General features: G+C 39.1%; 2 protein-coding genes across 2 annotated transcripts; one reads left to right on the top strand and one right to left on the bottom strand.

Moving 5' to 3' along the window:
- The first annotated feature begins 19,748 nt into the window (after positions 1 to 19,748).
- On the top strand, positions 19,749 to 71,387 carry LOC108975088. Its single transcript, XM_018943357.1, has 10 exons — positions 19,749 to 19,857; positions 29,358 to 29,778; positions 63,918 to 64,003; positions 64,319 to 64,550; positions 64,675 to 64,871; positions 64,973 to 65,217; positions 68,031 to 68,270; positions 68,332 to 68,465; positions 68,837 to 68,974; positions 70,164 to 71,387. The coding sequence occupies exons 2-10, from the start codon at positions 29,471 to 29,473 to the stop codon at positions 70,339 to 70,341; spliced, it is 1,758 nt and encodes a 585-aa protein (XP_018798902.1). The 5' UTR covers positions 19,749 to 19,857; positions 29,358 to 29,470; the 3' UTR covers positions 70,342 to 71,387.
- On the bottom strand, positions 44,930 to 59,725 carry LOC108975076 (the record flags this gene model as incomplete). Its single annotated transcript, XM_018943346.1, has 5 exons — positions 44,930 to 45,163; positions 48,756 to 48,820; positions 48,886 to 49,822; positions 50,659 to 51,594; positions 59,684 to 59,725. Coding segments are annotated over 5 exons (2,214 nt in total), but the record flags the coding sequence as incomplete, so codon positions are not given.
- Positions 71,388 to 72,089: the final 702 nt, after the last annotated feature.

Below are 72,089 nucleotides of genomic sequence, written 5' to 3'. Positions count from 1 at the left end.
GAATTGCGCAACAAAATTACGAAGGAGTAAGCGAGTGGAGGTTGGAACTATGTATAGAAGTTCACGCAAGCGAGGAAAGTTCACTGAGTAACATTAACTTGAGACTGGTGAGAAACGATTAAAGATTACGATTTAAGGGTATGCACCCGGAACTACCGGTGCCTTAATTGAGAAGGTGCCGCTTTTCAGATGATTGAGACGTGCGATGGACGCGACAAGGATTGAGACGAGTAGGTCCTTCTGGCATTTTATACAGTGACCATATAAAGGCGGGCAAATTCAGTGTGGGATTCGTTTCATTTATCCCCTTTGATTGGCAATTGAGAAGTAAACTCTTCTCTCGAGGAACAAAGGCCAAATTCTACAAGTCAGTCCTCACCTCCATCTTGCTATATGACGCGGAGGCATGGATAAAATCTGATGAGGCGGCCTTTTGGGGGGTTTGAGAGAAAGGTTCTGCGGAAGTTTTATGGTACTTTGTACAATGGCAACGGCGAATACCGCAGTCGATCGGAGACATTGACATAGTTGAGTGAATGAAGAGACAGCGTCATGTAGTCCGCATGGATAAAAACACTCCAGCTCTGAGTTGAGTTTTTTTTTGTTGCCAGTCTTAGTTATGGTATATGATCCCCGGTTTTCTTGACTTGACAACCGTTTGCACCGGCTCACCTGTAATGTTCAGCTCCTAGGCAATCGAAATAGTGTTTACCTTCCGGCAGATTCGACAATTTCCATTCTTTGTCGATATTTTCGTTAATTCATCGTCCATAGCGTGATGCCTGATCTTTGATGTTACCGATACTGAAGCGACGAAATCAAAATAGGGTATAATTAATTGTTACAGTATCAGAACCATAAGAACCGATTCAAAATTTTTTATGTAGAAAAAATTTCTCATTCCTGCTAGCCGTCTTTGACGCGTGTTGAAACAATACAGAGTCAAGCAATCCCAAAGCTCTCTTAAAAGCTTTTTGAGCACGAAGTCTTAGCTTTATAGTGGTGTATAAGGTTGATCGTTTTACTTACACACTACGAGGCAGCGACTATTAAAATTTCTATAGATAAATATATATTATTTAATAATTCTCTTTTCCAGGACCTACAAAAGGTTTTCTTCGTGGATATTTCTGACTTTTCTAACTATTTGTTTAATTTTTAAAATTTCGATATATGTGACCTGGTCTACGAAAAGGGAGCTAACGTGCGAAAACTAGTTCTTCTATCACGTGAAAAAGCATCTCAGCTTCCATCCGAATCAACTAAAAAGTGAAAATTTATTTTTTGACTCCTAAGCCCCCTCCCCTTTTCGTAGACCAGGTCACATATGATAATCTTTTTTGGTGAGAGATCAAAAGTAAAGCATCAGTTTATTTCGGTTTCCAATACGGATAATATCATGGGAAACATACCTTTAGGCCGATTCTCAAAAGACCTTCTAGGAACCGTCTAAAAACATTACTATCTGAGCCACTTTTTCGAGCAGTCGGGAGGAACAACCTTTCGACCCAATAACAGCCCTTAACTTTCTATGGAGAAAGTTAACACCGCATTTAAGTCCTTGAGATTTCTGCAGAAAAATGCCACAACCTCACTATATGTGGAATGAGGTTGAATTGATTATAGAACGACTTATAATCTGTGAACTACAAAAAGGAATCGTCAGACTCACAACAGAGGCTCTTAATTTAAGAATAAAAAGCAAAATTAAGCAATCTTATGGCTGATCTTATATCGACTATAGAGAAAATCTCAAACATTTCAAAACAATTTTGTTTTCAGTTACATACCTCGACTATAAATAAAATACTTAAGGCACCATTTAAAATATGACATATATACAAATCCTTCTGGGTAAATATATTCCACTGTGCATTCTTTGTAATTAATGAGTTCAGAAAAATAAAATCATGTAAGTTTTAAGCGCACATACATACAAACCTAAGCGCACTTACATATGTACATATATAGTATTTTTGTCTTGTGACATGGTGACTTGTAAATATCACTCATCACAGACTTCCCCAGGGAGGCAAAAAAAAAAAAAAAACCAAAAACAAAAAAAAAAAAACCGTGTGCATGGAAGTACCTCGCGCATCACCAAACACCGGATCAGTGAGAGTGATCATTACAAAACACACAACGTTGACGTTGAGCAAATCAAGTTTACTATTTTTTGCGAGCGTCTTCGTTATTTATTCCTGTTAATATCGGTCTGTTGTGTGGCTGGCTGCCGGTGGTCGGTGGTCACACAAACGAGTGCCATGCGATTATTTGTTTACTTGCATGTTAAGCACTCATCATTGGCGCTTAAATGGTTGCGAATCTATCATCCCAGAACCTAGGGCACTTTACAACACCTTAATGCTGCCCAAGTCACATGTGCCACCACCTACTGATGAGTTGCGGTTTGCGCAGGGAATCTGGAGCAAAAACTGCCTAAGGATATGGGCTCTTAAAAGATCTCGAAGATAAGTTAACGATCAATGCGAGGAAGTGTGACAGGCTGGCAGGGCATTGGAGTTACAGAACAATATATTTATGTATGTAGGTGTATGCGTTTATAGGTAGGAATACCGTAGGTATAATATGTGTTACAATGGAGTCTTGGAGGTAAGCAATTTTAGTGCTATGATTTAGTTAGTAGTTTCTCAAAATCGTGACTGACTCTCGACCAGCGACTAAGTCACCACATAATTTGTTCGTTCAGTCATATAAAAATATTAGGAACGCAACACAGATTGGATCCTTTGCATCTGGACTTTTCGATACCTGGTTGGTATTGCACCATTAATGTGACTATAAGGTGAGCTGAGCTTTATCAAAACCACGGGATCATTGCTCAATTAATCAAAAATATCCGAATCGCAGCATAGAATGATTTCTGGATACTTGGTTGGCATTATATATGACCGGAATCCGTCTTCTGCCTTATTCTGGTGAATGTGATATGACCCACATTGAACCAAATCACCGAACAATTTTTTCGACCAATCGAATAACAAGATCGCGGTCGCAACACAGATTGATTCCTTTGCCTCGTTCCTGTGAAATTAGTATGAGCTACATTGGACCAAACCATGAGATCATTGCCCGAACAATCAAAAATTTCGGATTTTCGGATTCCTGGTTGGCATTGTATATGATCAGAAATCGGTCCTCTGACTCATTTCGATGACCCAAAAACTTGTTAAATCAACTAAAAATACTTAGAACGAAACACAGATAGATTTCCCTAGTCCTACGGAGTATTGTATATGGCTGAAATTCATTTATTGCCTCATTATTGTGAATATAATATCAGCTAGATTAAACCAAACCACGCGATCATTGCTCAATCATTAAAAAAGATCCGAATTTTGATACACCTGGTTGGCATTGTATATGACCAGGAATCGGTCCTCTGACTCATTTCGGTGAATATGATGTGACCTACGTTGGACTAAATCATCGAACCATTTGGTAAATTAACTAAAAATCTCATGATCGCGATCCAGCTTCCGAATGTTTGCCAATAAATATGGCCAGAATCGGTCCGTTTTGTGGCAAACTCACCTACAACAACTGTAATAATCATGGTCGTGGCTAAGTGGCATTCTATGGGGTTATTACAGATTTTCTTCTAAGAAGCCACTTCCAGTAACTTGGTAAAGTAGAATTTGCAAAATGTCAGAGCAGACGTGGAGGACGAGGAGCGTTAGAATACTATCTTTGGAAATACCCAACCGATGGAGACAAGGTATCATCCATGTTCCAACTGAGGAGACAGTTGAGTTGTAAGAAATAGCTCTTTTATCAAACCCACCGCTTTCTGGACAAGGCTTATTTGGTTGCCAGTGAGGAATACAATAAGTCTAATTAAAAGTGAGGCCGCCTGCGCTCCAGCGCTCCTGCTTATCCCTTTTAAACCCATCAACTTACCAACTAAGTTTATATCCTAATATTTTTTGAACTATTCAATTTTTGTTCGCGTGAGCTAAGCAAAAATTCGTTAAATGTCTTCAAATGAAAGTTCACGGTTTATCGATATCCCACACCAAGTGCAGTGAAGTAGCGTCTGACACAGCGACATCAAGCATGCATACTTTGCTGTGTTTACCGCTGCGGGGTTTTAATATAATGCGCATCTAATTATATACTTAAAATTCGGCTTCGTTCAAAAAGTGCAAATCTTCAAAAATATTATAAGTTTTGATTTTTCGTATACAACAATCTGCCACGTAAAGCAAAACACATAATTACAGTTGCTGGTGTTAAATTGCGGCAGCTTAACGGTAACTAACTACGCAGCCGAATTTTATATTGAGCGCTCTTTAATTTTAACGCCGACGAGATTTGTGGGTCGCATGCGAAGAATGAGAGCATGGCATTCGAGGTGAGTTTGTGGCGCTGTAGGCAGCAGATCAAAACCCAAATGGGTGCATAATTAAATTGTAACTGCAAAAGGTAGTTTGCGGTGCTCGCGGCGGTGATGAATTTGGAGGGTATGACATTGGAGTTTTAAGCAGCAAAAATGCAAAAAAAAAAATGTATAACCAAAAAATATGCTTTATGTAATTCTATGAACATAGTCATGATTGTTATGTGGATACAATTAAAAAGGCAAGAAGTGAATTTCAAACACCAATCTACAATTACCTATTTGCTTCATTCTTCTTGGGACGAAAATGTCAATATCAGTCCTGGGGATCTTGCGACCTTGGAAGACATTTCTAGTAGTGGCAAAGATGCTGCTGTAGCCGATGAGAAGTCAAGTTTTGAGTTTGTAGAAGACAGCAATCCGTAATTGTTTTCCCACGTTAAGTTTAATGATTTGTGGAGAGGCTCAGAGCGAATTTTCCCAAAAACGTAGCTGAGTTGCTTCGATCCAGGAAAGAAAGCAGGAATTCACTGCGCTGCGAATGTCTTCCTCCTGGTGAAGATATCATAAGAAGCAGTTTACTTACTTAATTTTGCTGGGAAAGTTTTTCTTCTGCGGTAGATATCTTAAGAGGCAGTCCTTCTACTTTGCCCAAAGGAATGAATTGGTTTATTGTAACAATATTGAGGGTTTAAAAGATGCAGTTAAGATCTTATTCCACCTACCAGGGAGCGGGTTTTCATACATTCTGCAAAAAGATGCCTTAAAGCATTCCTATCGGATGTTGTTGTTGTAGTGGCAGAAAACATTCCAGAAGTAATTTCGATTAATGATGCCTGACAACTCAGTCCTTTTCCATAAAAATATCTGGGTTTATTCTGGTTACTTAGACCCGTCTGTCGTGGGAAGGGATTCTCCTCCTGTAGGTCATTCTGGAAACCTCAAGGTTGAAAAAAAGTTACAGTTGTTCAAAAACGAGTAAAAATAATGCAGAAATTCGTCATATTTTGAAATTTTTGTATAAAAAAGGGACCAATGAAATTTGTGGAGCTTACGGAGACGACGCTGTATCAGTTCGTGTAGCATAACAATGGCTCGCTCGCTTCCGTTCTGGAAATTTCGCTGAAAGATGCACCTCGCTTTGGTCGACCTATCGTTGAAATAGTCGATGAAATTATGAAAAAGATTTACAGAACAAAACATTCATCATCAAACAGTTTTGAACCTTTAAAACAGGCTGGCAAAAAAAAAATCCCCCGTTGTTTGGGTACCACATGAATTGTTTGTGAAAATTTTAATGGAATTAACATTAGCGATTCTTTGCTGAAACAAAATAAATCTAACCAATTCTGAAACCAGTGATGCCATTGGATCAAATACAAAAATAATGTGCGAAAAAGATCTTGGACCAAGTGTGGTGTAGTACAGGAAATGGTCGCGAAGTCAGGATTGACGCCTCCAAAGGTTATGCCGAGTGTTTGGTGGGATTGGAAAGGAATCATCCACTATGAGCTGCTCAAGCCTGGTCGCACGATTGACACTACATTTTACTGTCAATAACTGATAACTGAGGCAAGCAAGAGAAAAAAAAAAACGGAGCTGATTAACAGAACAGGCTTCGTTTTCCATCAGAACAACGCTAGAACACACACATCTTTGATAACTCGGCAAAAGTTGGGAGAGCTTGGCTGTGAAGTTTTTGATGTATCCACCATATAGCCCTGACCTGACACCATCGCACCACTATTTGTTTTGGTAAATTCAGAGCTCATGGAGTAAAATTTGCTTCAAGAGAAGCCTGTGACAATTACTTGTCGCAGTTTTTCGCCGAGAAACCAAAAAAGGAATAACGTCTCGCAAAAAGTGGTCAATCAAAATGGTACATATTTTGTTCATTAAAGTTCATTATAAACATAAAAAAATTAATTGAAGTTTGATTTGAAGTACGAAAAGACTTTTTCGACTACCCAATATAAAGAATATTAGGCATGTTGTTCGAGCAACATTTAGGATTTATCAAATCCCTCTGCTTTTTATGAGTATAGGATAGTAGAAACCGAGCAAATCACTGAACCAAATGGTGTTGGACTCAAAAAGATCTTAAAGTTTGCGAAAAATACAATGTACATAAAACTTTCGCGCCTGATCGTAAAGTTCTTCTACCACCGCTTCACATAAGGCTGGGTTTAACGAAGTAATCTGTAAAGTCAGTTCAAAGAGTTGGAAATTGCTGCAAATACTTAGTTTAAAAATTTCCAGGTCTCTCGCAGGTAAATTTGAAAAAATGTGTTTTCGTTGGACCAGACTATTCGACGGCTTATGGCTGATCCACAGTTCATGATGGATCTTTAAAGAGAAGTGTAGATTGGATTGAAAAATTTAATGGTATGATATGACATGATCTTGGTGCTCAATCGACCGGCCCAAAACGTGATTATCTGCTTATCGAAGTGTTCTCTCAATAAATTTATAGATTGATGCCATGTATGGGATGTGGCGCCGTGTTTTTAAAACCAAATGTCGCCAAGATCACGAGCTTCAATATCAGGCATCAAATATGAAAGGCATTACAAGTTTTCTGTGGCGGAATGTGACAAAAACTACCTTTTCATTATTTCTACCGCATATACTTTCCAGAAAGTATAGGAGATATGAGTGAAGAGTAAGTAAGTAAGTTTTTTTACCAATTTATCAGGTTAGATTAAGTTAAAGTGGTCGCCATGTTATTAAAGAGATGGTAAAAGTAATAATTGAAATATGGGGTGTGTATATATGTATGTACTCTACTCGTAWGTATGTATGCGTGCACTTATTTAAATGAGCCGCTAGTGCGCCACTGCCCGTGTGTTCGTTCCTAATTACGTATTTAAAAAGTGCCTACAATAATGTTGATGTTGCATGAATTTGGCTTTGCAACACTCGCACACATAAATATAACTATCTGCAAATACACAATATGTGACCAGCAAAGTGTGCCGGCCAGCAAATATATGAGCGAGCGAGCGTATTTGCTTTTGCTGACATGTGCAATGGACATTGTTCGGAATGTCATCAGCAAATGCAATCACATTTGACCAAATGGAAACCACTTGGATTGATTGGTTTCACTACGAATTTCGCCATTTCCTCCCCCACGCACACACACACATTGCCACGCGGCAATTGCATAATCAACGCGTGACCGCATCATCAGCACGAACCGCAACACACCCACACAGACACACAGGTATGTATCTCTATCATAACGGTTGGCTGACAGCGCGAGCCGCAAAAGCGAAAATTGCAGTTGACACTAGCCAAAGTCAGAGTCGAGTTTTAATTTGTGTCAGAACTCAACAGAACCCAACAAATTGGGGTAGTCGAAAAACGACAGCGGTCGGCGGTCGTTGACGCGCCGATGATGGACAGGTTAGCAAAGCGTTAATAATAGCTGTAATAGAGCCCGAAAAAAAAAGTGCCGAAAACCCGCAACAAACTTCGCAAAACACACAACGGCGAGAGAGCGGCGAGTTCAGCGGACGGACGGATGGGCTGGCTGACGAGCCGGAAAAGCCTACCAAAATATTTTGTTTAGTCCAACATTGTGCAAACATCAACAACGCAGGCAAATTTATACATATGTAAATGTATAATATTTTTATACATATTTATATATATGTATATATTCAAATATGCAATGCTAAAGCGTCCGCAGCACTGTTATGTATATGTCGACCTGTATGTGTAACTCATATGTTCGATTGTCTGTGCCGGCGACTTTTGGAATTCACCTGCAACGTAATCATTGTGCTGGAAAAAAAGAAACGCCAGAAAAAGAAGAACACCAAATAAAACTGGGGAAAGAAGGCGAAGAACTGCTGAATTGGCACGTAGAAATTCCAGGAAATCCCTTATGCAACGCACGCCCAAGTAAGCGATAGCCAACAAAAACACTGGCTGACTCGGCTGATCGCAAAAAAGGTAAAATTCATTTCAAACACTGTCGCTCCGAAGGTGGCAAATACAGCGGAATCGTGTCTGACCGACAGACACATGCACTCGCTTCAGCTGAACTGTAAAATGAGAAGGTGGCAAGTAAGAAAACTCCGAACATGATTAGAAACATATTTAGATACTCGAACAAGCAAACATACATACATGCTTACATACATATCTACATATCTATACTTGTATGAATATGTACATGGGTAGAGTCCATAAGCAACTATATACATATGTACATATATGTAAATATAATTTTTTGCAGAGAAATATTTTTGCCTGAGAGTTTCTAATATTTTAATTTAATACCTTTTACACATGCGACTGTACTGTTATTACTTCATTTTTGTACACTAAACAGGGTAAATTAAGCTTGCTAAGAAATTTGTCAGCAGAAGCTGCTCGGAATCGCTGTTATAGCACCACTATAGGTTATAGAAGTTGCAAGTTTGCAAGTTTAGAAGTGGCTAAGAGGTCGATCCTAACAGGAACTTGTACAACTTTGCACGCCTGCCCGCAGTGTTACTACATCTATATAACAGCTCATAAGACCCTTAAAAATTTACAAAGCGCTTTGAGTCTCTGACAAATATGTTGAGACAGCTAATGGCTGTTTCGGTTTTGTCACTTAGTTTACCGATTTGTTGCAGCCTAACTTAAAAAGTCTGGACAATGCCGAAAAAGTGCCTGGATGTTTCTATTTAACCGTTTCCACTTCATCTTCAGGATTTCTATAGTTACCGCATGAATGCCTATTACTTAAGATTGCGAAACATGAACTTAGCTAAGGACAAGTAGTTCGGAAGTTCTCCTACGTTCTATCCTAAGCCAAAAGCATTTTGCAGTCGCAAAAAAAAATACATCGTGTTCAACACACGAGAGATCTATTGATTCAGTGCTACTTGTAGAACACAAGATACCAATGGAGATCCAACTCGGTCCCATTCTAATATGAGGGGGCAGTTGTCAGCGATTCCGCTATGACTAGGCACCCAAACAAGTCTGATAATGACTAACTTAATGCTATGTCTAGTGAGAACAGACACTCATTGATTTGCTTTGAGTTCATAGTTAGGGAGCTCAGGCTAAAATTGCTGCTCTGCCGTCTGAGTGAATACTCACTTCCCTGAAAGAGGATACATTTCGTAGTTATACGTTACTTTAATAGCAGTCACTTCTGCGTGAAAAACTCTGCATTAGTCCGCTACCCCTTGCTTACAGCAAACTTGCCTTTCTAGCATAGACTCTTCGCAGAAAAAGCTCACTGGGCCTCTACTCCAATGACTCCTCCCCATTTAAATCTCCCTCGTTGATTTGTGATCTCTGCAACGCATTGATTCAAGTTTTCAGGAAAGCAGTAGAAGTAGGAGAGAATTTCGGCATGCCATGTTCAGACTCACTCATATGCGAAACTTCAGAGCATACTGCGCAGCAATGCACATACCGTCAATGTTCACGGGCATTAAGTACTACTCATGCTGTAGTTCGCAGTTCATCAGAGATGTCGATCAGAGTCGCTTTTTGAACACGTTCAAACTTCTTAACGAGTAACCTTTTCGAGCGCCCGCACCGATAGCTTCTCTACAGCAATACAAGGCAATCGATACTTTCCTTATTCTCTCCTGGATATTTTTCCTTCATTAAAACTTTTTAGCAAGAACAAAGTGTAGATATTTCACCTTTTCCATAGACTTCGATTTAGTTATGAAGCATCTTTGAGATATTCTATCTCATGGTAGAAAAATCCATTTTAGATTCACTTAGGTTGACGACTAAGCCACTTCTATTAGCCTTGTTGGATACCACATTGAGGAACCCTTCGGTTAGTTTCGGATCGTATATGATATTTAGATAATTTCCTTTAACCATAAGAACAACGTGGTCAGCGTAGGTTGTCACTAGACAGCATCGGTTGTCGTGTTCTTTAAGTAGGTACATATATAAAAACTTGGACACCAACCAATTTTTCTCTCATTTCCATGGTGTAAAATATAACATTGTTCCATCAATTTTACATGACAGATGCAATAAGAGGTGAAAGACGAACTTTTCAATAAAAAATAAATACATCTTATACTTCCAATAATACTGACTAAATTTTGAAAACTGAAGAATTTGATTCCAAACTCAATATATCGGTAATCTCCGACCGTGTTAGCTATCATCTTATAATCGCCCTACCGACAGATAATTCATAACTCTCGTTCATTTGTTTTGACATTGATGATTCAGTTTTTCTGCTTCCTAGTGGATTGAATTGCATTTCACGTTTGCTAGATAGTTCGTGACAATTTTGTGATGAGCGGAATATGATTCATGAAGGCGAGAACTGATATGCATGCATATACATATGTATGTATGTAGGTAGTTATTGTGGGCGATCCCGTTGCTAACGACGTATGAACATCCGCGCATTGACGCTTTACTTGCAGCAATGTTGGTATGCTTAGAGATTCTGTAAACGATTATGAAACTTAATTTAATTCGGCTACAAGATTAAGAATCTGTTAATTTATTAATTATTTCTTTTTTCTTAATCGATTAATATTTAAGCTGGAGTTTAGAAATTTGTAAAAGTTGAAATGCTTTCACATTTCTATGGTCCAGATATGGCTCATAAATGGGAGATAAATGTTTCCCCAAAATAATTTATACAAATTCAAATATGTTTTGGAGTTGAAGTGCTGTGACAACGCGGCTGGTTGAGTCTTAACTTAAATCATTAAGCGCCTTTTTCTCGGTAATACCTTTTCTAATGCGGTCGTCCCGATATCTCAAGTTCTGATTAGAAAAAGTCTTTGAATATTTCTCTATATTATATAATGAGTTTTCTGTACTCTGGGAATATGAAGTAGTAAACAGTAAAAAAAAAAAAAATGTTTCCTGAGTCTGGTCTGCGCCAAGAACACGAAACTTCGCCAATTGTCTTCATCCTTTGCGAAGTCACACCCGTTGTACATCTCAAGGCTAGAGAGCCCTTGCTTTCTTTGTTAAACCATGACTTCGATTCAAAAGACCTTTTCGTTGGAGTATCAGCTTCTATACGAACGACATTGCCTAACCAGCGTATTCGTTGGTTTTTTACGCCCTTTCCAGGTCACTCTGGAGCTCATACAGTTGGTGGTTCCATTTTCATCGATACTCATCGCTAACGGGGATGAACTTGCGAAGAACAGTTCTTTCGAATACTCCATGCACTTTCCCATCTCGGTTCTTCATTATCCACGGTAATAGAGAGAGACTTATAGAGCGCAATTTTTGTTCGCTGAGAGAGGGGTTTGCTCCTTAATTGCCCACAGATCCCAAAGTACCACTTATTGGCAAGAGTCTCTATGCGCTTTATCTCCAGGCTTGATATATTTGTTGAATTTATGCTTTCTCCGAAATTTATAAATACTTTCCAAAATTATGGATGCCAACAGTGGCGTAGTTCTCAGACGCGAGGAATATTTGTGTAGCCAGGCACTTTTCTTGCCTTCGTTCGCCACAACACTAATCTCTTTCGCTTCTTTTTCCAGGCTGGATATGGCTGCGCAGATGGCTGTACTTTTGAGGTCTACGTAACCAATATCATCTGTCTTCCCCAATTGCATTGTACTTTTAAAGTAGACAGTGCCTCTGCGTTTCAAATTAGTGGCTCGTACCACTTTTTCCAGCATTGCATTTAAGAAGACGTATGAGAGGGAATCACCCTGTCTAATATCTCTTATGGTATTGAACGGCTCATAGAGATTCTTCTCTATTTTGACGGATCTGATGGTTTTGCTCAACGTCATTCTACATAGTCAAATGAGGTTTGCAGTTATAGCAAATATAGACATGACACCAAATAAGCAGCTGCTGTCAGTGCTGTCGATAGCGGATGTGAAAGCGTCAAAAAGGTCATAGGTATCGAACTATTTGTCAAGGGTACTCGCTAGGATTTAATGTATAGTGAAAATCTGGTCAACAGTGGATTTATCAAGTTTAAAGCCAGACTGCTACGGTCGAAATAATTTATTTAAACTGGGCTTAAGTGACTGTCAGAACCATATATGCAATGTTAAGAAGGCTGATCCTACGATAAATGGCACAGACTGAAGACTGTTCTAAACTCAGCTTTCTGGACTAGAAAACTTAAGTTATTTTACGGTTTAAATTGCTGGGATACAAAAAAGATGGCTTGGATAAACGATTTCCCAGATGCTTAAATTAAAAATATGCATATTCAAAACAATATCGAAATTTGTGGCATCTTTTCGTACATACATACATAAATACATACCTACATATTTAAAAACATATGCCACCTGTACTTTCGCCTTCGGTCACAAAGCCGAAATATCCTCAACATTATTAGCCTCCTTTAGCTTGGCTTTGTTGCTGGTGTTTTTACTTCAATCTCCTTTTTCGGTTTTTACTACTTCGCGCAAGTGTCACTTCGTGACAGCGCTCGAGTTTTTCCGATTATAAAATAGTTTGCAATTTTCTTCATTTAAGCCATAATATTATATACATACATATGTACTAATATATAAATATACATATGTACATGCCGTTTTTATTTGCTTTATATATTTTGCCGAATTCGTTCGATTTGCGCGATTGTTGTTCTTCGCCATTTTTATTGTTATTGTTCTTTTGATTTTAGCTTTTCTCCGGCACTTTTTTTCTTTTACGCGAAGTCAAAAAACATCAGCAAACACTGCAACGTCGACGGCGCGGTTGGCGTTGACGGCGAGAGCCAGCAACGACTTCGGCTGCTAACGCTGCGCAGCCAAAGTTGACGACATTGTGTGCCGTTGTCGATTCGCGTCTTTAGTTTCCTCTTTGTGTGGGACTTCGTCTATTGTTTTGTGTCTGATCTACTTGTGTTTCAATTTCGTACGAGTATTTGCGCTTATGTTGTGCTTGTGTTGTTTGCTGTCACTGTAAGTGGGGACAATGTTATTCCTTGAGTTGTTGCCTTGCACAGTGGTCAAAAATGTTGAAAAATATAGCCAAATTTGACTACTTTTTATTAGATTCTTAAACCGTACAAATATTATTATGGTAGGAAGTTTAGAAATCGAAGAAACTGTTCACTCTATATGGCGACTATCGATTTTTCAGCAATTCTTTTTTAATTTTCAAATTACAGGATTTTCTAAAAATATTGTAAATTAAGCAAGATATACATATATGTATGTGTATATATAAAGAAAATGTATTTAAATGAAAAGAGTTGGTTCCAAAATTCAAAAAAGCTTTTACATTTTTCCAACCGCATATTCATAATTTTTTTTTTTTACTAAACTACCGGAGTTAGTACGACACCGAAATGGGAGTAAATTTTGAGGTAATTCGAATTTTGTTATTTTATTTTGAGAATCTTAAAGTGGTTAAATTTTTTAATATGTTTCTCAGCTGGATCGAAGTTAAATGAAAAGTAGGAAGGACAGTCTTCCGTTTTCTTTCGAGCTGTAGCGCCTTTCAAGCGGAGGTAGTTGTCGTCAAAGAGATATGTAGATATACCGCATCGGAGTGCAGTCTCCCTCAGAGAGTTGCACCGCCAGTGAGCTCGGCAAGCGGTGGTCAATCACCAGAACTTGTGAAACTGCGAGGAACTTCTTTCCAAAGTGCACCGAAAGAGGTCCTCTGAACTACTTACACTTAGCAAAGCCAATCTAAATTATAGGAGCTCGAATTTGACACTGCTTAAAATGTATACATCATAATTTTTCAAATTTTTCATTTACCTATGTCAGTATTTTTAGTTTATATATAAATATTCTATAATATGGAAAAAAGAAAAGAGACTCAAAAGTACTACGAAACCCCATATACATATATAAATACTTCCATTTACTTGATATCAATTNGATGCTTGGTCAGCTAAAAGGGTTTGCGCGTGTTTCGCTCACTTAAGAATTTAGCGGATGCGCGTTTAGCGCAGTTGCACTTTTGGTTGTAATAGGACTCCAAAGTATGCAAACGGTTTGTATGTTTCTAGCATATAATGTGGGAATGGAATTTATGTAGAAGTTCATAAAATGTTGTGTTAACTTATATATAGATAACATAGACAAGAAGAAACGTAAATTTCAGTTGCACCAAATCTGTAAGACCCTTCACAAATACAAAGGGTTCTTTACCAGGACTTCATTCCGATCGTGTTGTTTTTTGTCCTTTATAAATAATTATAAGTTTTGCCTTACTTATTGTCTTACTCTTTGAGCACGCATTTTTCATAAACTTAATCATTCACTAAAACGCTAATAGAAATTTTTGATTGAGAGCATTTCCCCCTGTCAATGTGCCTTTCTTAGTAGCAAATATTTGTGGGGAAGTACTTGGAGTACTACTATACATATAGCGCTGTTAAATTATATCGATGTTTAAACTAATTTTCAATTTAAAATTCTCTTTAAATAAAATATGAAGGATATAATGCAATTGGATAATGTTTTGGTAGGATATAATGCAATTGGATAATGTTTTGGTAGGATGTAAAGTATTTGGTCTCTATTATCTTGTTATTGTGTTAATCGTAAGGTACCTAATCTATAAGAAAATTTTTTCAAAATAACGATAAACCAAACAGCGATTTCTCAAAGGCTGTTTCTCAAATGGGTGCAAAACCAGAGTTTTTTTAAATGTTATTTTTATCTAGGTTAAAAAACGCTTTAATGTGAAATAATGTTTGATTTTAAGATTCCAAATTGCGAATTCTTTAATTAAAAATTTTGTATTAAAAATTAAATTATTAGATTCTAGTTCTTGAATTCCGATGTTTGCAATATAGTTATGAATGAAGGCAAAAAATGCAATATCAATTCTAAAACATATTCTTTTTTTTATTGTTAACTATATGCGCAAGATAAAATAAAATTTTTCTATTTTATTTCTCCATCCAGGAGTTGGGATAAAATGTATTTATAATCCGGTTTTTAAGATTAATTTTTTTAGTTATGTTTTAATACTGCATTATCTGCAATCCTAGTCAGAATCTTTTACGCCAATACCGATGTCAGCGGCAAAACGACTAATAATATAACATACTGTAATATTTTTTTTAATCTTTAAATGTCGCCCTAAATACTATATATTTATAGACCGCTTTCATTTATCCAAATTGCTCGGTTTTCAAGTAAAAATAATAAAATGACAAACTCAACATACCTCTTATATAGTATATGTACATAGATCAAGATATTTTCATGAAAATTATAGAAAACAATTTTTATATACATACGATTGTGCATTATTTTTCACTTTTAATGGACACTATTACACAGTTTATTTATTGTATATGTACCTTGCCATGTTTTTGTAACACTGCTTCGTATGGCGACCGCTATCGTGTTGTTTCTTATTAAAAAAATATCTCCAGTCTTTTGTAATTCACAAAGTCTCTAAAGAGATCACTTATAAGAGCACTTGCAATATCTATGTTCTTGCACTGTTATGCAAATAAGTGAGTACCGGGGTTACGCGTTAGCCAAACCGTCGCATCCACTCGTGCGCCTCACGGATGGAACTGAATTAAAGTGCTTGCGATTAAGGTACCTCAAGCTACCGAACAACAGAATCACTCTTGCTAGCATATCTCTGAAACGGCTGATTATTTACAGTCTCTTTATTATTATTGCTAGTATTTTCGAAATTTATTCCTTTAGCGGTATTTATTTAACGTTGTTTTATTTTATTTCTAATTTTTGCTTTTGCTCTTTTAATTAGCACATTCACTGTTGTGATTAGATAAAGTATTGAAGTTAGTGTGAGCTAATAGAAATTCTGCCCGAAATTGCTGAAAAGCTCACCACTTGTTAATTGAGAACTGATATGCAAACGCGTTGCGCGAGTGAGACACAAAAAAATTGGGAAAAAGTAACTCTATTTTCGATTGATAAAACACACTGACGCGTGCACTGAAATATGATAAGTAATTTTTTTATTTTTGTCACGATCTTTTTTCTATATATTATCTGTTTGCAAGCGTTTACAACATATAATATAAACAAGCGTTAAATATTATTATTGTTGTTGGTAGTTTTGTGCAAGTTCACATCTAAGTTTAGCGACACTTTGTCAATGGTGGCTGGTTCACACGCCTGGCGAGCGGAAAATGTGGCATAATTGGAGTGTTCTGCCATCCGACGCTAGAAGCAGTGGCAACAGTCATCCGCTGTTCGCACAATTGTTGTTATCAGTGTGCTAAATGTATTGTTTACATTGATGATGTACATATGTATGTAATGAATTCAAGTTCAATTCTAGAGATATATAATACAAAATACATACATACATATGTATGTATATTCATACTGTTTTATATGGTACAAATAGGTTGATCAGTTAAATGGGTTCCACATTACTTTATTTGAAATATAATATCAGCAAAGAATTTTGTTTAAAATAATGTTTACTGATATTATATGAACGAGAGTTGACCGATAAATACTTAGCAAATGAAATAATAACGAAAATTTTATAAAATGGTGATAAACATATGTATTTACTCAATACAGCCTCCTTATAGGCGGTGATTCTTCAATTTTTTTTACCTGTTTGAAAGACCTGGAAGGATTTACTAGAATCAAATTTTCTTCTTTGCCAAATGGAGCTATTTTCGGACCTCGAATCATCTCTGGAAGGATCTAGTAGAAAGAAAATTTCTTCCTCGCCAAATGGGGCTATTTTTGCTGTGATTCGGACCTCGAATCCTCTCACAAGATCACACTTTGATATTTCCTAAACAGTTCATCATCTTTAGCCTGTACTAGTGAATCTAAATATCACTCAGTATATGACCGACAAGATATTTTGATACAGATCGTGGACTTTTCTCGCCTTATGGTTGGAGGTAATTATTTTCAGGATACCTAAAAACCAAATTGAGCGAATCAGAGCCACCGTATACAAACGATCTCTGATTTCACTGCCCGATTTCTCTTCCAAAAATACAAATCAAATCATCGGCCGATATTTTTCTTTCCCAAGTTTTCTAAAATCCGCGAACATGCCTACTCCACTCGATTCGGCTAAAGTTTTGACAGTAGCTGTCTACGAGAATATACCAAACGGTAGAAGATTGCCTATATCTTGCAACAGAGATGTCATTGGACGATTAGGCTAGCACTTGTTGGTCCTCCCTCATAAATACAACATCTAAATATGAAAATAATTTGTATATACGGCCGATAGCCCATGATGCTAGTGCTGCGTATTTTCTTAAGTTTGTATAATAATTGTATTATTATGTAAGCTTTTATAAAATAAAAAAAAAAATTTTTTTTTGAGAAAATGTGCTGGATATAAATAATCTGTTGTTCTTTGTTTCGATACCTAAACTTAGTAGAGTCAATACCTTTAAATACACTCCTAAGTATTGAAATCAAAAGAAAGACTGGATTTAGTCAATGGGAGAGTATCCGATAAATGGAAGCATAATGAGTAAGATAACTTCAAAAGTAGAAAACATACATATATTCTCTAACTAAAGATATTTCGATCGATTCGGCGCCATTCGGAGCAGCTCGGGCTGACGTATGGAACGATTTGGTGCATTTTACGCCGAGATCGTAAGTTGAAGGCGTACGAAATACAGCTTTTACGAGAAATGAAGCCGCTCGAATTTCCCAAGCGGCATTGCTTCGATCTATCTGCTCTTAAAAGTTCACAGAGAATTGGCGTTTTCGAGCCAAATTTTGTTCAACAATGACGCCCATTTCTCGCTCAATGGGTTTGCAAACAAGCAAAATATGTGCATTTGGGACGAAGAGCAACGTGAAGAGATTCAAGAGCTGCCATTTTATCCAGCAAAACAAAAAAAAAAAAAAAGCGGTTTGAAGTGGTTTGTGAGGCATTTTGAATCATTGGTGTATACTCCTCTTTCTTCAAAAATGTTGCCAGTGAGAACGAAACCGTCATGTTATGCCTGAAATTCGAGCTCTTGATCTCGACGACTTTTGGTTTCAACAAGACGACGCCACTTCTCACACGTAAATTCAATCAAGGGATATATTGGGAGAACACTTCGGTAAGAAGATAATTTCACGTTTTGAGACGGTTGATTGTCCACCAAGATCGCATGATATCACACCGTTAGGCTTTTTCCTGTGTTTATATTAAAAGTCTAAAGTTCATGCGGTCATTTCCGCTACGATTTAGGTCTTGGGACGAAACAGCACTAGTTTCATTCTTCAGTTACCGGACGAAATGCTGGAACGAGTCAACGGAAATTGGACTCACCCGCTGGATCATTTGAGATGAAGCCGCGACCAACATTTGAACTAATCTCCAGAAAATAAATGAAAAATAATGTTATTTCGAATGATAATAAACATTCGCCCTCAGACTTGAAGTTTTTGTTTTTTTCTTTAAAAAAGTAGGGAACCTCTTAATATTTCCGAAAATATTTTCAAAGTGTCCTCTTGCAGAAAAAATTTCAATATTTAAACTTTGCAAATATGAAAAAAGACATATTTTTAATAAGCTAAAATACCTTGTTAATGCTTTTAAATAAAAAATCCATTGTGTTACGTATATAAGAAAGTAAGTTTAAACCAATTAGCAGTGAATTTTCTTCTCCGCACGAAGTCATCCGCTCACTTTATCACTTCTCCTTCAGCTACACAAAAGAAAATATATTGAACAGTCTTCTTTTAATACTTACAACGAGCTGTAGAAACGCTCATTGTATCACTACTGATTTCTGAATATTAGAAGAACACAGGCCACTGTACTTGCTAGCGCCGTCAGCTGCTGACTGGATGGATGCGTGCTCTAATCGCTTGTTGGTGTTTTTGTTTGTGTGTGTTTTGGCTGTATTCGTTGCCGGCGTCATCGACGTCGTAATGGTTGTCGCCGCTACGCTGCCGCTGTCAATGGGGCGCGCTGTAGCGATGTCGATGTCGGTGTCGGTATCGTCGTAGTCGTCGTCATTGTCGTTGTCGTCGAGGAGCAGAAATCAAAAAGATTTCGAACGCAAACAGATGCAACGTGCCGCTCACAGCAACTGGTCGCACGTTTTCCCTTAGCGCGAATTATACACACTCGACATTCGTCACTCGACAAATACAGTCGAAGAGTCAGACCGAGTGCGACGTATTGTTGCTGCCGCCTCGTCGCATAGACCAAACGGTATTGTGCTCTGCTATCGCTTAGCCGCATAGTCTCGTAGTCTTATAGTTGCGGCAGTCGCAGTCGTATCGGAAGTGTGTTTAAAGTGTTTCGTGGATTTCCGCTCTAACGCGACCACATTGCTTGGCCGCAGCTGTCAATCGAAGTTTTGCGAACTTAAAAGTCAACTAATTTACGGTTTTGTGTATTATTTAAAATTGTGCGTGTGGCAAAAGCCTAGAACGTGGTAAAGTGTGAAATAGTGTTGCGTCGTCTATTGTGTGGTGTTTGTGTGTGTTGTGCGGGTATTAAATTTGGGGCGCGCCGTCATCAGTGTGTCGGGGAATCTGTGTCACCTACCCAGAAGAGTGACGTTTGACGCACAGTCGCCAAAATTGTTGACAACAGAAAGAAGAAAGTACGAAAACATTGAGGTATGAGAAATCACATTAAGCTGTTCGTCAAGTTGTTTTAGGCCCCTGTGAGCCCAGCACTTGCCACCGGTGAACCGTTAAAATGTCAATTCATTAGTGCAACTACTTAAAACGCGCTGTATGTGTGGTGTTTGTGTGTGGCTTCGTCGCAAAGCCTCGCTTATTAAACTTAACGCTAGAAGGACACATGTACTTACATATATACAATTCGTTGTGGGTCGGCAGTTGCTCGGTTTGTAGGTGTTCGCTGCAAAGTGTCCTTGTTCATGTGTGTGTGTGTGTGTGGGTTGAGCGCTTGTCGTTTATCACCAGTCGCTAAAGTGTACAGTAATATAACTGTTAGTGTACCGTTAGTGCATCATCAGTGTTGTTGTTGGCCAGTGTTGTTAATTGTCGTTGTTTCTGCTGTTTTACTATTAGCGTTTGTTGCTTGTTGGGGCACAAATGCAATGTGTCGTTCCGCCAATTGCCACAATTGTCATTTACTTGTGGCAAGTGTTGCATGTGCGACAACGTAATTGAGGTTAATTAGTTGTAAGTTGCTGCAGCCACAGGTGGATGCGTTGCTTGTTTGTATATATGTAGTACATGGGAGGGTGTATATGGCTTAATTGCTCATAAACAGCTTCATATATACAAATATATAGATAAATATATATATACAAAGAGATAAAAAAATATCCGAATATATTAACAAATAATCAAAAACAGGTTTCACATATATATAAATATATCTTATTGACCTCTTAAGAGTGTTGTTTGAATATGTGAGTTCACGGCGTGATTCCTTTAGCACCAGCCTTCTTCATTGGTTCAATGTCTGTTATAGTTTTTATACCTTCAACGGCCACGCTAAGTTGGTGCCGAGGTTTGTAGCATTCAGCAGAAAACATTAGAGAACCTAAATTTAATATTATACATACATATATATGTACATACATATATATATAAATGATCAGCGATATGAGTTGACTCGATTTACCAACAAACTGTCTGCATATCATCCAATTAGACTTTTTTTCGAGATAGCGTCCCAAAATTTTGCACTCGTCCTTTTCTCACCAAGGAGCTTCTCATTTGTCAGAATCGCTGATATCGGATCACTATAGCATATAGCTGACTTATAAAATGTACGAGCAAAATCAGGACCCACTATGGAAAAATTTTTAAGTTGTGAAGATATCTTTATCAATTTTGACATAGAATATTCTCGAAACCGAATATATAATCTCCGAAGAAATTGCTGAGATCGGATCACTATAGCTTAAAGCTGTCATACGAATTGATCAAACCGAATCAAGTGCTTGTATCTAAAACTTTTTAATTTGAGGAGATATCGTGACCCAATTTGGCACGGATTATTTTCTAAGGCAACATTACAATATTCGAAGAAATTGTTTGGATCGAGTTACTATAGCATATAGCTGTCATATAAACTCCCCGATCGAATTCTAGACCCTGTATGGAAAATCTTTTTTATTTGACAAGATATCTTCATGAAATTGGGAACAGATTATTCTCCAAAAGGCAGGTACAATCACCGAAAAAATGATTGAGATCGAAGCACTATAGCATATAGCTGCCATACAAAATGAACACCGAATCAAGTGCTTGTTGTATCTAAAACTTCTTCATTTGAGGAGATATCGTGACTAAATTTGGCACAGATTATTTTCCAAGGCGACTCTATATTCCCCGAATAAATTGTTCAGATCAGACCACTATAGCATATAGCTGCCATACAAACTCACCCATTAAGGGTCTTGTAAGGAACTTATTGTATTTGTGAAGTGTATTATAGCTTCGCTGTCGCCGAAGTTAACGTTTTTTTTTTCTTATTTGGCCTTTTTAGCACATGTAAATCTACATAAGAGTCTATGGTACATACATATTTATATGTACGCAGCAAACGCCAAACGAGTGTGTGTCTCGTTGCAAGTAATTGGGCGCGTAAAATAGTCGCAGTCGCTTGTCTACCGGTGAGTTCGGGTCTATTTTTATGCTTTTTAGTGCTTTTTGTTTTTGGGTTGTTGCTAAAATTTCGCATTTTTGTTGCATGGATTTTACGCAGTTCACAGCACTTGGGCTATCTCACATTGAAAACGCGCATTTCATTAATGCATTTCCAAACGCACTTGACTAAATAGTATTTCAGGTCTAAGATGATGGATTTCAATTTAATTGCACTTGACTGTAAGTGTGGTGCAAAATTATTCACTTTTCCGCAAGCGTTTAAATCATCTTTAGATAGAAAAATATATATAAATATAAATATGTATAAACTGTTACATTCGAACGGTATAAGGGATTAATATAGCTTAATAAAGGATCAAGTATAAAGAAAGAAATTTGAATGTTTTTTTTTTTTTATTTAGCATAGTTAGAATGATTCGATTTAGCTCATGAATGTGCCGTGTTTTCGATAGCTTTTTGCCATCTTGTAGATAATCTCATAATGCTATTTTCAAGAAACCTTCGTCCCTATGGGTAACCAAATTGTGAGAGTCGATTTTCATGAGCTTATTTGGAAGCAAATTTTTCACCAGCCAAAGCAGTCACTATAGACAGGAATAGGTAGCAGACATTTGGTGGTAGGTCTGGGTTAGAAGATAACTACACAAGAACCTCACTGCCCAAAAATCTCCCAATAAAGCTCCCGGAACTTTTAGCTAGTCAATTCCTTAGCTGTTAACCAAAGCTTGCCACGTCTGGGCGATTACTTCTTTCGGATGGTCTAATTGTTGTTAGTCTTTATCCGAATTAAGATTTAGTTAGTTGGTGCTTAGTCTGTCTGAACGGTTACTTCTTATGGAACGTCTAATTGTTGTCAGTTTTAATCCGTTTTAAGTGTTAGGCAGTTGGAGCTCGCCACCTTTAGATAATTGCTTCTTTTGAATGTTCAATATTAATTCGAATTAAAAGTTAGGACTTTGGAGAGCAACATTCAATAAATGGTTCCCTGCCAATCCTACTAAACACATAGAAAACCTTGAAGACCGTCGGTTTATTAAAGTGTGACCCACTTTTCATCGCCAGTAGCCATCCGTTTCAGAAATGTTTAAATTTTATATCGATGCAGCAGCGATTTGAAGCTGGAAAATTGGGTCAAAAGGTTATTCTGCTTTAACTCGCGAGAATTCCATAGAGTGAGCTTCATTTTGTATTTAGCCTTACATGCTTTCAAAGGGATTTAGCTTCGTGACCATCGAAAAGTTCTTATACTGTTGTACTCAACGATTTTCACAGCTTTCTCATAGTTGAGACATTTTTCTGGTGATGGTGTATCATTTTGATTCACGATCGACGTATTATTTTCGAGAGAACTCTCAAAATGAAACCTTAAAAGTGATGAAGTTTTGACCTTTCGTCGAGTCAGTTCATTGGTAATTTTTCTAGACTTCTGCTTAGTTCTACTGGTCAATCAGTTTTTCATTTTGTTTTGCTGCGATTTATCTTTGATTCGTTGTGAGTTTTAACGATCCACTTTAAAATCAGACATTGTGATAGTTAACAACAGACGTTTCTCGTAAACTATATTGAGCATTTCGGGTAAGAAGTTCACTGGCTTACACTAGAATACCCACAATACAAGGAAAACAGCATTCTTCTTCTTGACTTCTTTGTAGCCGCTTTGGTTGTTTATCTTAAGCTTTCGAAAATCCTTCGTATTAAACAAAAAATTCCTGTATGTTAAACACTCTCCATCGTTATTTTTCCATGGCTCGCTTTTATAATAATTAAAGTGCGTACTGAGTGGTGGAGTCGGTCGAAAAAATGTTAAATTCTCTCATTTAAAATATGCGTTTTCCAACCATAAATATTTACCCTTGTATAATTGAAAGTCAGTTGCAATCGTGAAAGCATTACATATCCGTGTAATTGAGACAGCATAAAACCCACACCGCTGCTTACTCCACTATGCTAAATGCCGGGAAAACAGAGCTTTATGCAATAATTCGCATTTAAAACTTTTTCAATAAAAATCTCTCAACTTATCTAATGGAATACAAAAAAATAAAAAAAAGATAGACAAAGTAGGTAGTAAAAAACGTGCTGCTTCAATCGCATCAAAACTACATGGAGCGCATTTCACTGCAACTGTTCTCATAGAAACATACATCTGTATGTATACACCCAGCAGGTTAAGTAGGATTGGATTCGGTTTTTTAAAAATTGGTTAGAATATTGAGTAGTCCAAAAGATAAAGTATAAAATACTTTACTGAAGTACACACAATTTCTCGATTAAATTTGGCTGTTGTCGTCCTTTAGCTGTTTCTCAAATACTCAAACGGCTCACTTCGAATTTGACACTTAGGTTAGGTTAGATTAGGTCGTATGGTTAATACAAAACCGCTTGAAAGACGCTGCAGTGATCTGGTCGCCTGAAACTAGATTTGATGGAGAGCTCTTGACAAAAGATTTCACTCTAAACATCCACTTAACTTCGATTCATCCGCGTAAAAGCTGCCTGTACCTCTTCTCTAACTCTAACGGCTGCGCCCTATCACCAAATCCGTCAAGGCAAGTACCACCAGGTGCAGGTTTAGCGGTGTAGTGGTTTGTGCTGTAATGAATGAAATCGTAATAGTGGATAATTTTAATGTGGCTCTGCCCAGAGCGTCGTATATACACAGATTGGCTAAGTCTAGCAGCAGCTTTCGCTTCAAGCTTGGTTTCAACTCCAGTTTACAAAAGTTGAGCAGCTACTTTCGACGTCCTCTTGAGCAGCTAAGAACCAATAATATACAGTTTAAGCTGTCTATTTGTCGGAACGGCCTATATCGAACTGCTATAGCATTTAGTCGTCATACCAACTGTGCGATCGGAATTAAGGGCAAGTACGGAGAGCTTTTTCATTTGGCTTACGTTTTTGTTTAAGGAAATGCTGCAATCTCCGAAGAAATTGTTCAGATCGGACCAATATATGTAGCCTATAGCTATCACATAAGCTGAACATTCTGAATAAAGCGAAGCTCAACTACGCCGCACCAATGTGGTCGCCATGATGCAATGAAAAACAGGTGAGGAAGTTTCAGACTTATCAGAATACTGCACTCCGAACTACGAAAGAATGCCTCTTGATGTCTCCTACCGAACACCTACATAGTGAGTCCCGTATATTCCCAGTTCAGGAGCCTAAGGAACTGTTTTCCAAGCAGTTCCTATTGGTATACTTTCGCAGAAATTATCCTTACCAATCCCCAGCTTTGAGCGGAACCGCCTCCTAGGAGCATCAAGAGATCATTCTTAAATTACATCGAAGACATCCTGCGTGCAATAAGTTTCCGCATGACACTGGCCACGTCTTTGCATGCCCCACTAACCCCATTCATCTTATTACCCTCTCCCTTTGGTTCGACCCTGTCAAAATAGCACGTTTCTTGGGCCTACCGTTGGATGACGTCAACGACAACTTAGCTAATTTTTATCATCCTAACGGTGATTAGGTACCCGCTAAAACAATAAGCGAAGTTAGCATTGTTTTTCTTGTTTTGAATTCTTTCTGAACCGAGTACCGTTTCAGCTTCCTGCTTTTCAAATATGCACTGCTTATATAGAAAATCTCCGCGTTGTAGAACAGAGCTCATTTCGTATGCACCGAAATGAAACCAGTTGACGACTGTTGCATGCTTAGTAAGACTACTAGGTCTGGCTTATCTTGCCGCTAATGCGCAAGCACACACATACACGAGCGTATATCTGTGTTTAAGCAACCATTTGGCAAATAACTTTTTGCGGCGATTTGAAAAGAAAAACCCCAATTTTAACGCATCAGCAACGGCAATGCACCATTAAAAAATTTCGGTAATTTCCATTATCAATTACAACTGCACACATACGCACACACAAACGTGCAACAGCGCAAAAATTCTCATACAAACGTATGAGTAGAAGTATTCATATGTGTATGTGTTGGTGTGATTGTGTATTTGGCTTGCGGAAACGCTAAAAGCCAAAAGCGGATACAACTTTTTCACGAATTGGACTTTTTGAAAAAGTTTCTCCCAGCGCTGACGCTGAAAACCGAGCAGTAAGTTTGGGGCAGCCGTAGCTAGGTGCCGGAGCAGCGTGAGACGCCGAGGCTAAAAAGTGACTGAGTGTTGCAAGTGCTGCTAGCGCATGCATGTTCGACGTTTCAATTGTTGGTTTGCGCGGTGGAAGCCAGCCATGAACCCCATTTGCCGGTTACATGTGTGACATACACATATGTATATGTATATGCATGTATGTATGTAAGTAGGTGTGCAGCTGGAAGCATGTGTGCGGTTACCAAATTACATCTATTGCAAGCATGCATTGAGCGGTGAACTGGCCGCATATGGCCCAAGGCGCAAAGGATTGCCAATTTTAGGGCGGGCAGGTGGCTTCGGCGTTGGGTTCGCAGGCAGCCATGAACATGCTCGCCTTGGGCGCATAAACGATGACACAGGAATCAGAGCAGATGTTGCAAGTATGCAAGTATGCCGCAATTGTTGGCTCTGTGTCAGCCATAGTGAGCCATAGTGATGAGTTCAGCTCCTAGGGGTTAAAGGGTTGATGGATTGTGCCGAACAAATAACTGTAATGTACTTCAAATGGTTTTGTTTGTTGATGCTTATACGCTACTTAGGCCGTTATGCATTTTTTCGTATGGCAAATTTGCAGAATTTTTCTAGTTTGGTCTGGAATTTGATACCTCTGTTTATGCTGAAATTGATAAAAACTAAAAGGTTTATCCATTAAGGTATTCTTATGCTCCCGCAACACCGATGGTAGGTGAGTAGGTAGTATCCTTCCCAAACGGTAGTTTACGGTTGGGTGCAAGATGGGTTGCGGTGCAGAAAGCCAGTCGACACTTAACGACGCTAAAAATCAATTCAAACAAACAAACAAAACAAAATTAGAAAGGCTTTAAGCTCACTGACAGGTGAACTCCACTTTTCCAAAATTTGGGTTCCTGGTCACGGCAATGAAAAAGCGAACGCTTTGCCTAAGTAATGAATTTTTCTGTGCAAATTTGATGCAAAACTAATTCTGTGTAAGCTACGAGGTCAATACACAATTTGAACCATTAGCTCAGAATAGATGGAAAAGCTGGATAGTGAAAGAGGTAAGACCAAATTTTGACAATGCAGACACTGCGGACTTATTATTTAGTTCCAATATATATATATATATATATACTGTCTCTTATACACATCTAGATGTGTATATATATATATATATACGACGAGGGGAGCAGAAGAAAATGAAGACCTTCGCTCCGTTCGAAAGGTGTAGAAGCAATGGTATTGTTATTATTGGATCTTTGAAGATCATATAATAACAATACCATTGCTTCTACACCTTTCGAACGGAGCGAAGGTCTTCATTTTCTTCTGCTCCCCTCGTCGGGTACTGCGTTGGAGCATTTTCGTTCATTCAGACGACATGACCTAGCTAGCGTAGCCGCTGTCTAATAATTTGCGGAGCTATGTCAATGTCATCCCATAAATCAAACAGCTCATCGTTTCATCGTCTGCGGTATTCGCTGTTGCTAATACGCAAAGAATCATAAGAATCTTTCTCTCGAAAACTCGTAACATCGTCTCATCAGACGTTGTCATCGTCCATGCCTTTGCACCATATAGCAGGACAGAGATGTTGAGTGACATCGGTCCTTGTTTGTCGAGAGAGCAGTTTACTTCTCAATTACCTACTCAGTTCGAAGTAGCACCTGTTGGCAAGAGTTATTCTGCTTTGGATTTCAAGGCTGACGCTATTTTTGTTGTTAATTTCTGGTTTTAATGTCGTATTTTTTTATCGTCTTCTCCTCGTTCATAACTCGGCCCATATGTTTTGCTTCTTAATTGACGTTTACACACCGACCTAAGGTATATTACGGCCTTCTGTATAATATGGAAATTTTATGTGTATAATTTGAGCTATCTTAAGGCATCTCTGCTCATATCATCCCTCTCTTTCATAGGGCATGGGCGCAAATCACTGTTATGTTGAAAGATTTGGCTCTGCTGCGAACTGGACGACTGAGTTTTTCTCTCACCGCAAATCCCATACCGAATTTACGCTCTTTTATATGGCTGTTGTAGTAAATGTCACAAGGGCCTACTTATTTTCGTCCTTGTCCAGTCCATGATGTCAGCTTTTACTTTGAGGACATCAACCAGTTGTGCATGAGCACCTTCCTAATTTAGGGGCCGGAGATTGCGATAGCATGACCTTAAATCATAGCCTTTGTTACGTCTGCTGTGGTCGTCTACATAGGTGGGGTCTTTCATCCGAGATTGTTTTTTATAAACCGACACCTGCTCGCAGCCGCACCGCTGGTAAACATACGCTGCAATTAGACTTTAGCGGACTCTTAAACCGAATATTTCGGAGTGGCTCTATTGAAGCTTCCACTCTTTTAGCATTGAGTCTTTGCATGCATATTGTCAATAGGTGATCCAGAATTTCTTTTTGTGTGCGTTTTTCTTATGGGAGCTTTGTTACCAAATGCCGCATGTCGCCCCATCTATTTCCTTTTGATCCAACATTGATTCTTTTATTTTTTAGTAAATTAATATACAAAGTAAAATATTGTTTAAATAATTTTAAGAAAATTTTCAATCAAAATGTAATGCCCCCAAAAATTACTGACAAACGAACAGTGACACAACTTCACAATACCAGGCCGAGAGCTTCTCTGGCAACCAATACAAATAAAGCTCGTTTTATTTCGCAAACTTTATTTATTATTCGAAAATAAAACAATTCTAATAGTTCGAGCAAGCGATTACCATCGAGCAATCAAGAAGCGCTCGAATTGAACCCAAAAATAGATTGCCCTCCAAAGTTAAGTTAATTAATTCAAATCGAATTTCAAACTAAATTTGCGCGATTTGTGGAAGCCGCAATTGATGTACCACCCCACACCCGGCCGGCTGCTTCAAATTATTGTAGAGCGCGCACTAAACCCACCCGCCCCTTTGCGAGGTTTTTCGATTGGTGCCAATTAAAACGCAAAAGGGCCAATTAAATATTTCGAGCGCAATTCGCATTTCGCATACGGAAGGCCAATTTGCATGCGAAGCCAATTAGTTAATCTAACAATTCGGGGAATTAGCAACAGTCGTACACTTTTGTTTTTTGGAAAAAAGAGCTCGGAAAGTTGCAAAGCTTAATTTTAAAAGGCGCCAAGGCAAAACAAAGGGCATTGTAAAAATGCACTCTGATTTCGCTGACAAGCTGCAATTCATCTCTGACAAAGGGAGATGTTAACAAACTGGACAATGTCACCATTTGACAGCTGTCCAATCAATTGTCGGCAATTAAAAGCGATTGGCCTTTGCCTTTGCCACACACACACAAAGACACATATGTATGTACGCACGCCTACAACCCCACATGCCAAACACGATTGTCTAATTGTTGGCAAATGCTGGGCTTTGCAATTGGCTTGACTAATCCTGCAGAAAGCTTCTCTCTTCTCTGTTTGTTGCTGTTTGAAACAATTCGGGTTTTGCATCGTACGAGCAGCGCCTAAATGCAATTTTACTAATTCACAAAGCGCATAAATTACACTTGCCAACGAAGCGTTGCAACTAATTTGAACTCTCGCACCGAAATTACGAAGGTCGTACACGTCGAAAATGCTATTGCCAGGCCGAGGAACTCTTCACACGCCGCCGCTTGCATTGGCGCGCTTGCCGTTGCTGCTGCTCTTTGTTGGAGCCGCATTGTCAGCCCGTTTTGTTGGCGCGGCAATCGCCTCAGCCATGAACGATGCGACGCAAATTTTCGCTAATAGTTTGACGAGGCGCGTATTTAACGCCGACAGCGGTGGGAATGGCTGCTCTGCACGCAAATTTCAATCGATGGCCAAAGCTATCGATGACATCGAGGATCTGGAATTGGATGTGCCGGTTAACATCGCTTTCGATAACCATCAGAAGAAGAGGTAGGTGGGATTTTTAAATTACTTTCATACACAAAGTAAATATAACAGTAGACATGATATTAGAATATTTATATATTTCATATATGTACATATCGTCACCTGAAATGCAAAATAACGTATCATCAAAAAATTCGATATTGATTGTCTTATTGATTACGCTTCACTACTTCGAATTACGTGCATAATATTACATATGTTCAACATTTTCAGGGTCTGAGTTCAGCTATAAACCAGTTTTAACCAATATTAACATTTTTTTTCACTCATGTTCCATTTTATGTCGTGTTTCATTCATGCCTCTGTAAATTTCCGAGAATGTTGTTACGTTATTTTGCATTTCAGGCGACGATATATATTTATTTTATTGTTATTGGGTTTATTGAATATATAGTGATATTCCTGTTCTTGAAACATATTGCTTTTTATTTTGATGGCAGCGGTAGTAATCATTAAGGGCCAAACCGGACTAGAAGATGGATGGGTGAAGGTTTACCAATCAAGCTACCGTAGCTTCTGTCGAGTCACTCTCGTTATGTGTGGCCTGGCTTTGTCTTGATGGATCACAATACCTCTTCTGTTGGACAAAGCAGGCCGCTGCTGGGCGATTATTTTATTCAGACGGTCCGAATTTTGATAGAAAAATTTCAAAATTGGACTCTATTTGTAGGGATAATAGTCTACAACAGTCGCGTCTAAGTAACCGGCACACAGTCATATTTTTAGCCAGCTAAAGACTGTCAACTCGTTAACATTTTTCGAAATTACTTCAAGAATGTTTTTAGTCACTAAAAAAAAAAAAAAAAAAATAACAGCGGTTAATTTTTCTCTGTCAACCCCACCATTCCTGCTCGTCAATACTGACTGGCTATCGTTTATATCGGCTCTACGGGACCACGACTATTTTCGTTTGACTATGTTAAAAGATACATTTTGGTCATCATTTTATTTCGGGATTTCCCACAGCCAACGCACCAATGATAAGGCGATTTGGAGCCCACTGCTAATGTGGCCCGAAAGATCTCTTTAGTAAGGTCCTCATTAGTTGGCGGTTGTCGTTGAACCCATCTCAGCATACCTTGCCTTCGCTGGGTCATCGACCTTAAAAATAGGTCACTACTATAACGACGTACTACTAGCAGCAATACTATTGGCATCTCTATTCCCTCCCTGCTTTTTACCGATACTTTAGTTGCAGTATTTGGTTCCAGCTTCCGCTGGTGCTGTTGTCTACTCTGACCTAAGCTTAGCTTCAGCTTCAGTATTAGTGCCAGCCTTATTGCTTAGATCAAATTTAGCACTATCTTTGTGTCGGCGGTTTTAAACTCGTTGAAAACCCTGTCCATTTCTCGGAACAACTAGTTCCAACCGGCTTTTGAGCAGGAGAGGCGGGGTCGTTTAATATTTTAGTATGTTTACCTTTATTTAGCAAGGTTCAGCCGTTTCTCTGATAGATGAGATACCTCCCAGCAGCAGCAGGGACGAACTGTTACCAGTCCAAACTTACCTTCAACGCGATACTGTCGTATCTAACGTGAGATACAGCTTAATAGAGCAAAATAATAGATTTTTTTTTAGTAGACCTTACAGTAATTCACTAAAGGCGCCTCCGCTGCTGAAGCACTCAACGTAATCGGATACTTTGAAACTAAAAAAACGCTTTAATATAAGATTTAAAATTGTGTGAACTTTACTTTCATATTTAACTTACCGGATCTATTTGATCGTTACATTCTTCAGATATATTATCGTATCGTGGATAACTTTTACTTTCATGAAATAATTTTCACTTCTCTTGAGTTTTCAACATCATATTTATGCAATAAATTCAACTTTTTCTTTTTTTAAATTTGCAACTTAGCCAGCGTGCCCTCATAAGTATAAACAGCGCAGTGTCCCAATAAGTATGTAGTAATAAAAAGTTTCGGTAGTAAAAACTTTTACCGCAACCTGAAACCGAAACTAATAATTTCTGCAATGTGAAACATAAATCGAGCACTTTGCCGCTTATTTTGGCCATTCTTCGTTTTGACACATACCACAACATGCATGCCACATGTAGAAGTTCTAGACGCACATGTGAGCACGTAATGCGGATGCATTGCATTGGGACTGGAAAGTATGATACTACTTATTTACAGTTACGAATTCTGGCGGGTGCTTCCAGCTGTGCCGCGGCTGACTGTAAAAGCAATTGAATTTGAAAAATGGCCGAGCGACGTGAGTCAACAACCAGCAAAGAAAAAATACTACAACAAGAAAGCAGACCAAAATTTTAGATATATAAATTAGAAAAGTGTAGTTGAGGTATAGTCGGTCTCCAAGTTCTTTTGATTAGGCATCTGAACAGTTTTAAATCTTTGGTCCAAACAGGATTAGATCGCCTAAGGAGGAAGGAAGGAGGAAGCGATATCCGCGATATCATCTTGGTAGCACTTTGCCGGATAAAATCTCAGTCGATTTCAGTGCCTTAGAACATTAAAACCGGCTGTTGTGGAAACTGCTTAACTTTTTCTCGAAAATATCGCTCTCCGACATTTGTTTCTATATTGTTCGAGGTTTTGGTATTAGATCTCAAATTATCTACAATTATTAGAACCTGTACATCTTCTTCATTTTTGGCTCTACAACCGCGAGAGGACTGGGGCGCTCCAAAGATCTTGCGAAGCACAGTTCTCTCAAATGTTCTAAGTACTTTCTCATCTAAGGTTGTCATCGTCCATGTTTCTACGTGGTATAATAGGATGTAATGAGACGAAAATAATTAGAGATTTATGCTTAGAGTTTAATTATTGTTCGTTGAGAAAATGATTTGCTTCTCAATTGCCAACCGATCCCAAAGTAGCGCCTGTTGGCCAGAGTTATTCTTCGCTTGTTCTCCAGTCTTAGATTATTGGTGATATGTATGCTAGTTCCCAAATAAAGCTTTATAGCTGCCAACCGTATTTAGTCATGTTGCCCTCGTTTACCACAAAGTCAAGTTCTTTGGCTCCTTTTTCTAGGCTTGAAAAGGCTATACTGAAGAACTGATGGCTATGCTCAACGTCATTTTGGGTGTCGATCCGTTTGTCAAGCCACTTGCAGGATTGAACATATTGTGAAAATCTGGTCTGCGGTGGATTTACCAAGTTTAAAGTAAAACTAATAGGGTCAGTGTATTTACAATGGTCTTAGGTTTGTCTGACAATACTGACGAAAAAAAATTTTATGCGATATTAAGAAGGTTGATTCGAAACATGCTTAGCAGCTGAAACATGCGCCTTTCCTTTTCCTCACCGCCACCTTAAACAGCTCAGCCAGTAATCCATCGGCCAAGAACTGATTTCACTTCATCTTGGTCGTGGGAGGGTTCTACTTCATCCGTCGCCCACTGCCTTCGCCCATTTAGCCAGTCATGTCGTCCGTATGGATGAAAATACTCCAGCTCTGGAAGGGTTCGAAACAGAAGAAGAAGGACACCTTCATTCCGTTGGGAAGACCAGCTGGAGTAGGGCTTAGCTACGCTTGGAGTCTTCAATTGGCACCAAACGGCGAAAAGGAAAAATGACTGGTGCGCTGTTGTAAACTTATCGGAAGAAGAATATGGTAAATTACAAGTTATATTACATTTGGTGCCCAAATAAACTTGAAGCACCACTTAACATATTTCACTACATGACACTCACCCATTTTGAAATGCAAGATAACGGCGTATGCGCCTTCCTGTTATTAGCTGTCAAATTTCTGTCACCACGACGACAACAGTATTTTGTGTCGTTATTTGACTGTCTAGCGCCTTTCTTGCAATTGTCAATGTAATTATTTCCAACTGTCAAAATGTTTACGACAATGGCACCTCAAAATCCCGCTCCTACCGTTGTAAATTCCAAGCCAACCATGGTTTTTGTTTGCCTCAAATTCGTTTTACTGTCAGCGGCGCACGTAATCTTGGGTCATCAACCGTCTTCTCGACCTTCTTCACCTTCTCCACCTTTACTACATATTTTTGTTTTTTATTGCAATATACTTTGTTTGGGCTTCACTTCTCGTCGACGAAGCTCGTTCGTCTCGTGTGCGGAAATTTCGGCGCAGGTTTTATGCTGTCAGGCACACACACACACACACACAGGCACACAAACAATCGGAAGCGCCATCGACAAATAATCTTTTATGATCTTTCCGGTACGTGTGAACATTTTCCTATTTTCATGCATTCTATCTTTTTACTGCGTGTTTACTTTTCCAATTCGATGATTTTATGAAATGTCGATAAGGTCATAGCGGAGGGCAATAATAGCAAAAGTGTAATAATAAAAAGTGTCAAATGTTAATCATAAAAGAATTTACGAGTGCGATAATAAAAGTGGATCCAGAGTTAAATATGTGTCCGTATACCGAAGGGAGTAGTATGTAAATGCAACAAAATTTATTTTCATATAATAAAGCGATTTTAAAAAGTGTTGTGCGTATTTTTTTTTCAAAGATATGTATATGTTATAAAGTTCCCCAAATTTGTGTACGGAAGGGTTCGGACTATTTTAATACAAACGAAATGATATTGTTGGAGTTATATCACTACTTCTTTATTGGCGTAGACACCGTACTAAAGAATCTACGCTCTCCTAAGACGATAACCTAGTCTCGCAATTCGGGCAACAAGAGAAGACCCTGGGATATCCAAACAAGGAAAGATTGAAGGCTAAACGCGATACAAGGTGGTGGACGGGATATGAAGCCGGCTCGAGTCCGGATCTACGCTCTCCTAAGACGGTAACCTAGTCTCGCAATTCGAGCAATAAGAGAAGACCCTGGGATATCCAAACAAGGAAGGGCTGAAGGCTGAACGCGATACAAGGTGGTGGTCGGGATATGAAGCCGGCTCGAGGGCAAGTCCAACCTAAAGGAAGGAAGGGTTAGTTTGGCTCAGAGATAAGGTGAGAAACAGCCGGGAACATTTCGTCACACGTAACTGTTGCCTTGCACGAATCCAGCGTTTGGAAATCGTATAGAGGAGCACATATTTTAAAAGAGGCAGCGTTGATAGATAGCGAGCCAAGAGAACCCTTGAAAAAGACCAAGTGCAGTGGTGTGGAAGCTGAAAGCAAAGAAATCGGAAGACAAACCAACAACGTACAAAATAGCAAACGACATCTGATCGTGACGCCCATTGAACGCAGTAACATGCTACAACAGATGTCCCAGAAGCGATGGAAAAAAATGGAGACAAAGCTAATGGAAGCCCTTTTCTTTAGGGTGGATACAGAACTAAATGTGCTGTGGTACAGTGGTAAAATAGAAATCCAACTACCGAAAGCCAATGGAAAGGCTTTAGAGGGTCGCTGCGCTATGCACAACGAAAGCTCCAAGAACCACGACGGCTGCTGCACTAATGCTAAATCGGCTACCAATTAAAAATATAACCTTCATGCGAAGCATAGTGGACAAGCTCCGACTACATGTTTCCACTTTTCAATTGAATAAAAAAGGTCTACAGTAAACATAGAAAAAAATAGAGGGGCATAAAGTTATATTAGCTGAACGTAATAAATAAAATATTGATACGGATGACTCGGATAGGTTGTATGGAGTTGTTGACCTCATATGCTGACCAGTGTTAAGCATAACATCGTATTTTAAGCTGCCGGATCACTGAGTATACTTCAAGCAGAAGACATAGCTATAGGAAAAGCCGCGGAGTTGGGCTTTAATGAATCAGTAGACAATTTTACAGTCAACAATTTTATGAAACAGACAGTTTCAAGACTTTAACCTCGTTTCCTTATCTCGGCCAGAAGCGTCTTGAAAAGCAGTGGACCAGTGGAGAGTGTCGCCAGATGCAAGCGTGTTAACTTCTCCTGATAATTGATAGCAAAAAATGCAGGCAAATCTTTGGAGTATTCAGTGGTTATAGTCTCGTGAGGCCACATAATCATTATAGGTATCCTAAAGTAGGATTATTCCTACCAATCTAAGCTAATCTCGTGAGGATTGGAATACAGCTTTGTTTTTTATGAGAAAATTCATATTTCACAGTTTCAAAATTATTATCAAAAATCTATTTCTTCCGATCATTATGTAGTGCGTATATACTTTCTACTCAAAGCATCTCAAGAAGTATGTAGATTCATCATTTTATTTGACCTAAGTATAAACCATAAGTTAAGAAAAACAATTAACCGAGCTGTAAAATTTTCGCAGTGCTAAAAATACCAATATGTAGTTGTGAATATAAATACAAAATTATGCCAAAAATTCAAATTAAATTTAGGCAAGCATAATTTAGCGCAAGGTTAGTCAATTCAACCCATACAAGATGTTATTAATATAGCTTGTGGAGGGAGAACGAGTAAGGCAGTGCGTTCCCTGATGTGTCAGACACTAATTCACTCGCCTATAAGCATTCGTCAAAACACAAAAGCACCAAAAAAAAGAAACTATAACTAAAACTAATAATAAAATAGCATCAATTACAAGAATGATAAATTTCGGCGATTTAATTGAAACAATATTTCATTTTTGCCGCCCACAAATCGCGAGTCATTGTCAAATTGCATAGACGCTGCTCATCAAAATATTAAAATTGTACATATTTAATTGCTGTGCGAACCATTTGGCCAACATGCCATGACGAATCAACATTTTTGTGCCTTTACTGTGCACCAGACCAAAAGAATCGATTCAGGCGCCCAAACTAAAAACGTGTCAAGAAAACCAGGCGCAAATCTATTTTCGTGACAACAACGAATTTACAACCTTACCGAAATAATTAGCGAATAAAATCCTGTGTGCGCCACAACATACAAACCATATTATATAACTGTATGTGTGTGCATTGACATTCTGGCGAATCGAACTAGTCAATTCGACACTACACAGTGGAGCAATTTTTATACTCTCGCAACAAAGTTGCTAAAGAGAGTATTGTAGTTTTGTTCACATAACGGTTGTTTGTAAGTCCTAAAACTAAAAGAGTCAGATATAGGGTTATATATACCAAAGTGATCAGGGTAACGAGTAGAGTTGAAATCCGTCCGTCTGTCCGTCCGTCCGTCTGTCAGTCCGTCGGTGCAAGCTGTAACTTGAGTAAAAATTGAGATATCATAATGAAGCTTGGTAAAAGTACTTCTTGGCTCCATAATAAGGTTAAGTTCGAAGCAAAATCAGCCCTTGCCACGCGCACAAAATGGCGGAAACCGTAACAATATAAAGTGTCATAACTAAGCCATAAATAAAGATATTAAAATGAAATTTGGCTCAAGGGTTCGCATCGGGGAGGGGCATATTTGGACGTTATTTTTTTGGAAAAGTGGGCGTGGTCCCGATCCCTACTAACTTTTTTGTACATATCTCGGAAACTATTATAGCTATGCCAACCAAACTGTATAGAGTCGTTCCCTTTAGGCATTTCCATAAACAGTTCAAAAATGGAAGAAACCGGATAATAACCACGCCCACCTCCCATACAAAGGTTATGTTGAAAATCACTAAAAGTGCGTTAACCGACTAACAAAAAACGTCAGAAGCACTAAATTTTACGGAAGAAATGTCAGAAGGAAGCTGCAGGCTTTTTTTAAAAGTTGAAAATGGGCGTGGCGTCGCCCACTTATGGACCAAAAACCATATCTCAGGAAGTACTYAACCGATTTCAATGAAATTCGRTRTRTAATATTYTCTTAACACCCTGATGACATGTACCAAATATGGGTGAAATCGGTTCACAACCACGCCTGAAATCTCGATTATCACTTTATCATGCGAGAGTATAAAATGTTCGGTGACACCCGAACTTAGCCCTTCCTTGCTTGTTTATTTTGTTTTTTGTTTTTGTGAAAATATTGTAAAATTGAAGATTTGGTTTTTTTTAATGGTTAGAAGCTGTTGAAATTCCCGTCAAGCGCTGGCATTCTGAAAGACGACTACTTCTGATAAACTACTGAACGGCACTTAAGCTGCCATCTCTAAGGACCGTGTCTGGTCTATGCGTGGCTTACGAGCCTATCAGACTAACCCATCCTAACATTTTATGTTTTGAACGAAATAGTAAAGAGGTGTATCGATACAAAGTTATACATATTATTCGAGGTTCCCTACTTTTTTAAAGCAAAAATATAATGGAGAATGTTTATAATCATTCGAAAGAACATTCTTTGGCATTTATTTTCTAAAGATTATTTCTTACAAATGTTGGCGGCGGCTAGGTCTCAGATGGGCCAGCCCTTGAGTACAATTTTTGGTGACTCGTACAAGCACTTCGACTGGTAACTGGCGAAAGACACGCGTGATGTTTTGCTCCAAGGCCTGATTCGAAGCGAGATCATCTATATAGACTTTATGCTTTACATATCCTCACGTGAAAAAGTCTAATGGTGTTATATCACACTATCTGGATGCCAATCGACCGTCCCAAAACGTGAAATGATCTGTTTACTCTCTCTTAATAAACTCATTGGTTGATGCGGTGTGTGGGAATTGGCGCCGTCTTGTTGAAACCAAATGTTGCCTCGATCACGAACTTCAATTTCGGGCATAAATAGTCGGTTATGATGCTTCGAAAACGGTCGCCATTGACCGTTACGTTAACACCGTCATCATTTCTGAAGAAATATGAGCTCACATACCACATCAAACCATTATTTTTTCTCCATGAAATGGTAGCACTTGAAACTTTTCAGGCTGCTCTTCATCCCAATGACGGCAATTTGGCTTGTTTACATACCCATTGAGCCAGAAATGTGCCTTATCGCTGAACAAGATTTGTCTCGCAAATATCGAATCTTCTTAGAACTTTTCAAGAATCCATAGAGCAAAGCACTGTTTAGTTTGGTATCTGAGACCTTAACCTAAACTAGACTCGGCTACAGCATACCGTTAATGGCGTCACTACTCGTATGTATTTGATTGCTTTGTTACCACTGTGCGGCGGCCAATAGCCAGCCGAGGGAGACATGTCGCGACATCGAATGCGTAGTGAATGAAATCACAACAATCAACAAATGCGAATATGCTCGTAATATTTGCACGCTACATTTTAAAAACAACAAACAAAAAAACTAGCAAAAATGCGAAATAAAATTGATGCCAATAATAAAAATGCGCCAAATAAAAATGCCGGTTTAATGAGTGGCCGAAATAGGAGCGCCAACTGCAAGAACAACAATGGAGCCGAGCAAGCATATCAAAAATGAACATATCCACTGACGCTGCGCATATGTGTGTGTGTGTCTTATGTAGCTCATTGGTAAATGCGCTCATACAGCGCATGGGGAGGGGCGTGGTGCGCACCGACGCCCATCTGTCTGTGATGCGTAATTTTAGTATTGCCACGTAATTGCAACAGAAATGGTTGCGATAACACCAAAAACCTAAAATAATAAGTAAGGTAAGGCTGTATTCGGGTGCAACCCAGTAGTTAACAAAGAGCAAGGCCGGAAATCCAACCAAAGGAGATAATGTGATATGTAGATTACTACTATGAGCAAAATATATTTAATAAGATTTTGTACATAATTTTAAAATTCTTAAATTATTCTTTAAAATACATGTCGTCCCTCTCAACGCAATCCTCCTCGACCCTAATACGCTTGTTTTTCTAAAACGGACTCCGCAGCGGTCGTATGAGTTTCCTCAATAAGCAGAAGTCACACGGAGCTAAATATCGTGGTTGCGTCACGTTCTTGTTTGAAAATTTGGCGAAAAACTCACGAAGGCTCAATGTAGTATGCAAAGGTGCCTTATAGTGGTGGAAAAACCAAGAGTTGTCGGCCGATAATTCTGGGCTCTTAGTACGAAAAGCTTCGCGCAAACGACGCATAACTATCAAAAGGTATTCCTTGTTGACAGTTGAAGGAACAAAACTGCAAACGTAACTTTGATTTTTGACCTGCTTTGACGTGTTTTTTCGGCTTCGGCTCCTCTTTGCCTCTATACTCGACCGATTGATCGTCTATTTCCGGGACGTAAGCTTAAATCCAAGATTCATCGCCTGTAATAATATGTTTCAAAATATTCTGGTAGTCTGAAAGCTTTGTTTCACAGACGTTAACGAGACGTTGTTTTTCGAAAAAATTTAATGATTTTGGAACCAATCTTGCCTTCACTTTTTTTAGGCCCAAATGATCTTTCAAAATGGTTTTCACTGATTCTTCGAATGATGTCAGAAAGATCGCTGACTATTCAACGTCGATTTTCAAGCAAGAATTCCTTATTTTAAGTTTCATTGCTCTATCTTAGAGATTGACCTATTCTGTACTTATTTTTAGGCAAAAAGTCTGGTTTGGGCTTTCAAGTCCTCATATTCGATATCAGGGCGCTTGATAAGTTATTGCACAATTTCGATAATTTTGACACGTTAGATTTCGTATCTCCAGGGTACTCTTTGTACAAAGTTTTCTTGCGATAACTTAACTGGCCTTTGATTTTTCGCCTGTACAATAAAGGCATTTGAACGAATCTAAAACTTGGTTATATGGCAAGTAGGCGTGACTGAATTTGGATTTTGCCCATTATCACACTATGTATAAAATAACAATGTCAGTATAATGCTATGACCGAATTTTTATAAATTAGTTGAGTGCCTCACGCGAGTTATCTGAACTGAAGGTGCTCCAACTTTCCAAGCGCGATCGCTTTGCTCTATGAGCTTTTGAAATGTACTAAAAAGGATCCGTAGTTTTCGAGCTTGTTTCGATTTTGTTCAGCGATGAGGCTCATTTCTGGTTCAAAGGATATGCAAATAAGAAAAATTGCCGCATTTGAGGCAAAGTGAAACCTGAAGAGATTCAAGGGCTGCCACTACCGCCAGAAAAAACAACGTTTTGGTGTGGTTTGTAAGCCGGTGCAATCATCGTTCCATATTTCTACAAAAATGATGCCGGTGGGAACGCACCCGTCAATGTTGACCGTTATCGCGCCAATAATAACCGACTCTCTGATGCCTGATGATGGTGCACAGAATTATCATACACTGTGGCAACATGTTGCGTGTGTATAAAAACGAAAGCAATGCCCAATGAAAGAGTTGAAAAAAAGCTCACACTAACTGGCCCATAAGGTGGTGCTGCACACGCACACACACCATGCAGAGTATTAAAATAAATTTCACAACTAATGATACGAAAATAAAATACAATGCGACGCATTTGAACGGAATGCAAGCGCTTTTGATGTTTTGCTATTTGTGCGCGGCAGGCGGCAGGCGGAGGGCGGTGAGGTGGCGAAACATGTGCATCACATGTAAATACTTTGTTTGGCCAACGGCAATTTCCGCGTTTGCTGTGTTCGCACTTTGCTAAACGCAATCGCTAGAGCGTGTACAAATATACATACATAAAATGTATTATACATATATGCACACATTTGTATATGTGTACACACCATATATACATATATACATTAAATACGACTATTTGGACTGTGGAAAGCGCGCTGATTGCCGCTGCTGCTTGGCTGCGTCGCTGTATTCCTGGCTAAACAGTTTTACTCCAACAACCCAGCTCCTTGGGGTGTTCGCAAGTCTTATGTGCCTCGCGGCAGCAGCGTAACGGCAGAACAACAACAACCATTAGCGATGAATCGATTCCTGGAATTATATAAATAAATATTGCACAAAAGAGTTCAGACGTTTAATTAGTCAAAACAAAATAATAAAAAAACAAAATAAAAAAAAATATAAAAAATGAAAAATATGTGCCAACGCACCAGCATACACATTTCTACATACATACATGTACTTATGTATGTTCGCGCTGCTTATGTTTGCTGCTGGAGCGTTAAATATGAAACATAATTCTGGTAGTGATTTTTATGCAAATAGAATTCTGCCGCGTGTACGAATTTGTAGCGGCTCAAATTACACACAACAACATTAACACCAAAGCAACAACATTTTACGCGATGTTGCAACATCCATATGTAAACATATATGTACATATGTATAAACGATTTTTTATGCGAACATACATTTGTATGTGCAAGTAAATATAATACGGCAAACAGTAGTTTAAGAGATTCGTGGTACATTGGCAACCACTTAATTCAGATCGTTCAGTTTGTATGGCAGCAAACAAATAAACGGCTTCTTGGGGAGGAAGGATAAGTTAGGAAAGTTAGATGGCTGATTTAGAAAGATCGCATGTGGACTCCTACTTTATGACGCCATAGAAAAGAAGAACTCCTGTTCGAACTTATAAATAAGGCCAGGTATTTAGGTCTTGATATCCCAAACACGGGACAGTCAAGGCTTGAGGTGTTGAGTTGTTTCCACCGTATCTTCTTCCACACAGCTTTTGTAAATGGCGTCTGGTAAGATTCCCAGCCTTACAACATGAACGTCAATATGGCAATGGTTCCTTAAAAGCGCCACAACTAGGGAGAGGCTTATCTTGTTGAAGGCAAAGTGGTCACAAGATCTTTTGCGTCTGATCTTGGGCCAAAAGGCTTTTGCGACAGCTCAAGTACCGATGGTGACACAACACTCTCCAAGCTTTCGCGAAAGCCAGCTATCTTGTAGATAGAAGAAAAAAGAATACGAGAGCACCGCCCCGCTCCAGTTATACCGAAAACGATTCTGGTGTGCATTTCCTTGTTAGCTCATCACCTTTATAATAAAGCCTGGCACCCATACCCGTCTTATCTTAGAAACACTCGATGCTATTGTTAGCGTGGTTATACACTTCTTCACCAATCCTGAACGCACAGTTAGTGAATTCAAGGCTAGCATCGACGCTTTGCTGAGTGGATGGCCACTTCCCTGGAAGGAGGCTACACTCAGTAGCGGTAAAATTACTGCTACCTTAACGGTTTCAACGTCGAATTGGAAAATACTGCAAAAGTCAGAAAGTCAGAAGCTGGTATTGATATAAAGCTACTGATATATGGAGAGATAGGACGTGATGAAAATTTCAAATCGATGTCTGAAAAACTGAGAACTAATTCAACTATACCTAATATATCTTCTTCAAAATGTGAAAATATAAACTATGTGTATTAGATACAGTTCTGGATTAAAAGGTGGTTACATGAGAGCTCTAGTAGCGTCTGGCGAGTCACAATCGATATGGGCCTAGCTTTTTTATGAAGAATGGACTGATGTTGGACTAAGCTGACCGCTTCCGGGTCTAATTGAATCAATCAATCCTTCTGATCTTCAACTCTGGCTTGACTACCACTTTTACCGCCTCACCCTGATTTGTCTAATACCGCTATCGTTTTATGTAACTGTAAGTGACTCACTTTTCGTCATTCTTCGCTTCAATCGAAAATCGACCCATGAGGTTTGTTTTGAGTTTAATCGTGTGGCATTCATACGTCGAGCTTCCTTTTGTATCTAGCCTTACTTGAATGATACTAAACGGTTTTTTGCCTTATATTACTTTATTGATACATTTTAACCACTGACCTTCATATCCTAGTATTACGACTGTAAACTCCTTCTTCTATTCTTCTTTCGTGGGTCGGTCTGGGTCGAGAACACAAAATTTCGCCAGTTGCCTCTATCTTTTGTGAGGTCACGCAGCAGAGAGATCGGTTTTCACTTAGTATTTGTATTTAATGCTTTTGCGCCCTTCTTTCCGTTGTCCCCCCACGGGTCTGTAATCGAAGAAGCTTTCCAATGGAGCATCATCTTCAATACGACAGAGCCTAATCAGCGCATTCGTTGCATTTGTATGAGCTTCACTCATGTCACCGTTGAGCTCATAAAGTTTGTGATTCTTCGATATTCATCGCTCACATGGACGGCTATTAAGATCTTGCGGAGAATGGTTCTCTTGAATGCTCCAAGTGCTTTCGCATCTACTAGGCTCATCATCGTACATGTTGCTGTGAAGTATAATAGGATATCCTAGGACGGAAATAATGTGAAACTTATAGAGCGTAATTGTTGTACAACAAGAGAGATCTGCTTCACAATTTTCTACAGATCCCAAAAGGAGCACAAGGCTAAGATTATTATAGTAATTTATACTGGTTCTAAGAAATATCCTAATCATCACTTTTTTCAAGTTGCTGCCAACAGTGACGTAGTTCCCGAAACGCGAGGATTCTTTATGCATGGCCTCTGGTTGCATTGTCTTGTTCTCGTTCACCACAAGACCAACCCCGTTTACTTCTTTTTCAAGGCTGGAAGAGGCTGCTTTAACTGCTCTGTTGTTTAGTATACATACATAATCTGTGTAATTGCCGAAAATGTTTACAAACCGCCATTATAAATAAGCATCTGTTTGCCAACATTCGTATTGCACTGTTAATAGTGCTGTTGCTATAGCCTTTTATCATTATTTATCTTTAGCATAACCAGCGTAGAAGAAACACAGACGGCTGAACTTGAGGATCGTCTAAACACATGCACATACGGACATACTATATAACTACCGAACAGTTGCATTTTATATATGTATACAACTGTACAACACGTTCAAGATGATGGAAAATTTGCCGCGCAAAATGACACGATTTTCTGCCATTAAATCAGAACCGATCAATAACAACAAACATAAAAGTGTACGGACAGCGGACCGCTTCTGTGCGAACTTGGGTACGTCAAAGCTGACGATCAACTTACTGTTCGAGTGACTTGTACGAGTGGCATGAATGAGCATGTCATTGCAGTCCAGAGCTCTGCCGATCGAACTGCGTTTATTACTAATGAAGTCGTAAAATTAGGTTTTATGTTTTGTTTACAAAATCTTTAGGTTTGGTTGTGAAGTGTCAGAGAGATCGATTGGTAGATTTTATTATATGAATATGCATGTATTTGAGGTATTTACATATGTAGTTTTCATGGTAAACATACATAATAATTTTTGTTTGTATCAAAACTCTGTATGTGAGGTCTCTAACCCCTTATGAAAAAGTGGGATTAATTTTTATGGTCCCCTTTCACAAAAGCTCGAAATAAGCTGTGTAGATTAGTTATAATGACAAATTTAAAATGGTTACTAAGAAATTATATGATCAAAATATGCATTCGTTTCGATCCTCTTGACCTTATCCGATCTGAGTTGTGGAGTGGGAAGGATATGGCTGACGTACACGTAGGATGCGGATCTTTCGGCTGCAAATACATTTCAAATGCAGATAATATTCTCCATGAGGTACAGGCATTTGTGTTATGAGAATCCAACTTCCTCCATTGTTTGGAGTTCGTACATATATATATTAATACATAAATCGAAAATCAATTAACATATTGTGCATCCTTAATACGGATGGCACACTCTAAGTTGTAGTAATGGAGAAAATAATTCGAGCTGCAAAGCTGAACCGCGAAGCCAGAGGAAGAGGAAGATCTTCCATTAGAAAGCCCATGTGGAGAAGGACAATGGTTACACTTGGAATTGGCGTCAAACTGTGTAAAGGAAGCACGACCGGCGCGCTGTTGTAAGCTCGGCAATAAGCGCGTAAGCGGTGTCTACGCCAATAAAGAAGAAGTGTGCAAAAATCAGCATGTATCTAAGCTTAGTTTTAACAATTTAATAGAAATTGTATTACGAGACATAAAAATATAACTGTACCAGATAATTACCTAGGTTATTACAGTTCTCTACAAATTCTGGGTCATGTAAGTACAATTACATCTAAAATAGTTTCGTTTTTTTTTTAAGTTTTTTTTTATGTGAAGCGTGATTGTGGAAAGTGTTGCACTGAGTAAACGTTTTTCTGCTCGAATTAGGCTCTTGGCGCTGCTTTTGCCGCTGGTTGCATTGCTTTTACGGCAGTTACTTGATATTAGCTCTTTTTTTTGTACATTACCATAGCGCCGATAGTAAAAACATTTTGCCATTTTGCCAAATATTGCACCAGCCATATTCGAGGACACACGAAACTGCTCCTCATAACGCAAATACGTATTTGGCACGCGATGACGTAGACGTGATGGTCGACCGGGAAGGAAGTAAGGAAGTAATGTGCTGCAGTTAGAGATAAATTTTACGCATTGACACTGTTGAGGTTATTTGAAAGTTGCTACATCTAGATGGACTATTTGATAAGCGTTGTTATTTGTCGAGATTTCAGATTCCTTATCTCGACATCAATATGCAATATGCGAAAATATTGTGGTGATAAACATAGGGAGGGTCTCTTAAAGCGTTTCGGTTGTGTAAATATGTAAGCGTAATTCCACTTATGCTTTCATTGCGAAAAAATTTTAACCTTTTCTTCTCAACCTCATTAATTTCTAGGAAGTATGAGCAGAGTACTGTCTATTTTGTGGAATTTATGGATTAAAAGCAATAGTTGTAAGGCATAGCAAAGCAAATCACCTCTGCTCAGTTGTATCTATGGATACGACGACCGATCTGAACAAAATGTTTGGAAAATAATCTTTGCCAAATGTCATGAGGATACCTGCACAATAATTTGGGTTTGTTCTTTAAGTTTGTATGGCATCTATATGCTATTGTAATGGTTCTGGAGATTATCGCTATGTTTAATGGGTCGAAGGAGGGAGGGAGGTTTGGAAGGAGAGTTTCTTGCATGGAACCCTCCGACAATTTTAGCTTTAGGCTATCGGACCGCTGTAGTGAACTTCATCATCAGACTCGTTCGGAATGCGACCCAGTTGGATCTCCATTGGGCATCTTACGATCTATGGCGCTAGCTGACGAACCGCTCCTGGTAGACTGAAAAAATTATTGTTTTCGTCTCTGGAGCGCCATCTCAAACGATTGAGTACTGTTGCTTTGGCACCGTCTCAGGTTTTTCTGGCTTTGACCGACCTTCTGTTTCCTTGCGGAATTTAGTTAAGCGACATCATCGCTTTTACCTTCACTTAAACTTACCGATCCAAATGAGGTTAAATCACCGAAAGTACAGCCGATGGCTGGATAAAATCCGGTAGAACTGATTGTTGTGGGGATTGCTACTGCTGACTTTCAAGCAGCAAATGAACCTAGTAAGCCACCAGCATGGCTTTCAAAAAATACACAGCGCTTAGCGTGATAAACGTTCAAATAGTTCACGGCCTCAACCAAAAACCACCTTGCGAAAGGACGATCCTTGTAGCGTTGGACTTGTCAAAAGCCTTTAACAAAGTCAATAAATAACGCCACTTGAGTAAATCGAAAAATCTACGATCCCTGCAGGACTGAAGAAGTGGATTATGAACTACCTGAGCAGTCGTCAATAATTCGTACTATTTCGAGCTAAAAAATTCCAAATTTAGAAGAGTTAAGCTGGGCGTTCTGCAGGGTGATGCTCTCTCTGCGTTGCTGTTTAACTTCTGCATCTCGAAACTCCCTCAACTACTAGAGGAAGTTCTATCACCTCGTACGCTGATGATTGCACGGTAATGACGTCGGGCAATGGAATCGATGGCATGTGCTCAAACGTAAGCGGATATCTATCCGATCTTTCTCGCTTCCTCGCTTCACGGAACCTAACACTCTTCCCAACTAAATCCATAGCGACCAGTGAAAGCTGGACGAAGGAGTACAGATTTTATGCAGTCGATGGCGTGAAAATTTCGACATTCGAAAACCCCAAAATTTTTGGTGACAGATTTGACAGCCTGTGCTCCATCACTCCTCACACAACTACGATTTTTGCCAACGTACAGAGCCGCTACAAAATCCTCAAGTCGCTAGTCGGCTGTACATCTGAGAAAGACAAAAAAAGTAAGGAAGGGCTAAGTTCGGGTGTCGCCGAACATTTAATACTCTCGCATGATAAAGTAATAATCGAGATTTCAGACGTAGTTGTGAACCGATTTCATCCATATTTGGTACATGTCATCAAGGTATTAAGAAAATATTATATACCGAATTTCATTGAAATCGGTTAAGTACTTCCTGAGATATGGTTTTTGGTCCATAAGGGGGCGACGCCGCTCCCATTTTCAATTTTTATAAAAAGCCTGGATGCAGCTTCCTTCTAACAGTTCTTCCGTAAAATTTAGTGTTTCTGACGTTTTTTGTTACTCGGTTAACGCACTTTTAGTGATTTTCAACATAACCTTTGTATGGGAGGTGGGCGTGGTTATTGTCCGATTTCTCCCATTTTTGAACTGTATATGGAAATGCCTAAGTGAAACGACTCTATACAGTTTGGTTGACATAGCTATAGTAGTTTCCGAGATATGTACAAAAAAGTTAGTAGGAGGCGGGGCCACGCCCACTTTTCCAAAAAAATTACGTCCAAATATGCCTCTCCCTAAGGCGATCCWTTGTGCCAAATTTCATTTTAATATCTTTATTTATGGCTTAGTTATGACACTTTATAGGTTTTCGGTTTCCGCCATTTTGTGGGCGTGGCAGTGGGCCGATTTCGCCCATCTTCGAACTTAACCTTCTTATGAAGCCAAGAAATACGTACACCAAGTTTCACATTATGATATCTCAATTTTTACTCACGTTACAGCTTGCACGGACGGACGGACAGACAGACATCCGGATTTCAACTCTACTCGTCACCCTGATCACTTTGGTATACATAACCCTATATCTGACTCTTTTAGTTTTAGGATTTACAAACAACCGTTATGTGAACAAAACTATAATACTCTCTTTAGCAACTTTGTTGCGAGAGGATAAAAATATCAATTCAGCAACTTAGTTTTTTTAATTTTTATTGCAAGCAACCACTCAGACCTCCAACTAAAACTTACACTCATGTATCATTTTAAAACTGAAACTGTATTTAACATTTTTTAAAAATTAATAGAAGACACGCAAGTCGACATATCTCCGTTTGATCGGAGTAAATCGAATATCCCTTACAGCATTCACTTCGTAAGTTTGCTCACCAATTTGTCGAATATTATTGGATTTGATCTTTCCTTGCTGTCTATTTGCGCTATTTTTCCTTGTCTTGCTAAAACGTTTCTTCAATGGCCACCAAGTACTCGGAGGTCTAGTTTTAATTTTTGAAGATTTTTTTGTACACTTAGACCGCTTTAATTTCGACGCTTTCTTGGACTGCTTCGTCGTAGTATTCTTATTCAAGCAAGTTTTAGTTATCCGGTAATAAATGAGTTCAGATATAAATAAAATTATGCCACCCACAATGCCTATAATTAATATGGCGAAGGGTCCTTTCAGATGATCGGTGGTAAGAACAATCGTGGACTCTGGAATGTAAGACATTTTAGGTATATTGCTAAATAAAGACGACGTAACATTTTCTCAATTTTACTTTTAAAATCCGGACGCATGCGCGATATTCTATTCAGGTACGTGTTGTTGTACTGAAAATCTTGTTCAATCTTCTGAAATATACCGTGATCACGCATAGCGCCAATTAGCCAATTAAAATCCGGTATCAACGGAAAGCCAGCCTTTGTTATGATTTGTAGTGGTGTCGAGAAAACATTTTGTGGGAATGCGAAAATCTGATCGGACAGCCTGTCTTGCAACACATACATGCGGCTTGCCAATAGCACACGCTTGCCATTTTTTACGGCACGAAGATTTACTGAATTCGGTATGAATAAACTGGAATCGTTGTATTTTTCGAAGATCCACATATCCTCATCATTTTCAAACCAGTCCTGGTTCTCATCCGGCCCGCCAAACGGTATATCAGCTTCGATTACTTCTTTGAGAGTGTCTATTTGGTGCATGAAGCCAGGATCGGTGAATACAGAAATCAGCCGGGATGTGTAGACGGCAACAACATTCATACCATAAAAGGTCAAGGCGAGAAAGAAAATACGTGAAGCGTAACACTCAGGACGCTCTTCAACCGCCACACAGATGGAGACCGCCATGGCATTTATACCAGCTAACGACAAGTCTTTGTGATCTAACGGTTCCGGTAATATATTGACAAAGAAATACCAAAATAGCGAAGTAAGTAAGAACAGTGCCAAGAAACACATCCATGTTTCGTCTTGGAAAATTTGATAGAGTGCAATCCATGCTGGTCTGCGGTCAGCCAGCTTTACGTACCAAGTGTAACTATCTGAGAGGTAGCAAGTGGAAGCCCAAAAGTCTTCATTAACTTCGTTGTCTGGATAGAAGCCACCCAATATGAAATCACAGTTGCGGTCGATCAGCTTGCCAAGTAGGCCAGTCCATGTGCCATTTTCCTCGCGTACTCCTCGGTTATCACGCTTACATGATTGCTTGATCTACAAGTAAAATAAAAAATAAAAGAACTATATTTTTTCTCATGACTGTATAAATGAGCTAACTTAAACGAAGTATTTCATGGAACTGATCAGGGTCGCAGGAGGAGCTGAACTCCATACGTGCGTCCACCTGGCGGCCTGTGGAACTTGGTACAGTTATATAAACTTGTCTTAGTCTTGGTTAATATCTTAAATCTCACCAAGTCCCTAATCCAGTTGAACAAAATTTCGCTCAGAATATTCTCTAACATTCCTACGCCACAGTTTTAAAATGGGCGTACCGACTAAAACCGAAGATACAAAAAGACTCTTGAAAAGGCAAGCCCCAATAACAATATCGGTTAAACTATTTACAAATTGTACTTTCAGGTGTGTCAGCTATGATCTCAAAACCCACCAAATCGGCTTACAACTTATCATACCCTCAGAAACAGAATATGAGAACCTCGTAGAAAACTTCGTTTCTTCGATTGAGTTTGTATCGCATATAGGCATTAGCGACATATACTTAAGGAAGCTGAAACCTACCCTGCTGTTTCTAGACCTACAGTTTCTGAGATATTGATTTGAAATTTTTCAACCTTTTTCTTCTCTCCAAGAAGCTGCTCATTTGTCGTAATTGCTAACCGATATCGGACCACTATAGCATAATCTGTCAGACAAGTTGATCGATTATCACCAAGTCTTTGTATGGAAAACTTTTTTAGATGACAAGATATCTTTAGATTTTGCGAAAGTTGTACAGTTCCGTCCACTATAGGACATAGGATAGCTATCTACAAATTGATCCATCAAGTACTTTATGCGGATGTTTTTTATTTATCGATAAAACTTACTTTGAATTTAAGACGATTGCGCATGAAGGTTATAATACGCAACTCAATGCCCGTGTGACAGTTCTTTTCCACAAACGGCGCTGCAATGGCCGCACACATTAGAAACGTGCAGTTTTTTATCTCGATTTCGCGCTCGAACTTGCGCAACCTTCTCTTTACCTCCGCTGTGCTCGGTTGTGGCACACCATTCGTGCATTCGCCTATTTTGGACACACGAATCGTCCGACAGTTCTCATGGTTGTAATAGTCCATTACCGAAAACGAGTAGTTGAGATCAGTTGTAGCATATAACAATGCGATTTGATGCACATAATATTGTTTTTGTAAAAGTGTGAATAGTTCCATTGCCACCGCATGCTCACTGTCTCGTCGTGTTGAATTATTGTACAGTAAAAGGAAACGTGCGCCTGGATTCCATGAATTCATTCTACTAATGTAATCCCTCATGAGCTGCCGCAGTAAGTCCACGCTGTCCACGATAATGATGTAGTAATCAGTGGGAATGACGGCGCTGTCGCTGATTTTCACTTTCACGTATTTATTGTTGTCGTATACAGCGCGCAGCTGGTAGAAACGGCGACCCCGTTCATTACTTTGCCTAATAACTTCATTCAATAGTTTCGTGATGCCGTCCTGTATCTCCAAGCCGGGCGAAGATATGTTGTAGCTGTTCGTTATGAGCACGTTATAGGCACGCGTTAGGCGCGCTCGACTTATAAAAGTTATCTTCATGTACGCTTCTAGACACTGTACACCCGAGAGCCATGGTTCCGCATCCAGTTCGGCTTGTGGACGTAGAAATATCACACTATTGGCTGTCTCCTGATGCTCGTTCATGAGCGCTTGACAAGGCCAAGCGCTGAGGATTTGTAATACCATAAATGCAGCGCTTTCAAGCATTCCCACGGTTTGTGCGGTTCTCATCGCGAATTGCAACTGTCGTAAAATGCCACAGAATTTGATTTTATTATGGCAAAAAGATTTCGTCGTCTGCTACCATTGCATTGTGGCATGCAACTGTTGCATGTATGCAAAATTTGCATGTGACATTGTTGACTTTAGGCGCTTGTTGTACTGAAATGAAAAATTCACATGATTCACATACAAACCAAATGGTTTTCAAATATATAATACTGAAATAAATTCATATGAAAAAGTATGTATTCAAATTTGCTAACCACTTGGTCGGTTAGTTTGGTGAAAGTACTCTCAAAACTGTTAAAATAATGTCTAGACTCACTATCTGTGGCATCGAGCTACTTCATGCTGCGGTTGGTTTGGGTGCCTGACCTTAGCGTTATTGCAAGAAACTACAAGGCTGAAGATCTTAGCAGATTAGGCTTTTAAGTCTCCTTACGTGTGAGGAGTGGGAACGAATAGAATCATCACTTTATACTGGGTTTCAGGCCACAAAGGAATTCCAGGGAAACGAAATAACCGAAGAGATTGCTAAAAGTTTCATCCTTCTGCCTACTGCACAAATACAGGCATACTGAAGTTACCAAAAACAATATACAATGAACTTTCCGAAAAGGCTGACAGACGTATTAGGGTGATATAGAATGCTTTAAAGACATACAGAATCGTCGAGAAATGCTGTAAGTCTCGAAAAAAACACGCATGTTTTTAAGCCACATGGTTTCTCAAAAAGTGCAGGACGGTTATTGTATTAACGACAGGTCACAACGGCCTTGAATACGAGCCGAGTGGACGGAAGTAACGACGATACATGCAGAAAGTGCATAGATGAAGGGATGAGAGTGAAGCTGGAACACTTCTTATTCCTTTGCCCAGCATTATCTATAACTTGTCTAAAATATCTAAGAGCTTAGCAATTCAAAGAACTATATTAAGGACAAGATTAGATATTAGTAAGTCACTCTTAAAAAAAGCTTAAAAAGCGTTGACATACTGTAAAACTAATACATCAGCTGAAATTAAATTGAACCTCCATCTGGCATTGCAAAGCATATCTAAATTTGGCATGGCAGGTGACCAGTACAACGTTACCTAAGCACGGCAAACGCAGGGTAAATCGTAAGAGATCCTGTATTGGAGTTCATACTAAATTTTTATCGATTCCCTGGTGTATGAGGACTTTTGTGCAATGGATTGTCTAATATTGATATCAACGGCAGAGTCTCACTTTGTGATAAGGCTAATACTATCAGGCTACAGTGGAATCGCAGGTGATTGCAAAGCCGACGAGCTATCACCTCTGTTCTCTCGTTTTGCTACTAGATGGTTGAACTTGGCAGGAGTCTGGCCAGCGCTGCGATATCATTAGTTCTTGTGCTATCGCAAGATCCTTTTGGCCCAAAGTGGTTCGTAACGGTTGTAGTGAGCATTTCGTCCTAACTATTTTCTCGTTGTAGCGTTCTAAGTTTTCAATGTCATATCAATGGTCCCGCGGCAAGGTTAAGAATTTTACTGGATGGCATTTGTAGAAGCTATGTATATCAAAAAAGGCGAGGAAGAAACATTTCCACATTTCCACACTTTCATCTTGATTGTCCCGTCTTTGCGAGATCAAGGCTTAAACATCTGGGAACTCAGACCAGTAGTCATCTTGAGCGCCAACTATATTGAACTGGTCATATTGGAGATCACCTATCTAATTTAGCTCTCCTAACGATTTCATTGTTTGGTGCCTGATGGTTTCCAAGTATTTTGTGACAGATTTTTGCTAGAGCTCAGCATCCACAGTAAGTGGAAGAGAGTTTTGTATTCCATTCTAGTTTGAAGCTGCCTCAAATATTGTTATAAAGCACACCGCTATTAGTTCATGATCACCAAAAGATCAGTGCCCCGTTATGTGGGTGTAAGTTTGCATATACTATTTTAGATGTTATTCATTACTTATTTTAGTCCTTGGCACTATTCCTCTCATACTTGGACCATTTCTGCTTTGTTATTTATTTTTATATTTGTTCCCTCTTAACCGTTGACAGTGGGCATTTTATTAACTCGGCCTAGGATTTGTCTAAAGAGGCTCCTATCTTTGCCAACTCGTCTGCCTTTTCATTGCCGATAACGTACCTGTGACCGGAAACCGAAATTATATGCAAGTGAGCTTAAAGCCTTCCTGCAATTGTTTACAACACTGAAATTAATCTTTGCCGTCGACAATGCCAGCAATGTCATCTGGATATCCCTATATATAGTTGCTTTCTGATTCTTTCGTGGTTATTCAACAGAAATCCACTGGTCTTCTTTATACCTAGTACTTACGCTTGGAAGCTGGCTAACCGCATTTGGTAGACGGTTAGAAAGAGAGACATCAAAAAAAAAAAAAAAACAAAAAAAAAAAAAAAATGGAGTATAGCACTGTCCATACTCAGCAGCCCATTTAGGACCAATCGCTATAAATAGATGTAGCTTTCACATCACTTACAAAAACTCTACTCCATTCAAATCTAGAATTTAACCTCACTTGAAAGTTACTATTGAAATCTAACCATGTTAAAATGTAGTCTGATTTACTTAAGTTTGTCTGGTTCAGATTGGCGCTTTATCCATCATAAGAGACGGCAAGTATTTTCTTCAGCCTTACCTTTTTAATGATACGAATACGAAACATGAGTACTAGTTCTGGTCTTATTGCTGTTAGTCTGTTTTTCCTTGATTACTTCTTTCCTAATATTATGGATACAAAAATTTTATACTATTGACATTTTTCCTAGTCCAGAGTCGTAGCTTGGTAGGTGTGTCCGATTAATAGTCTTGTCTGCTTAATAGATTGTTCTTAATAAACATCAAAAATTTTTGGGATCGGCTAATAGCACTGTTAATAGAGTTCCCCGCGTAATAGAGCGTCCATTTAATAGAGCTTTCCCACTTGGCAAAAACATTCTAAATGTTTAAATTATTTGCAAATGTTCGAATCGTATCTACAATACAGATACATTTTCTATTTCCTCTAACAATGTTAACACTTCTGAGTTTCGCTTTAAGTTTGTTGCTTGGAGTTACCCGAGTATCTTCTACCATCTCGTTAAAAAGTTAAAATGTCTGCCAATCGCGGAAGTCATAAAACAAACGCGTCAACTTATTACATTTTCCATTCACTACGCAATTTCTGCCACTGTTGTAATTAAAGTTAAATTTACGAGCAATTGTCATAGGAACACATAGAGCAGCACACAACGAAAGTCGAAACTCAGCTGAGCCACGAGTACAGACAATGCCTGAAATGCGCCGTCCAGACGCGTACACGCATCGTTTGGGGCGCATAAATAAGTGAAGCGAGGAGTAAATCAAGTGGGCGACACAATCGGACCACCGCCATCAGCACCACCAATCATCTCACATGCACAACTAAATGGCTTTGCTGCTTGCATACAGCATCAAGTTTAACTAAGCCATCAAAGACGAGAAAATGGTTAAGCATTTCGTATGCGTTCGCACTTAGTAAACATGACAAAAACAATGCATATGTTTGGCTAAGATTGTTGCCACTTCTTTCCGGCAGTCGAAAGTGGTTTTATGTGCGAGTACATGGCAAACATTTTTGGCGTTCTGGCTCGCTTCTCTACAGCACACATCACTTCAGCGCTTCAGCATTGCTATGCACGCGCCGTTAGTGAGTGTGGCAATGTCGGGAATGACTCATTCGCCACAGCCACTTGGTGGTGGTGATGACCGCCAAAATGACAAGTGGCGTCCGGCAGCAACATTGAAATTGTTGCTGTTGCCAGTTTAATGGCCGCCTCAGCTAATGGTGTTGGTGTCATAACATTCATCTTTTCGCCGTCGTAATATTTCTTAAGCGCCCTGCTTAATTCGGGAAACATCGCATGCGTTGTGGTTGGCGGTTGGGGGCAAGTAGTTGACAATTCACCCTGCAACTTTATACGATTTGGTGTCTACTTGCAATAAATGTTTTAATGTTGCCGACAGACGATTCAGCGATAACAATAACGACTTGATGTGGCTCCCAATTCGGGCCTTTTATGGGTGCTTGCATTAACAAGTGTTTGCAGCGTGTTGCCATTGTTGTTGATTTCTACTACTGGCAATACGAGCAAGGCAAATGTTATGATTATCCTTAAAGTTGAACTAAATTATATGTAATTAAAATTTAGTAACTGTAAGACATTCAGTCGATAATTCAGCCAATATTAGCGTTATATTCTCCTTAATCCCTTTGACTGGCTCAGTAAGGAAATTTATTTGCTGGAACGCCTAAAATTCCTAGGTGTGGATCAAAAAGACTTCCGTTTATCGACAAAGTGCCTTGAAGTTGGAAAAATATTTTGCAACCAATATGAATTCGCCTGATTCGTAGAAGGCATGTCGACTTTAGTCATGTCACAAACCGGACAGTGGTGCAAAAAGTTTCGACCTCACGTCATACAGCTTCTATAATTGTATGAACACCAATATCACCATACCGCCATACAAACTACTATCATTGAAGCAAGCTGCACCTTGTTAAAAGCAAGTTATGTAATTTAACTCTAAGATAGTAAACTTGAGGTTTTGCTCTGCGACGTACGGTCTATTATGCCCTAATGGAGCCTACACATTCCACTCTAGGCCGGAATAATTTCGCTGTAGCACAGAAACTGGTAGCTAACCAACACTCAGAAAGCTCACACGGGTTCCACAGAGCCGGTGTAAGACGTCAGTTTCGTTACCAGTCTGATGAGTTTTACGTAAGAATTATGAACAAGTGCTCAAACAAGTCTCGATAATGCAGTAACTTGATGATATTACTAGTGAGGTTAAACAGTCGTTGACTAATCTTCTGCACACTATCAGCTAACGCAAGACCAGAGCTGCCGCTCTGCTATCGGAATGACTACTCACCTCTCTGAACGAAATTACACTTCGAAGCAGTGCACCTAGCCATTGTAGCCATTTCTGCGTGAATACGCTACAGAGATTTGGCAGCCCGTAGTTAAATTTGATATAGAGCTAACAACAGAAAAGGCTCCTGACAGAAAACTCTTGCGACGTGTTCTCAGAGATTCGACCCAACCGAAAAAAACTTACAGTGTCGCTTCACTAGCGGCTTCACCAAGTCCACATATTCCTTGTTGGTATGTTCGCAGAAAAACCCAGCACTATGCAGCTCTGATCCAGGATTTAGGTATTGAGATTGATTGATAAACGAAGAATGCATCGAGACCTCAGGTCTATCACAAAGACCCACCTAGTCCCAGCATATTGATAAAGTGCAATATTCTGCTGAGTGCTAGCAAAGTAAATTTATCCAAATTTGGAAACATGAATCCAATGACTGCTGCTGTGCAATCAATTAGCAGATGTTCTGGTGTTTGAGGTTTTCTGCCGACATTTTAGGTGCTTCTTCAGCTTGCAGTGGCTAGTGTAAAATATGACTAGTAGTCTGAGTTTTTTCTCTAGGCAGTTTGATTGCATATTTAAGCCTGCTGAGGTCGCCCATTAGCAACTTGGCACGCCGAATGCCACGTAGTTGTTGCCAATTCTTCTCTCTGTCTACTCCTTTTTCCTTGCGGAGCAACTCCTTTATGGTATGGCGACCCAATCCGGTGAAACAGATCAGGTCCTGACATGTTAGTGGTTGCTGCGGAGCAGGCGAGCTTATCAGCCAGTTTGTTGCCGGCTATACCTTTGTGACCGGGCACCTAGATGAGGTACACATGATTACGTTCCGCAAGGCTACTCTACATTCCTGCACCTATTATGAAAGCTACTTCCAGCAGCATATTGATACTAGCGAGTTAGTAAACAAGGAAAAGAGCAATAAGGCCACAAATCCGAAGGTGAGAGTGGGTAGTGTATCAAACGGAGTAGCAGCGGTAGCAGCGGCTGCTTATTGCGCTTCAAAAAGGTATCGGATATGTCTCCTGCAGGACATCTTCGCTGGCATAAGATACTGCGTCTTAATTTATTGAGAGAATTCTTCGGTGAACATATTATTTTAAGTTTTGAGCTGGTAAATTGGCCACCAAAATCCAGTGATATCACACTCTTTTACTTTTTCCTGTAGGGATATGTAAAGTCTAAAGTCTATGCGATAAATTCCGCTTCGATTGGGGCAAAACATCACGCTTGTCGTACGTCAGTTACCAGTCGGAATGCTCGAACGAGTCTTCGAAAATTGCACTGAACAGATGGATCATCTGAGACGTAGTCGCAACCAACATTTGAAAGAGAAAATCTTCAAAATAAAACTGCCAAGAAATGTTTTTTCGAATAATATTAAACATTCCTCATTAAATTTGAAGTTTCTGTTTTTATTTTTTTTTAATAACAGTAAGGAACCTCGAAATGGATCCCCTTTCAATTCGAGTCTTATTTCAATTGTTTTACATCCTCTAAAGCAACAGGGATGAAAATCCCATAATTACTTTATAACCGAAATTGTATGCGAGTAAGCCATAGTTAGCAGGACAGTATGGTCAATTGTGGCATGCCACAATGCTACTAATGCCCCCACAAAGCTCTGCATTAATATTAGCGTCGATTCGTCATGTCTACACCAGTGAGTTCGTTAGTTCACCGCCTTACCTACCATTTGAGCATAATTTCTAAATACATGCTCCCACCCAAATGCCCTTACCCGGAAAGTGAGGTGAAGCTGTTGGTGTTCCATAATCGCATTTTCCTCATTTAATAATCTGTGAATGTAAACAAATCTTTTGCAAAATAAATTGAAATACTTTTGCGTTGCTGTTCCTTTTCAAAGCCGTGAAGGAAATGTGAGAGAGGGGCAAACACACAAACTGCTAGGCAAAATGCATTTGCTCCTTTATTTTAGACGGTCATTTCCCGTAGAAATTCCTAGGTATAAATTGAGTTTCTGATTTCATGAAATAATATGAAATGTATGTAGTTAGTGTAAGGGCAAGAGGAAATGGAAAAGCAGCTGGGAAATTGGAAACCAGCCGACCTACTACGTTGCTATTATGTGTTTGTTAAGTTATTCAAAAAGACGGAGGGTTACGGGAATGCAATTTTCCTCGAAGGTAATACAATTTGCATGCAACTTATGGAAGCTCTAACGGTATTAGCATAAATATAATGTATAAATTCTCACTACAACTAAATTCTTTAAAGGTAAATGTGTTGGAAGCGATTGTTTAAGGGCTTGGGACGAACAGAGCTGAAGAGCTCATTCGATTGGACCTATCAGGATTCTAAAGTCCAGACGCTGAACCCAATTTTCGACTGTCTCTAAGCACAAATCGGCCGATACTAGTGCAATTTCACATTCGATATTCGTACAAAGTTCATCAATCGTCGTTGGCTTGTTGGCATAGACCATAGACTTGACATATACCATAGACAGAAAAGAGTCAAATCGCACGACCGCTACAGCCAATTGACCGGGCTATTTCGTGAGATAACACGTTCACCAAACTTGGTTTTCAATAAATCGATTGTGACAATCGCTGTGCGGCTTGTGGCGCCGATCTGTTGGAACCACATATCCAAGTTCAAATCATCCAATTCGGGCTAAAAATATTCGGTTATCATCCAGCGGTAGCGATTCAAGTACGGCCCAATGACGTAAATGCCACCAAATCGTAATTTTTTCGAGATGCAATTGTGACTCATGAAGTACGTGTGGATTGCTGCCTTCTCCAGGAAAATCTGGATCATTTTCAAGTTGTTGCTCAGACCAATTCACGAATATACAACGATTCTGGGGGTCAAGCGGCTTCAGTTCTGGCATGAGTTTGATCATGTAAGGATGTAGGTCAAAATATTTTCATAAAATTCGGCACAATGACGTCACAAAGCTGCCCAACCCCTCAGAATGACATGTAAGAGACTGATTTGGATCTTCCTCAATTGATGTGCTAACGGCAGCAATATTCTCGACAGTATGAGCACTTCTTTGTCTCACTGGCACGAGAACATTTTGTACTGTTGCTGTGTCACTATAGCTTATAGCTGCCAAACCAAAAATCAAATTCTTGTTTAGAAACTTTTTTATTTGTGAGGAGTATTTCAGCTTCGGTGCAGCGCCGGTTAACGTTTTTTCGCGCTTTTTATACTCTCGCAACAAAGTTGCTAAAGAGAGTATTATAGTTTTGTTTACATAACAGTTGCTTGTAAGTCCTAACACTAAAAGAGTCAGATATAGGGTTATATATACCAAAGTGATCCGGGTGACGAGTAGAGTTGAAATCCGGATGTCTGTCTGTCCGTCCGTCCGTGCAAGCTGTAACTTGAGTAMAAATTGAGATATCATGATGAAACTTGGTACACGTACTTCTTGGCTCCAGAAGAAGGTTAAATTCGAAGATGGGCAAAATCGGCCCACTGCGACGCCCACAAAATGGCGGAAACCGAAAACCTATAAAGTGTCATAACTAAGATATAAATAAAGATATTAAAATGCAATTTGGCATAAAGGATCGCCTTAGGGAGGCGCATATTTGGACGTAACTTTTTTGGAAAAGTGGGCGTGGCCCCGCCCCTACTAAGTTTTTTGTACATATCTCGGAAACTGCTACAGCTATGTCAACCAAACTGTATAGAGGCGTTTCTTTCAGGCATTTCCATATACAGTTCAAAAATGGAAGAAATCGGATAATAACCACGCCCACCTCCCATACAAAGGCTATGTTGAAAATCACTAAAAGTGCGTTAACCGACTAACAAAAAATGTCAGAAACACTAAATTTTACGGAAGAAATATCAGAAGGAAGCTGCATCCAGGCTTTTTTTTTAAATTGAAAATGGACGTGGCGTCGCCCACTTATGGACCAAAAACCATATCTCTGGAAGTACTCTACCGATTTCAATGAAATTCGGTACATAATATTTCCTAACACCCTGATGACATGTACCAAATATGGGTGAAATCGGTTCACAACCACGCCTGAAATCTCGATTATCACTTCATGCGAGAGTATAAAATATTCGTTGACACCCGAGCTTGGCCCTTCCTTACTTGTTTTTTATCACATTATGTCTTGAAATTTGCATGCTCACTATGCCACAATAGCCTGTCAAAATCTTTGACACCAACTCATCAAGCCGCAGGCAAGGCGCCGAGTAAGAAGTGCCACAAGTCGGCGAAAAAGTGCAGTGGCGCACATGATTGAGTATTTTACGCGCTGTCAACTTGCAACAGTACTGCAAATTACACCATATGAAATTATAATTTTTCAATTTAGCCTTATTATGTGTTGTTGCATGTATAAGTAAGACAAATATGGTAGGACCGGAAGGGAAAACTAATTGCTTGCATATATTTGTCAGCCTCGCGTGCAAATTGAAACATCAAAACAGCAATTACATGCACATTACATGCTGGTTACATACCCATACCACTATATGTATGTATGGTATATGTTTTTTTTTTTTAAATATACATATACATACATTATGTATGTAAAAAATCGAGGTGTGGGACCTCAGCGCGTGTTAATTAATGTTGTGGTGAAGTTAATGATGCTTGACGCCGTGTGACCGTTTACGCTTATATTATATAATTTCTTTGGTTGTTGTCTTGGCAGGTGTGAGTATGTTAGTTGTAACGGACACTTTCTGAGTCTCTGTTGGAGAATGTAATTAAATGTAATATGTATTTTAGTTACTTATATATTCATTATCGATCGAAGTTGTTTTTGGCTTCTAATTACTATTCATTTTGGAAAGAAGTTTTGTTCTTTAAAGTTTTTGTATCAGTCTAATTATTTGATGAGGAGGTCACAAGGAATGAGGTTACATAGGTTAATTATCCATCAATATATATTTTTTCGCCTTCAAAATAATCAACACTAGACGAAATACATTTATGCCAATGCCAACGATTTGTCCAGTCATCGAAACACTTTTCATAAGTACTTTTAGGGAGAGCCTTTAGCTCTTTCAGCGAATTCTGTTTTATCTCTGCGATCACCTGAGGGTTTCACGGAGCTGCAATTTCAGTTTGAAGAACAAAACAAAAAAAAAAAAAAAAAAAAAAAATTACTCTGAGCCAAATCTAGTGAATGCAGTAGTTGATGGATAGTATTCATCGTATTTTTCGCTTTAAATTCGGTCACAATCATGGCTCGATGCGATAGGGCATTATCATCGTGTAAAATCCGTGAATTATTCTTCCACAATTTTCGCCGTTTTTAACAAATGTTCTCAGGCAAACGCTTCAATATGGCCAAATAGAACTTCTCGTTGACCGTTTATCCCTTCGGACCAAGTTCATGATGCACAAAACCACGAATGTCGAAAAAACCAGTGAGCATCAACTTGATTTTTGAGTACCTTGGATGTTACTTGTTTGGTTTCGGCTAATTTTTTCCCCTCCATTCCGATGATTTTTGAGTTGTTTGCATGTGAAACTCATAAATCAATATCTCATTGGCAGTTATAATGGTCTCCATGAATGCAGGATCGGAATTCGCACGATCAAGCATGTCCAAAGAAACCTGTTGGCGAAAGCGTCGAGCAAACACGCGTTTCATACCCAAAATATTCACCAAAATCACGGACTTGCAAGAGATTTCGTGCTTTCTTGACTTCTTTTGAACACTTATCTGATGATTTTCAAGCACCATATTCTTCACTTTTTAATATTTTCATCAGTTGAAAAGGTCAAAATCGTCCAGAACGAGACATGTCGTCAACGATCTCCCGACCATGTTTGAAGACTTTATACCTCATGAGTTTTTGTTAAAACTGCATCACCGTAAGCTTTTGCCGACATACGCAACGATCCGCACACGAAATTTGGTTAGAAATAAGAAATTTGAGACAAATTCATTGTTCAATAACTGCCAAAACTGATAAACTAAATCTGAAAATGTAACTGACCAACAGTTTGCGTCAAATGGAAAACATTTTGCTAGTTCTATATAGCCACGAAGACCTACTAGTCCTTAGTAATACCAAATGGAGATTCCCATTTAACTGGGCTGCAGTATTTATCATTAAGGATGTTAAAGCTATTTGCGAAGTTTAGTACAGATTTGATATCCAATTTTGATACTTCAGCTAGTTCCTTGAATTCTGGAGCTCTTAGATATCCAAGACGTGGTTGAGCTAAGCTTGGACAGAATCTGAAGAGGCATCACCGTCTCTATCTAGCCTGCTTCCCTGCACTTACTGCATGTATCGTCGTTATTTGTGCCCATCCGGCTCCCATGTGATATCAGTAGGTTGTCATTAATAGGAAAAAGCGACCGTTTATGTACAAATCTTACTTGTTTCCCGTCCGTTCCTTTGCAGGTGATCTTGGTCAACCTGCATGACCTTATGATCCGTCTGTCAGATTTTCCGCAAGTTTCGGTGCATCGTTTTTAATGACCTCCGTTTTTACTGTACTAGTTTGGTAGACCGATGAATGGCACTTTTGACAATCTCATCAGCGGTTTCGTTTTTCGGAATTTAGTGTGCCTTAGAGCCAAGTTAAAATGTAACCGCTTTTCGGTAGATACTACATCTACTTTTTCCTTGCTTCTAAGAGCATTCTTTCACATAATGCGTCGTAATATTGTTGTTTTAATTGCAGCCTGGCTACCGATGTATATCTTCCTAGTTAGTAGTTGATTCCTACGTTCTTAGCTATCTCAGCAGCTTTGCTGACTTTGATACTTGTTATTTTGGAAGCTTGAAATCGCTTAAAATCCACCAAAAATCACATTTTCACCATTAACCACTCCCCGTAATCACCTTATACACACCGTGCGACTTCTTAATTTTCCGAAAAATGCATTTGCCCATGAAAGAAAAGCGTTATGCAGACATAGAGGCCATTCAAAAGGCTTACACCGGCATACTGGTGGCCATACCGGTCAACGAGCTAAAACACTCATTCGACATGCTTTTTGACCGTGCAAAAAGCTCTATTGAAGCAGAAGGAGACTTCATGTACTTGGAATAAAATAAATTGATTTCCGTTTTACTACACTTACAGCTCAAGGCCTCTGGTCTTAGACCAAGTATTCTCAGGATAACCAAAGAACATCCGTTTGAAGGCGAGCTAAAGAGAGAAGGTGAAACGTCCCCTCCGCCTGGTTGTGCGCTGGGTTTAGGAACCGCCACGTATAAAACATCACCAATGAAAAGGAAACAAAAGCCTCCGATAAGAGACCGCTCCTTTTTGGTCATATATTTGGTATATCTGACAGCGGAAACTGAAAATATTTTGCTACATACATATATGTAATATGATGTAGTGAAAAAGCAGTAAAGAACTTAATTTCGATTTTTTGTGATACATTACTTTGCATTTTTAGGTGACGATATATCATTTCTTACATATACTCTTACATATATTTTTTTATAATAACAATTTTTTACTCCTCTTTTTGCAGATTCTTGCTCAATATCAACACCTCAGCGCCATTAACCATCACTTTTTCGCAGCAGGTCGTGCGCAAGCTTTACTTCAATCAAACAAGTGAGTAGCACAATCAGGTACTTTCGGTTAGTTTGCCAGCAAGTTAAGTTACTCATACGCCATGGCGTTCATTTGCACACAAATGTAGTTTGCTTTAATTTTCATGCCTTGCTGCCAAACTACCGTTAATTTCCCATTACACATTACGCATATATTCTACATTTCCCACCGTTCACAACTGCAACTCCGCATTCATGCAATTTAACCGTATTTTCATCACTTTGACGTGCGCATTTGCATTAATCTTTGCCTGGCAATGCTCGTCTCCTCTGGTTTATCATGCATTCAACGCTTCATTTTGACTTCCGTCGGCAGTAAATTTATCGCGTTCACTGAAATCGGATCAACGCACGGTGGTGTTGCCCTGTGCATTGCGCGGCCACTACGACATCTTCGTGCAGGCCCGTCAGCGCGGCTCCATCAAAATCGAGGCGCATGCAGCACATCCCCAGTCCGGTTGGCCACTGCTCAATCGCACGCATCACATACGCATACGCACACAGAATCTGGTGCGCAATCGTCAAATGATAGTCAAGTGGGACAAGAGGTGAGTGCAACACACTAGCTCTCATACTTACATATTTACATAGGCAACGCTTTAACTGTAAAATATGCATTGATCACTGATTGACTTTCTTCGTTCGGCTGGGCGCGCTCACATTGCGTTGCAGTAAATTTGATTTCCATGCGGTGCATTACTGCCTGGTGGTGAACACACAGCGGCGCCAATTGAATTTCTGCAACGCCGTCAATGAATACTTCTCGGGTGCGACGGCGCGTGAAACTGTTGCTGGGCCAGCCAACTGCTATCCCGGCTCGTTGGTGGATCACATATGGTTAAGACCACCGGAGCGTGCTAAGAAAATTGGTGAGTTACCTACCACACAACGTTGCGGTCACTTGTAATTGCATTGTGGACATATCTCATCAACCATATATTCGTATGTATGTATTTCTCACTGYCGCCAGATGTACGCAACGTCAACATTATCTGTACTGGCGCTCATACGCAACAGCTGCTGCGCGGTGTGCTACCGAATCTCACATATTACTTGGATATATTTGGTGTGCATACACGCCGCCAGAATCTCACCTTTCATATTGCCTCGACACAAGTGGATTATAATCGGACGCATCCGGTTGCGCTGAGCGACAATATGATAACCATGCGGAAAATATCGGGGCTAAATGGCGTGCAGGTCTTCAGTTTTAAGGTAAGTACTAGTCACAAGGAAATGTCTAGAAGGAAATTGATTTTTAGAGAAAGAGTAGGTTGGTCCTTCGTCATTTGAGACCTTTATATTTGGATATCTTGCTTCATTGTTGTGTTCAAACTATGTCCCTAATGAAACTACTTATTTCCATTATGCCTTTCAGTGCTTGATATTGAAGGTTTTTGTATCTGCTGGATTCCATGAGCTCGATGTCTGATTTCAGATACACATTCAAGGTTTGATACCTCCTGGATTCCATGAGCTCGATGTCTGCTTTGTGATAGAGATAGACTCTAACAGATGAAGAATAACTAGAACAGCTTCTTTACTCCATTCAAGTTTGCTGCTGCTGCAAGTGTTATTGTAGGGTATTCTCATTTTTAAGGCTTGTTCCCCAAATATCCATGTCTCGTTATGTCAGTTGTAGGTTTGTATATACTTTTCGTGGTCTTATGTAGGTAATAAGTCCTTAGTTCTTCTCTTGGCATAATTTAGTCGCATCTGGACACGGCTCAGGATAGCAGCCTATATGTGGTTATATTTATATTTCCATCCATTGCTCAATATCGCATCCTGGGGGTGCTTCTCGCTTTGTCTTGCCTTGGCCTGCCATACGTTGCTCGCAAAAAAAAAAAACAAACGCGGACCGATATTAGGACGACCTCTTCGTGGCTTCGTAACAAATTTCAATCTGCAATTGATCATTTTGCGTAAAACCCACATATGTAAAGTTTTCAGTGAATAATTTTCAATAATTTTTCTTTTGAATTGCCGGAATAAAAAAGCAAGCGACCGAAATTGAACGATTCAAATAATTCATAAATCAAACAAACATAAATCATAAACAAAACAAACAAAAATTAAAAAAAAAATTTGTGTGGAAAAGAGTTAATTTTTTTTATTATTATCCAATTTTAAGAATTTTCCTCATGAAAAGTATAAGGTACTTTTATTTTGAAATCCCCCCTCCACAACGAATAACCTCTGAAAATTTCATCATTCACAAACATTCGTTCGTTTGTATGGGAAAAAGAGAGGGCCATTTTTAGGGGTTTCGTATGAAAGTTATGAGCGTACATACATTTTGGCGATTCATTTTTATTTATGTATATAGATAACCACATGTTCAAATTGTGTATTGAGTTCTCTCTTGATTGTTTCTAGCGGTCGCGGCAATATCTATGTCTCGGTCTCGTTTAGCGAGGCTCCCGAGGGTATTTTCGTTTCCAAAAGTATCCCTATGACCAAGAAACAAGAGAGTTGACCACATTTCTTTACAACCCCGATCTGTTGCCTTGAAAAGGCTAGCAGTACTGCCTGACTAACTGTAGAACTGCACAGATCTTCACTTGAAAGATACTAGATACTAGCTGAGCTTAGTAGGCGAAAGCCATTTCAAGTTTCTCGAACTGAACACTTGCCCCTATAAAGCAGTTCATTTTGAATCCAATGGCATACATTGAGGTAGTATCTTCCTCCTATACCAAACTTCTTCTTCATTCAAGTCTAGTTCCGTTCTTTAATCAACTATTGAAATTCAACTTTTTGATAATATTGTCTGATTTAATAGATCAGTTTTGATCTGGCTCTGAAGCTCGCTACGTCCACAACTCTTTCTTTTCAACCACCAATATACTTAATTCTTATAGTACTCATATCAGATTTTGTAATAAATTTTTAGATATTAATTTTCCAGTTCAGTTTAGTATCTATGTCGAACCCCAGCTATTTTCCCGTGGGGGACAACGAAATTGTAGTAGGGAAATTTGTAGTGGGGAAATTTGAGGAAGTGCACTTTTATTCGGGAACGATTCCCTCTTGCTTGCAAAAGCAATGAAAATCACGTAATACTAAGTTCGGTCTATGCGGTGGATACATGAAAACCTTTCAACTAAGCTGTCGGAGTTTCTGGCAAATTAAGAGTTGGGATGTAGAAGAGCTGCTTTTGTTGTCGATGTAGCGGCAGCAATCTGCCGAGTTGAGAGTTTTTGGTCGAATAAAAATTCGAGTCCGTTCCGGTTAAGTAGATCAGACTGTTGAGGTACTCATAATAGCTGATTCTATGCCAATCCCATCAAATAACTTGTAAAACCTTTCTGACCGTCTATTAGCGTGTACTACCGTTTGCTTCGGCTCACCGGTATTCGAACACGACCATTTTCGCTAGACCTTGTTGTGAGCGGCCCACTTCAAAAATGAATTTATGCTGTTATGAATGAGCAACGATTCGCAGTTGAAAATTGAAACCTTGAGGTTTTTCGCTTGACGGCTATTCATCGATCTCCTTTCTCTGTCGAGACTTTTTAAGTGACTCCAAAGGGATTCTTCAGCAAAGTTTATGAAAATCGACACAGTCGGACACGGCGAACTCGATACGGTTTTTTTCGACCATTGGACTACTAGATCATGATGCATGTTGCACGTAAAGATTTCAGGCGTGGAATTGACTAGGGCAAAATTGTAAGTCATTGGCTATTGAGGTGTCAAGAACATAAGACCTATTCATATTCTCAGCCGTCTGCTTTCCGTTTTATCGCAGAAACACTGTAGTATATGGCGGACTTTTTCTATTTGATGATGTCCACCTTTAACGCGAGCTCAAGCAATACTGAACGAAGCAAACGCAAAACCATCTGAGGAGTTTCTTTAGTATGTCATTGTCATTGTCAAGTGACATTGTCTGCCAAATTAGAACTGTGGTATCTCAAAATATATTCCCTAACTAATTATGATCGATTTTGTATATTTACAAATGTATTTTTTTTTTTTTCAAAGACTTCACAAACAAAATGTAAAATTAATTCATTTCGCAGGTTCCTGGAAGAGAAACCATGCTGCCAACAACAGCGCTGCAGCTGCGTTATCTCATTGTGCCGTGCGGCGGCAGCGAAATCGATATAAAAATTCTGCGCAATCGCACGCTCATGGGAAATGCGACCGGTATATATAGGCCCACATATATACGTTTATCAGAGGTGCACAAGGGTCAGCGTTACATAGCGCGTTTCACGCCCAGCAACGAAGACGAGACGCTGCGCGCACACAAAGTGGGAGTAAGTGGCCACAGATTTGTATTGCACTAATGTCTAAGATATTCTAACGCTTACCAAATAGCTGGCTGTCACGACAACCGGCATCTTTCAGCACCTGCCAGAGTTGCCGGCTGACATTACAGTCTTCGATGTGAGCACACGCTGCTCCTTAGCCACCATTGCATGGTACAGTTCGCCGGATAGTCGAACAATAAGGTGTGTATACTAGCGACTAATACTTAACTAATACTTAAACCCAACCGTATTTGTTTCTTTATTACATTTGCAACGTCATCAACAATGAAAACCACATAATTGGAATGCGCATCTCAATCTACGCTGCGGTCTCGACTACGATATGCAACTTGCCACATATGCCCCTTCGTGCTGCATGAATTTGTACTGCGGTTGCTGTGGCCTGTTTAAGCCATAATGCTTTACGAAATACGTGTTTCTGTTGCGGTAATATACGCATTGCGTTCGCTGTGTGTGGACCTTGGTGTGGGTCGTATCGTATGTGTTCGGCTTTGTGGATGCCTACAACCGTCGATGACTGTGTTAATTGCACGTGTGTTTGTGGCGTTCAGGTACTGCATAATTGTGTTCAATTTGCCGCAGCGTAATCGGAGTTCCATCGATTACACGAACTACTGTCTCGACTTTGGAAGGCGCGTGGTACAGCATCCGCTATTTCAATCCATTAAATGTGTCGAACGTACTAAGAGGTGAGTTTTTTCCATATTTTATGTGTACTTGTAGATAATTTACGAAAGTGACTAACACAACTTGAGACACTTGAAAATTTGTTGCCTCCTTAAGTCAAACTTTTTCGGAATTAACAGAGAAAATTTTATTTATGCGCGAATTAGTGCATCAGTTTTGAGATATCGATCTGAAATTTTGCACATGTCATTTTCTCTCTAAGAAGCTCTACCACCAGTCGGAATCTCCATACCTAAGGACTCTCCGCTGTTTTATCCAGGTATTTTGTAGAAGGAATCACTCTGTCTGAAACATCGGCTGGTATCGAACGCCTCGGAAAGGACTATCCTGTTTTAACAGAGCTAACAATTGTGTTCAACGTCATTCTACATATTTCAGATACCAAGTGTAGCCCGGTCTTTCTCCACCTGATCTCTCCATTGAAGTGGAGGTCTTTCTCTTCCTTTGCTTCCCTCGGCGGGTACTGCGACCAATATTTTCAGACATTGGTGTACCTTTTCTATTCAGACCTGCAGCTAGAATTATTTTCTTCAGGAGTAGATTGAATAAATCACACGATAGGAAGTCGAATTGTCTCAAACTACATGTGGTATCGAACGACTTGTAGACGTGTTTTCCGAGCCTGACGGATATGTTCGTATTGCTCAACGTCAGCTTATACAGGCGTATTATTTACAGGGATACCCAATTCAGACATACCGAAAGGCAGCTCCTTTTTGTGCTTTAAAATCGACGAAGATGTTGTGTGTGTCGATCTTCCTTTCACGGGTCTTTTTCAAGATTTGGCGCATGGTGAAAATCTGTTCGTTTGTAGATTTTCCAGCTTTACAGCCACACCGTTAAGGTCCAATTAGTTTATTTACAATGGCTTAAGTACTCCACGCAATATTGATCAAAAACCTTATATGCAATGTTAGGAGGATGGATCTCGCGATAATTTGGGCAGTCTCCGCGAACTCCCTTTTTGTATATAATAACTCATACTCCAATCATTGGGAATATATTCATCCGAAAAAATCATGCTTAGTAGCTATTATTGCGTGGAGTATTTTAGCCATTTTGTGCTAAAAAAAATGCACCTATTTTCCCTATCTATTATTATTTCTTAAATATTAGAGTTTATATAATTGAAAACCGTAGACATTTCAGCAATCGCAAATTAACTAATCCTCCAAACACATATCATTACAGTTCGCCACTCGAAACGCACACCATATTCAATCTGACACCAGGTGAAACATACCTCATCTATGTAACGGCGAATCTCAAAGAGGGCAGACCGCTGCCCTACCAAACACTGCGGATCACAATGGGTCGTCGTTGCAGCAAAGAACTACTCGATTCGCGAGAGCCCACCACATACTACTGATTGCGCGGCCAACGAGGTTACTCCGCTCCATAACGTGAGCGACAATGGCGTGCAATTAACTAAGACAGTGTTGCAATATGCATTTGCAACTACAACTACAACTATTTGTATTCAATTATGTGCAACTTCTGGCCTCTGGTTGAATTCACTCGTAAGTGAGCTTTAACGAATGCCAAAATGAAAATCGCACTATTTCGCTTGTAAAATATATACAAATACACCTACAACCGCATAAATAGTATATAAGTGAGTATGTGTTTACATATAAATATATACTATATAACAGTTAAGCGCTAAAAGACGTAAGCCTCCGCCATTGAAATATTGCTAAATATATGTACATGAATGTAGTTATTAATATGCAGGATAGTTAACGGTATGTGTTGCCTACATTTAGGCGCTTGGTATACCTTGTGGGGAAACTATGTGAAATCTAGTATATGTGTTAAAATTTTTTTTTATAAATAATTAGCGTTTTTAATTTTTTTTTTTTTTGCGCTTATCACCGTATGTGCTCCACCGACATTTATATATATATGCATCTGTTTATAGGCTATTTGTTGAGATAACGGTAACAATTATTACTGAAGAATGCCACTCAAATGCGTTAAGACTATTATCTATTGTGTTAGATTGTGTTATCGCTAATAAGACAAATATTTTGCGGAAAATTTTGTATTTTCCTTTATTCATAGTATACCACCAGGCGCCTCTCGTAAGTTCTACATATGAACTTGTTGAATACAGGGATTAATCCTGTGGTTTTTGAAATATCGGAATGAAATTTTGCACAAGCATTTCTCCCCCCAAATGTTTCCTGATTTGTGAGAATCGCTATTATAGGATCACTATAGCATATAGCTGCCATACAAACTGATCGTTCAAAATCACGTTCTTGTATGGAAAGCTTTTTCATTTGTTTAGATATCTTCACAAAATTTTGCATGAACTGTTGTCTAGAGCAATGCTATGATTTTTGGAGAAAATATTCAGATTAGACCACTATAGCATATAGCTGCCATACAAACTGATCAATCAATATCAATTGCTTGTATGGAAAACTTTTTTATTTCACAAGAGATTGTCACGACATTTGGTATAGATTATTGTTCAAAACAACGATGCAACCTATGAACCAACTGTCCAGATCGGACCACTATAGCACATAGCTGCCATAAAAACTGATCGTTCAAAATCCCGTTCTTGTATGGAAACGTATTTGTTTGTGAAGAGTATTAACTTTTTTTTCCCTGTTAAGCTCTATCTTGGCATATACGTATACACACACATACATACTAGACTTTCCCACTGGGTAACCACTCGAAATAGCCGCTAAGTTATATAAAATATAATGTAATAATTCAACTAGTTTAGGTTTAGCTATTAGTTAGCTTATTAGTAAAGGAGAATCGCAAGTTCACTGCGGTACCGCGTATCGTACCACTTTGCAATCCTAAGTTCAAATTTGTTTTGTAAGCCTTAGCTTGGTAAGCAGCATAGTTTTAGTGCAGGCCTTTGCTATACTACTTCCTAAGCTTGTAGTGTTAGCTACTTATTGTGATGTGTTAAGTTTAGCTCTTTATAATGTTGTTGTAATATTGTAAATTTGTTAAGCATATTTTATATTTGTGTGTGTTATGTTGCGCCGCTGAATGTTTAAGTTCATTTTTTACGTAATTAAACTTAGCTGAAACGTAATTAAGTAACTTATCTTAAAACGCTAAAATTTTCAATGAAATAAGGAAAAA

This window comes from Bactrocera latifrons, unplaced genomic scaffold, assembly GCF_001853355.1.
Source record: "Bactrocera latifrons isolate USDA-ARS-PBARC rearing strain unplaced genomic scaffold, ASM185335v1 scaffold_61, whole genome shotgun sequence".
NCBI classification, from domain to species: domain Eukaryota; kingdom Metazoa; phylum Arthropoda; class Insecta; order Diptera; family Tephritidae; genus Bactrocera; species Bactrocera latifrons.
This window is presented reverse-complemented; position numbering and strand designations above follow the sequence as displayed.

Coding starts and splice junctions, on each gene's coding strand:
- LOC108975088 (XM_018943357.1), top strand. CDS start 29,471: ATGCTATTGCCAGGCCGAGGAACTCTTCACACGCCGCCGCTTGCATTG. Junction 68,271..68,331: donor TGCGCGCACACAAAGTGGGA/GTAAGTGGCCAC, acceptor CTTACCAAATAG/CTGGCTGTCACGACAACCGG. Junction 68,975..70,163: donor TGTGTCGAACGTACTAAGAG/GTGAGTTTTTTC, acceptor ATATCATTACAG/TTCGCCACTCGAAACGCACA.